General features: G+C 43.1%; 2 protein-coding genes across 13 annotated transcripts; both read left to right on the top strand.

Annotated features, from left to right (window-relative positions):
- The first annotated feature begins 6,944 nt into the window (after positions 1–6,944).
- Positions 6,945–23,686, top strand: U2AF1 (U2 small nuclear RNA auxiliary factor 1). 8 transcript variants are annotated; one of them, XM_082054792.1, is made up of 11 exons: positions 7,034–7,087; positions 7,993–8,074; positions 9,615–9,702; positions 9,913–9,969; positions 11,865–11,895; positions 12,482–12,548; positions 16,749–16,798; positions 17,349–17,447; positions 18,655–18,788; positions 19,128–19,220; positions 20,755–23,686. In XM_082054792.1, the coding sequence occupies exons 3-11, from the start codon at positions 9,656–9,658 to the stop codon at positions 20,891–20,893; spliced, it is 717 nt and encodes a 238-aa protein (XP_081910918.1). In that variant the 5' UTR covers positions 7,034–7,087; positions 7,993–8,074; positions 9,615–9,655; the 3' UTR covers positions 20,894–23,686. The 8 variants fall into 8 exon arrangements, with proteins under 8 accessions (XP_081910921.1, XP_081910920.1, XP_081910917.1 ...); XM_082054791.1 differs by lacking the exon at positions 7,993–8,074 and having other exon boundaries at positions 6,951–7,087; XM_082054793.1 differs by lacking the exons at positions 7,034–7,087; positions 7,993–8,074 and adding an exon at positions 8,255–8,470.
- Positions 23,687–26,057: 2,371 nt separating this feature from the next.
- LOC309443032 (cystathionine beta-synthase-like) lies at positions 26,058–59,084 on the top strand. Of its 5 annotated transcripts, XM_082059537.1 has the most exons (19): positions 26,058–26,179; positions 29,213–29,360; positions 30,375–30,441; positions 40,477–40,607; positions 41,560–41,771; positions 42,371–42,477; positions 43,918–44,052; positions 46,644–46,723; positions 48,036–48,170; positions 48,701–48,770; positions 49,527–49,618; positions 50,443–50,568; positions 51,214–51,298; positions 51,486–51,591; positions 52,433–52,507; positions 53,224–53,358; positions 54,306–54,414; positions 56,836–56,920; positions 58,601–59,084. In XM_082059537.1, the coding sequence occupies exons 4-19, from the start codon at positions 40,566–40,568 to the stop codon at positions 58,708–58,710; spliced, it is 1,704 nt and encodes a 567-aa protein (XP_081915663.1). In that variant the 5' UTR covers positions 26,058–26,179; positions 29,213–29,360; positions 30,375–30,441; positions 40,477–40,565; the 3' UTR covers positions 58,711–59,084. The 5 variants fall into 5 exon arrangements, 4 of the variants coding, with proteins under 4 accessions (XP_081915663.1, XP_081915662.1, XP_081915665.1 ...); XM_082059536.1 differs by lacking the exons at positions 26,058–26,179; positions 29,213–29,360; positions 30,375–30,441 and adding an exon at positions 32,225–32,360; XM_082059539.1 differs by lacking the exons at positions 26,058–26,179; positions 29,213–29,360; positions 30,375–30,441 and adding an exon at positions 32,225–32,360 and having other exon boundaries at positions 41,587–41,771.
- Positions 59,085–60,948: the final 1,864 nt, after the last annotated feature.

A 60,948-nucleotide genomic window follows, 5' to 3' on the forward strand; every position in this document is an offset into this window, starting at 1 on the left:
CAGAGCAGTGTGACTGATGAAGCTCCCTCCAAATTTGGCAAAGTTTCCACCAAACTCTCCTTTCACTGCCTGTCCTCTTCAAGAAATACCTGGAGAAGTTTTCCACGAGTACTCAGAAGGGTCCAAAGAGATGAGCTTTTCCCACAAAATGCTCCATCCAAGCTGCTCGGCGCAGCACAGAGAGGAATTTCCCTCAAAGGAGCAGCTGGATTTATTTGTTAGATGGACTTTAATTACTTACCAGTCAATGCTTTTGGCCCTTGGGGTGTGCAACGGGGTCAAAGTGGATTACAGGCAGCCCTGGGGCAGCACTTCTCAAGGCCAGGAAAAGAGACCTGGCGCAGGAGAGCCAGGACTACACCCACAGGGACAGCCAGAGAGAGTGGAAGAAAAAAGGCTTTTGTCCTTATTTTCCTGGGGAACAACACGGATGCCATCCTCACACAGCCACAGCACAGTGATGCTGCTGATTTGCCCACATTTGGGGAAAGTGCAGGGGCTGGCACAGCCAGAGGGCAAAGGATGAGGCTCACCTTGGGAAAAGCACCTTCCTGGTCTTAGCGCTCTCCTACCAGGTCAGTAACACGACTGTCTCTACTGACTTCTCTTCAGGGTCAGGCTAGCACACATCCTGAACAGAACTTGAATCCTGCCTAGCAAGGAGTGCTATTGCAAAATAAAACACGGAGAAATCAAGTGATTCACACAATGGGGTGCAAAAAAAAAAAGCTTCAAGAAGTGCTCCTGGAGGAGCCAGAAGTGAAGCTGCATCCCTGGGCACTGGATATGCCAGTCTCCCCCTTGGCTTGAAGGAGAGGAGGCCACAAACACACCAGTGCTCACAGTTGTGTGCAGAACGTTCTGGCTTCTGCCCCCTGGGCTGTGGACCAGGTCTGTGTCCCTCACCGGCGTGCTTCACTCTCACCACCAGCTGGAGCTCCCACCACTTCATGCGCGAGTGAGGAGATGGGGCAAGTGCAGCCTGAGTGTGGAGAGGTGCCTACACAGCGTTGTTTGGAGGTGCAGGGGCTGGATGTAAGATCTCCCTCCCTGTGAGCCTGCGCCTCATAAGTGCTCCATCTGAACAGCCATGGCTGTTCCTAAATTCTTATCCTGACTCTGAACATCTCCTGTCTATCTTGCTGTTGGGAAAATCACCTGATTTCCATGCCTCCTCTGTAAAGGGAGGGCGGGTGGCATTTTTGTCTAATTTGCAAGCTCCTCTGGGCAGGGAGCGATGGCCCTTTATACAAAGGAGGCAGAATAATGAGGCTCTTGACCCTGGATCTCACAGCAGCTTGCCAGACCAAAGTGCTAATAAATACAACATAAAATAATGTGTTGAACTTAAAAGTCCTGCAGCTTTAATGTTCCTGTTTTTCAATTGTAAGGCATTCTCTAATAGCACCAGTTAATAAATCAGCAGTGCTCCTAATCAGGGGTTGGATATCAAAAACTCTCCAAGGAAAAGTTTCCACAAGACACCCATATTTCTCAGCCATGCTCTGCAGTCTCAGAGCTGCTGCTTCTCCAACACTGCTCTTCAACTCAGCATTTCCTCTCCCTCACCTTTCACCCTACCCGACTGACTGCCCCTCACACCAAGCTAGTTGAATTCACCTCCACCCACAGCATCAAAGCAGTACCGTTACACCACTGATGGTGATCAGCACCCAGCTGTGAGTGACCCAGAGACCTCAAGAGAGGGTCTGTCTGTCCCCATGTGCTCAGGAGCACGGTCCTTCATGCCCGTGTGTGTTGCCCCGACACATGAAACAAAGCCACAGCCAGTTTGCAACAGACACAGTCCTCCCACAGCCCCAGACAGCAACTATGGCTACACAGACCTCACCCTTCTTTCTGTTGTGCTGCATAGTATTTACTGGGGCTGCTATAATTAAGGATCTTTGACAAGATCTGCTTATATAACCATGGTGATTAGTGAAGTATAGGCATGGAAGTAGATTAGATGAGATTACTAGCTACAGCTCTGTTCTAGTGTACAGGAGTTGCCTTCTCTGATTATTTTTTTGACGTTACAGTTTAAATTGATTCTCTTCCCTCATGGTTATGCTTTGTTCCAAGAGGTGTCAAGCAGAGAGCTGGTACAATTGTTCAAAGGGCTTGCTGGCCCTAGGTTACTAATTATCCCTGCACACGCACTGCTAGCGAAATGCCTTTAACCTGAAAAAACAAGTCCTGTGCACTGGCCTGGAACTCCAAGGTACCTCTTTAATTAACAGAGAGCTCTGAGCACCTGCAACAAGAAGGTGCTGTTTTCCAGTGAATGCGAATGCCTTAACTAGTCTATGTACTGACCCCCAGGATATGTTTCTGTGTTTGTTCTCATCTCTTTTTTCTACATCCAAGCATCGCTGTCTTTTGTTTCAGAACTAGTTTTTCTTCCCCTTTCCTCCTTGCTCTGCCTCTCTTAAAACTGGCTGCTTCCCTACCACCTTATTTTTTCTCTTGCATATCTCCAAACCAAATCTGGGTGGCACCATTTTCTCCTCACCATGTGTTAGTTGGTATCAAGTGATGACACTGGGTCTCAGAAGGCAGACCAAAACAGAGGAGGGTTTGTGGCAACATTTAACCCAATAGATCTAAGCAAGTTTGGGCAGGGGAGTAACCTGGAGTTAGTCACTAACATGGACAACCCTGTAGCAGTGCAGAGCATGAGTAAAACCAGGGAAGGCATCCAAGCTGTGTTTCCCTCTCCCAAGTCCTGCAAGCATCCTCATTTAGATTTGGGCAAAATAAAATATGCAATAATGAGTAGTTACATGGAATTCTGCCTTTGATTCCTGCTTTTCTCTGGAGACCTGTTCCTTCACGTTTCCTTTACTTTGCTGGCTCCTGTCTTCCCTCCCACCTTTCTAGCTGTGCTGTCAACATTAACTTCAAAGGGTCTTCTCCCCTTTTCCTCTCTTCTTACACTCCCTGGTTTCTGCCCTAGGTCCCCTTCTTTCTTCTAAGCGTGGCCCTTTACACCCGGCGAAGCCACTTGAGGAGGCTGAGTAACACAGTTGCTAAGAAGGTGCCTTTTATCCTCACTGTGATATGTCTGTGCAATGTTGCCTCCAGTGTCTGTAGGCTCTGTCCACACTGCTGCCCTTCCGTTAGGCAGATGCACTGGAGTGTCTCTTTCTTCCAGCAATGGCTGGGCTACATTGACACAAAGGGAAAATATCCCACTTCTCACATAATCAGTTGCAATATTACTAACGCCTCTAATGCAGATGTCTTGTTGCTGGGACCTGCATGGGCAGGCTTGGCACTGGAGGGAAAGGGGATGAGGAAAGAGGCAGAGGGTTATAAAGTTCTGGACTCTGGTGTCCCCAGTACAAGCAGCACCTGTGGTCCTGAGGACTGCTGAAAAAATGAAGAGCAAGTTTACAAGTGGGTTTATTTTTTCAATAGTTCCATGACCCATAAGGCATAGTCCTGGTCCTAGGACTACTGTCCCACAAAACTGAGAAGATATATTAGTCAAGTGCTCTCTACCCTGGCAACCATTACCAGTGCTGTACCAATTCGACAAGCCACAAAGCAGAACTCTGTGCAATTTTCTCTTTCAGTTTGTACTACTAATGAGTTACTTTAGGCACCTACTTTTGCTAGAGGCACCATAAGATTTATGCTTGTCATGTACAAAGGCATATTTCCAACATGGAAGCAGCTGTTTTGCTTTGTTCTCCAATAGCATCTCCAGGTCAAGTTACTTGTTTGTGAAACATGGAGCAAACTTCAGCACAACAACGACTTACAGAGTGTCTAAGTGAAAGCTGCACTGTAGAAAATGTTTCTTAGTCTCAGCAGTACACCATGAGAGCTAGAGGAAAGGGAAATCTAGAGTGAATGGGGTCATTACAAGATAAGGGCTGAGAATCCAACAAAAACAGATTTTAATTCCACAGGAAAAACATATTTCAACATATTTTAGCTGAAGGCTTTAAGAGAAACATTAAACCAAAAATCAATGCAATTTTGTTCTGCTTAGTATGTAAAGCATATGCTCTGTGGACGCACATTACAGGCTGCTCCCTGTGATGAATGAAAATCACCAGGAACTTCTGCTTTGTCAGAGCTCATTGCAGGCTCCTGCAGTTGTACAATTTCAAAGATGCAGTGGTTTCAAATTGGGTCCATCTTTTTGAAACACCCTGTAGTTCCCTTGACAACTTGGGCTAGGCCAAGACTCACAGCAGGTTCCCACCAAGCGACTAAGCTGATCTAGCAGCATACTGCTATTGCAAGGGGCTGTCTCACTCCTTCATCACCCTTGCTCCAAGCTACAGCTACAGCAGTCCTGATCTGCCCCCATGCTAGCTCTGCCACTCATTGAAGTGCTCAGGGAGCCACCTCAGTTCAGGAAATCACTCTTTTATTTGCAGGGTTTGGCTTCTGCTGGTTTAGTGAGTTTAAACTGCAGTGGCAAGCCCAGGTGGGAAGCAGAACAATAGTGAGCAACTGAGGCAAAGAAAGTGGGTCCTCTGACACACACACTGCAAGGCAAGGCCAAGCAGCAGCACCTGCTGTTGTCTGGTAATGATATCTTCTCAGACTTTGACAGGGATTTCTGCTTCCAACATCTGGATCACAATTGTGAATTTGAAGGGAAGTAGGGGAGTGCAGAAGGAGCAAAGGGGAGTAAATCTGTCTGGATGTGGCAGAAGTTGTAGCAGAAACCTTCTGTCATCTCAGTAAGGAGCAGTGGAGAGCAGGTGAACTTTACCTCCCAAAAGAGCACACACAGAAAGAACATGACAGGACATAAAGCAGTGCCAAGAGGACTGTCCTTGTCCTGTGACGGGTCATGGCATCTTTGAATCAGCTCAAACCAACATTCAGCTTACTTCCTCAGAACTGGACTTGCTGTTAAGTTTCAATCATATTGTGTCTGGCACAACACAGCAAGCACTTGTGCTTGCAAATAGCTCTATGGACCACAACTGGGGCTGTGAACATTATGTGAAATAAAGCATATTTGTAAATGTTTCAGGGATTTCAAAATTATCTAAGGGACTAATTTTACTTGCAACACAGCAAGTGCTCAGTCTTTTGTTTTCTGCATCAACAAAATGAGTAAGTTCACTTTCTTGCAATGATTTTCAGACTGCGACATCACTTTTGTTGCAAATGCTGATCAGGCTGTACAGCATCACAGTCTTCCACGCGCATTACTATTCCATTTCAAAAATATCAATTCACTTGGTTCAAATTTGCAGCTATTGGCCCATAATTCCTTGAAACTTCCCAGAACAACCAGAAAGAATTTGGTCCTGCCCTCCACTCTGCTTTTAAATGAAATGCGTATTTTTATTTGCAGCTCATCCAACTTTTATTTAAACTCCTTCAGAACCTGCACTTTCCTGCCTTTGAGCCACTACTTTATTCCAGCACTTGAAAACGTGCTAAAAAGGTCTAACTTGGGTTTCTTGTCAGTGTCCTTTGTACAGATGACTAATTGCAGGAACACCCTCTAGCATCTAAGCAGTATCCTTATCTTCTCTACAGTCGTATAAACTTCTGATGCTGTGCTCCAGCAAAGCCCTTCTTTCATGTCTGCCTTCTTCCTGGGGCAGGACCTGGGGGTCCTGGTGGACAGCAGAATGACCATGAGCCAGCACTGTGCCCTTGTGGCCAGGAAGGCCCATGGCATCCTGGGGTGTATTAGAAGGGGTGGTTAGTAGGTCCAGAGAGGTCCTCCTTCCCCTCCACTCTGCCCTGGTGAGACCACACCTGGAATATTGTGTCCAGTTCTGGGCCCCTCAGTTCAAGAAGGACAGGGAACTGCTGGAGAGAGTCCAGCGCAGGGCAACAACGATGATGAAGGGAGTGGAGCATCTCACTTACGAGGAAAGGCTGAGGGAGCTGGGTCTCTTTAGCTTGGAAGAGACTGAGGGGTGACCTCATTAATGTTTATAAATATGTAAAGGGTGAGTGTCATGAGGATGGAGCCACACTCTTCTCGGTGACAACCAATGACAAGACAAGGGGCAATGGGTATAAATGGAAACACAGGAGATTCCAATTAAATATGAGAAGAAACTTCTTAACGGCAAGCGTGCCAGAGCACTGGAACAGGCTGCCCAGGGGGTTGTGGAGTCTCTTTCCCTGGAGACATTCAAAACCCGCCTGGACACATTCCTGTGTAACCTCATCTAGGTGTTCCTGCTCCGGCAGGGGGATTGGACTGGATGATCTTTTGAGGTCCCTTCCAATCCCTAACATTCTGTGATTCCCAGTTGTCAGGCCCTTTAGCCGCATGCTTCAGTATCTATCAGAGGCTCCTCAGTTTCCTTGAAGCACTGGCTAAGCTGTCTTTTTTCAGCTCAGAGCTTCCTTCTGGCAAAACTCAGGCTGCTTTGGAAGTTTTGGCCACACACCGTGCTGCAGAACAGGACGGGGCTGTAATCAGGAAATCTGGACATGGAGGCACACCACGCTTCAGTAGTTCCCCCAGCTGAACCACCGGGACCGCATAAGGTGCTTTAAGACTGATGCAACACTGCGGGCAAGACACACTCGGATCTTTCAGGCCACAAGAGACGCCCCAGCTGCCCACGGGACGCTTCCCGTTCCACCACTGGCCGCTCACCCCACGGTGGGCCCCTCCCCGAGGCACCACCCCCCGGACTCCTGCGGCGAAGAGCTCAGCTCTCCCCTCTACTCCGGCTAAGGCAGAGCCATAGACTCAGCGGGAGCCGCCAGGCACCGTCCCGGGGATGCGGCCAGAACCCCCCGCCACACCCGACGCCGCTGGGCTACAGCGCGGGCTCCCCGCCGCCCCGTGCCCTATCCAGCGCATGCGCGGCCGCAGGTGCCGCCAGCGGGCCCCGCGCGCCCTGCCCGCGCCGCTGCAGGGAGAAGCGGTCCCCACCACGCACCCAATGAGGGGCTGGCGGCCCCGCGCGCATGCGCAAGGAGCCGCGCCCTCCCCTCCCCTCCTCGCGCGGGGCTCCGTAGAAGTGTTTCCGGCGCGGCGGCAGTGACGTGCACGGTGGGCGCCGGGCTGTCCGGCGGGCGGGCGGTGGGAGATGGCGGAGTATCTGGCCTCCATCTTCGGAACAGAGAAGGACAAGTGAGTGGCCCATCCCTCCTTCCCGCGCCGCTCCGCGCCTCTCCCGCGGCTTAGGCGCTTCGGGGGGAGCTCGAGGGAGGCCGGCGGCTGGTGGCGGGGCGCGCGGGGCACGGCTACGCGCAGCGCCCGCCCGGGCGGCCTGTATGGGTCGTGGCGATCAGCCTCCCCCCCCCAACCCAGCCCCGTTTCCCGCGGCGGGACCCGGCCCCTTTCTTCCACTCCCGCCTCGGGGGCCAACGGAACCCCCGGGACTGGGGCGCGCGCTCGGGCGTTCTTCCCCCCTCCCCACCCCCAGCCACGGCCGCGCGGGGGAACGTGGCGGCGCGCGGCCGCGGAGAGAAGAGGAAGCGAGGCGGGCGCGCTCCCTCCCTTCCCCCCACCCCGTCCCTCAGGCGCGCGGCGCGGCGGCCCCTCCTCCCCTCCCCCCTCGGCCGGAGAGCGCGTGCGCGCGCCGCCAAGGACGGGGAGGGGTGGAGGGAGAGGGCGCGCGCGCCCCCCCCACCCCCTCGCCGCGTGGGGCCTGCGCGTGTCCGCGCCGCTGGCCCCGCCCCTTGCGCTTCTTTCTCCCCTCCCGGGCCGGGCTGGGTCTGTTCCCCTCGGGGAGTCCCTCCTCCTCCTCCCGCTCTCCCTCTGCCCTTCCTGCGGCCGCCATGCGGGTGTGCCCGCGCCTCGTGGCGCGCTGCCGCGCCCCCCCACCCCTTCCTCCCCGCCCTCCCCCCGACGGCTGCGCTCCTCTGGCGGCGGGCGGGAGCGGTCGGGGCCGCTGGGTGCCGAGCTTCCCGCCGCCTCCTGCCGGAAATGGGCCGCCTCTTCCCCTTTTGTTCGCGTCTCTGCGCCTCGCAGCAGCCCGAGAGCTTCCGCTCTGCTGCAAGGACAGCGACTGGTTATTTCTCCCCCCTCCCCAGGGTGCGGAGGATTTCCCCGACTGCTGCATCCTGATCCTCAGGCTTCTGCCTGCAGCCTTCCACGCGTCGGGAACGTCTCTAGGTTCTCTGGTTGTTGGAAGCGTACTTGCAAAACCCTCCTAACGAAAATTTGGTCACCGTCAGCCTGACCAAACCAACGTGTTTTTCCACTTGTAAAAATGAAAGGGGGCATCGATGTGCTACTGGACTAAATTACTCTTGTCAGCCTCTGACTGTGAGGCTTCTATTTGCCTTCTACTTTGTAGTGCAACATGCCAGTTTCAATTCGCTCGTCTGTCAGAAAAAGCAGTATCTGCAGCTTCTCTTGAGCTCTGTTACTGTGACCTCCTTCCTGATATAGTGCATTAAAGTTTAACAGTATGAGTATATGCTGATACAGCAGCCATGAAATTCCTTATTTTCTAATCAAAAAGCAAGCAGAACTCTCCAGAAAGTGTTGAAGTTGGAGGCACTATTGGTAATTTTATAGTTAGATCATTGTTTTTGTTTCAGGGTAGAGTTCAGAAAAGACAGTAAGTATATTGTAATGCTAAGTATATATTTTCAGAAATGTAAAAATGAAAAGTAAGCATGGTAACATTTTACAGTAAAATGTTTTGCTAAAAATCAGATATGCTTTAATACTTTATTTTCCCTTTCCATGAGTTGATGTTGATTACACAGGATTGTGGAAAGAATTGGTGATAACTATGAGTATGGTAATAATAATCTTCCAGGAGAATTCTTAAATTTCATTTATACATACATAGCCCATAATAGTTTTCTTGCCCTTCAGAATTTTGCATTCAGTTTTCCCAGTGAAGGTAACTAAACTCTGTATGGTGTTCTGTTATCATTCCATGTGGATTATGCTTAAACATGAGAGTTTTAGTGGGATTCCTAGACCAGCATAGTTTTGAACTTGACATTAGGTGATGGTTAATTGAGAAAAGCTTGTGGTTTAAAATTTTTAAAAAGCTTCATTTTAGAATTATTAGCTACATTCATGGAGATGACTTATTAAATGATTTTATTTTGCTTATGTGTATTCTCTCTGTAACATGATTTTTCTCTTATCTGAATTCCTTTAAATACTATGTTGGCAGCACTCTGAGTTACCTTTGACTAAAACTTTAAAAGAGGTGTTTTACAAAACATTAGGTAGGTGCAGCTGATCAGCTTTAAAGCAGGTTATGTTGCCCAGACTAGGGGTTCCATGAACTAAGACACAACCATATAGCCCATAGTGCAACTTTTCATACTGTTTTTTCACATTATTTCGCATCCCATCACCCAGTGAGACGGATATAAAGACAAGAATAGGGAACTGGAAGGGTAAAACAGGGGTGATTGCTTCTGTCCATTATGGTGTCACAAATGCACTTTTGGATTTGAGTAGTGGGTGAAATTGGTTAGATGACTTGCTGTAAATTAAGAGTAAAGAGGAATGAACATGAACAGGTTTGCTGTAATGCTTGCCTATACTGGTTTTGTTTTGTTTTTCTATAGTACTTCTTTACATCAATATAAAGGTAGTTAAGGGCATATGTTTTATAGGAATTGCATGTTAATGTTTTTCTGTTCTAATATTGAAAATACTTTGTGGTTTTTTTCACTCACAGAGTCAACTGTTCATTTTATTTCAAAATTGGAGCTTGTCGTCATGGAGACAGATGTTCTCGGTTGCACAACAAACCGACATTTAGCCAGGTTTGTTATCCTTTTGTTTTCTCTTCTAGTGGCAGTATATTCTTGCTTCTTTAAAGCGTAGATTCTCAGATACAAGTGAGTAGTTACAGAGCTCCAGATTAAGTAGTTCACTTTTGGCCCCAGTTTATATGGGTTTTTGCTTTTTTGGGGGTATTCCATTTACTTCTCCCAGCATTTCTAATTATCTCCTGTCACCCTTAATGGCTGCAGGAAGCGATGCTGTTGTAAGCTTGCCTGTAGTAGAGACCAACCAGTGCTAACTTTCAGGTGAGTGTGCCTTCTCAGTGGTGTTTAGGCACTTAAACCATCCCAGATTTTTTTTAATCACAAACGATGACAGCATGTTCTGCCTATTTCAGAGGCATGAACTTGTCTTTTATGCATTTAATGGAAGAAGACTTATTAATAAGTAAGAACAACTCATCTGTAGTTAGATTTGCTCTTTGACCCAGGCTCTTAACTTTCAAATGTAACTTACATACTCCTTTGAATTTGAAATAATTGTTTCTCGAAAACAACTTGCCTGGTTGCTGAGGGTGTATATGTCAGTTGACTTCACAGATAATTTAATCTTTGGCTATGTGAATATTGTTAAAGACATGATGTGTAGCTGCATGTCTGGCAAAAAAAAAAAAAAGGCAAGTGGGTGATAGGGTTTTTGTTATTATGAGCTCTATAGTTTTCAGAAATTACATTCCTGGACAACTGTATGCTTTGCCTCTTTCTATCACTGCTGATTGTCAAGGTATACAGATAAATAGATTCTTGGGGAATATTGTATATGACAAGTAATGCCTATGAAAGCTGTTGCATTATCAGCAGTTCTACTTACAAAGGTAAATTTCACATAGCAGTGGAGTCCTCTGCAAGTTCATTTTAGCTGACGTGGAGCAAGATTGATGAGAATGGTGGACTAATGTTGGTTTGGAGAGAATTAGGGAGGCAAATACTGTCCGTATGACTGGAGTTCAGAGTGATGGTCCTCATGAAGTTAAGCTTTATGGTTAGGCAGGGGGCAGTTCTAGGGGGCACTGGCTGGGTTCCTGATTGATAGGAACCACTGCTGGTACTTCCATCTACAAAAAAAGTTTTCCACATCTGGGAATTTAATAATTTTTTAATGTACATATTGTATCTCAAAAAGAATATTGCCTATTTTCAAAATGATTCCATGTTGCTGACCTACATGGAGAGCACGCAGAGATGTGATTGGTTGTTTGGAGACATTAATTTAGGTCATTGGCTGCTACGAAATTTTTCTAAATTAGACAACTTTGACTGTAGTTGTCATTAAAAATGTGAAGCAACAAAACCCCAAACTACATTTTTTAAAAAAACCAACAACACTTTATGTGCAACAACAGTTTCCTCTGTCAGTACAGTTTTAGCTTTACATTAGAAACTGCAGTTAGCAATACCAGCTGAGGTAGGTCAGCAGGGTGGGGCAGGTTCATCCAGTGACATCTGGGACCACTAAAGCATCACCTGACAGATGTTTTGTATTGTAACATCTCAAATGTACCTGGCAGATGTGTAGAGTTCACTAGAGAAACCTTTATTTGTATGCAGATTGATAATCAGCTGTGATAGAAAATAGAAGAACGGGTATCTTACTAATGGGAAGTTACCAGCACAATATTTTTCTCTTGTGTTGCTGGTGCAGCTTCTTCATAGAATAGCTGTGTTAGGAAAGGTCATGCAATTCATGGTGATCAAATTACCAGCAATCAGCAGAAACACTGTAACTGTATGCATGTTTCTGGCTCTCTCCAATTGTAGGATAAAACATAGTTATTTTAAACCTGGGCCACGGATACACAAAGCTTTGGTTGGTATGACCACACCCATTATAAAAAAAGTGTGTGATTTTTTTTTTTTTTTTAAATGTCATGTTACAGATTTTTTTTTTTTTTAATGTGTTAAGTGGGCAGCATATTTATGTATGGCATTGCTGGTCTATGACTTCTTTAAGCTCTGATTTCTGTGACTAATAATAATGTGTAAGCTAAAATTATTTGGGGATTGCGATTCATATTAACAAACATTGAGCTTGTATTGTAAGTAATCAAATTTCAATTTTTGAGCTGCTTACAGTGATATGGACGTTTGGATTTTTTTTTGTAATATTAGTTTACTAACTTAAACATGGTTTGTTTTTTCAGACAACTTGATTTTAAGAAGAACGGTACAAATGTAAGGTTTCAAGTCTGCCTGGGCTAATTCTTCAAGTAAAAAGCAGAAGGGCTAAAAGGATATTGTCCTTATTTGAAGGATCGGAAACATGTGAACCTATGATGCTATTATATTATTGAAACAGAAATTCCACCAAGAAATTCCTGATGCACAAAATGAGATGCAGCTCTTGCCTAAAAACCTTACTGTCTGGTGTAACATTTTAGACTCTGGCATTTTGTATCATATGCTGTGCACATAACACTATTTTTTTTTTCCCCTAGACATACAATAATGAATCTGGTCTCAAAAGCTAGGCATTTCCATAATGTCATGTGGTAGGGTGCTTTAGGGTACAGTGCCTCACACTTCCCATATTGAGGATAGCTGTTGAGACAAATGCAGCTCTTTCTTGGTGGTTAATTAAAACTGTTTTCATAATATGATGGTCTGGATGCAATTTTGGAAGATATTCTGCAAATACAAAAGGAAGTCTTAAGAATAAAATATTACTTTTAGCTGTTTGCAAACAAGTTGTCTCTTTGCAATTGTCTATTATATGCACAGCAGCCAGTAGAATTCCCCTTTTTATTTTTTTTCCCCGCAGACCATCTTGATTCAAAACATCTATCGTAACCCCCAAAACAGTGCACAGACGGCTGACGGCTCACACTGTAAGTCCCACAGTTGGAGAAATTTTTTTAAACAATGGTGTTAAAGAGCCCACTCCTAATTATGAGAAAATAATGTTGGCTTCTGAGCTGCTGACATAAAGCTGTTGCAAACAGGACAAGTGATGGAACTCTTCTTGCGCATAGATCAAGAACTTGTCAAATGTGTGCAATTCAGAATGCGGAGTTGACTGCATAAATTGGACTTGATGCAGATTCTCTTTTGTACTGCAAAGTGCAACTTGAGTGCTTAGTAACACTGCATTCTTTTTAAAGGGTTAACCTGCAGACATTTCTCAAATTCTTGATTTAACAAAAACAAACAAAAACAATAGGTATATATGTGATGTACGGTAAGTTTCCCAAAACTGTGGGTTTTCTTTCATCTTAACTTTTTTAGGAAAATGGAGATTTCATGTTATGCTGTAATTATTGTATTACTTCCTTTCCTGGGGTTTTGCTACTAAAAAAAACTCAGTAAATCGAATTCAAACAAATTATTATGCTAGTACTTTGAATACTGTGTTTGGACATCATCTATTATTTATCTGCCTGAAATCATGCAAACCCCCTCTATAGTAATATTAGTGAACAAAATAAAATACAATAATGCAGTATCATGAGATCTCTGTTACTTTACAGTGTTAGGTTGATTCAGAAAGGTCACCAGCTAAGTGAAAGTTCTCCTTGGTAGAGAATAACCACCTCTTTTTCAGCACAGACTCGGCAAAAGCGACCCTAAAGGAAACCGGTTTCTTGTTAAAATTATTTTCCATAATATAAAGTTGTTGCGTTTTGTATTTCAGACCATTGCCCTCTTGAACATTTACCGTAACCCTCAAAACTCTTCCCAGTCTGCTGACGGTTTGCGCTGTAAGTTCATACAAGTTCCTTCACTGGTTCCCTGGGCTTGATTGTCAGAGCTCAGTGTCGACTTAAGCTGGTCTACCATTTTAGTTTAACAGATCAAACTGACCACGTTTCGTTAAATGTGTCCAAAAAAAAAACCCACACCAAAAAAAGACCCCCGAAAAACATTTATATTGTCCCACTGACCTTCTTTCTTACTCCCAAAAATAAGAGGGGAATCTGAATACCATGTATTAAATCAAAAAGGGTTGAAATTTTACTTGCCCTGTGAAGCAGGCTTGGTTACACTGCTTTCTTCCCTCCAGCTTTTTCCCTGCCAGTTGCCTGCATCCTAGAAATGCTTTTCTATATCTTTTTATGCTATCCACTAGGTTCCACTGTCTAAAAGAGCAGGATGTTGACACGTTGGCTTCATCCAGAACAAATTTCCTGCTCTGTAAATGTTAAGAGAACTTCAATTTGAAACTGTTAAGACTGCATGCAGAAATTTGCCCTAGGTTAATGCAGCTTCCATTTAGAGTCTACTTTGGAAGAATATGCTTTGACTGAGAAATGTTTCCCTTGTGGCAGCTGTCCTTTTTGGGATAGGTGCATGTTTAAAATTCCTTCCAAGCTTTTAAAATTGAAATTCCAAAACCAAGTTGTATATTTACATGGGAAAAGATATCTGTAAAAGTACTTTTGAGGAGGGGAAGGCATTTGGGTATGGTCATGAATAATGACTCCTCATGAAGTAGAAACGGGCATAAGAAAACATACCTACTGTGAGACTGGCAGAAGTTAAATGACCAGGATTGTTGATCTGCGATTACTGATACATGATTGTGATTGAATTATCAATACTAGAATAAGATTAAAAAAAAAAATAGGACCAAAAAGGATTGGTGTTATTTTCTAACTAATGTTTCTTGTTGAAGTGAATATTGACTGTGTGGTAATAAAGCTTTGGCTATTCCTTTTTTTGACTGTTGGATTATAGACTAGTTCAGATTAGTTACCAGCATTTGATTAGATGTGCTTTGTGAAATGAGCCACTAACACAAAAGTCAACACTGTCTCTTCTGCTTTTAAAAGTAATTTTGGCCAAATTAAGTAACTTGATTTTTTTTGTGTGTCATACAACCAAGCTAGATAAGTAATGACCTATGTAAGTTTGTCTAGACACTTAAACAGTTCTGTTGGTTTGCAGGCTTTCTTGTTGCAGATGTTTAGTAGTTAATGATGTTCTAGTAAACCAAAAAATGTGCAGTTGGGTATTTCCACTCTGTCCCTAAATTCTCTATGCGCTGGTAACTAATTTGCACAGAGTTACAGCAGTTTGGTCTGTGGAGCTGTTTAGATTGTGCAGCTGCAAGAGTCTTGAATGGATTCTCTAGCGTTCTCAATGCTGGTATCCAGTTGGTCTTGGCAAGTGGGTAGATACTTACCAGAGCCCAACTGTACCTTCTGTGGTAGAGCTGGAGCTTTGTGACCAGTAGGTTTGCTGAAACTCCTGGCTCCCTGTTTTTTTTTGGTATTTGTCCCTACTTACGTTCTGCATGTATTTTAAATGGATAACTTGGGTAGCTATTTAATGCTTCTGTTGTTGTTGCTTAACTGTCTTCCTTTCTATTGCCGTCGTAGAGAATTAACCCTAGATTTTGAAACAATAGTTTTCCTGAATATTTTAATTAGTAATTGGGCTTCTCAAGGTTCAGATACCAGTGGCCCTGGAATATGAATGTTTGTAAAGCTTGTTGCACATGAATGCTTCCCTCTTTAGAAGGATATTGAAGTAGCCATTAACTAACTTTTGCTTATGATCTCCTAATTTGACAATGGAATCTACTTGTAAGTTTTTAGCAATTGTCCATCTGCTAAAAAGTAGTTATTCCCAACATGGCTCATGAGGCCTCTGTCTGATATCTTTAAAAAAAATATATCTTTAGCTATAAGTAAGCTGTTATCAGTGGTGTTGGCAGAACCTTGGGAATATAGTTAAGTATTAAGCTGTCTAGAAATACTGGTTTAATGTTTGATATTTCCTTAATTTGCTGTATAACCGTGGAGAAGCAGTGGGGAAGAAGAAAGTTCTTAAGAGCAAACATGTTTCAAATGCAGAAACATCGTTAGCTTAAACTATATATAACACTCACCCCTTAGCCTTCTTCAGGAGATGAGCTGGGTGGAAGAAAAGTAATTAGAGTCCAGAAAGTGTGGCTGGTTAGTATTAGAGCCTTTGAAGAAAAAAGTAAAGTTCGTCCAAATGGTAAGATAAGACAAAAATGAGCCCAGAAAATCTCTTTTTTTCATAGCAGTGCAAAGTGAATAAACTCAGCTTTGTTGGCTCAGTTTCTTGTCTTCCACATTCTGTGAACTAAAACGGTAATGCTTACAATTTAAAGGCTAGAATATTTTTCTAGCATGAAATGCAGGGTTCATTTTAAGACTGTTCCACTTAGTCATAGTAAACCATTTAACTGCTGAAAAGCTAATACTTTAGGCTTTAATGTATACAGCTTAATGTAGTTTAAAATTCTGTAGACTGGAAGAAATAAACAAAATTCATTTTTATATTCTTAATACTTTGAAAAATCAGCCAAACTTCTGTTGTTGTTTTATAGCAGCAGGCAAGCAATGTTCATTTGTGAAGTCCAGCTTGGATCATGAAAATCTAATCTGAATATATGACTGGCTTGTCCTGCACTAAAAGGTGTTCTGCAGGACTACAGGAGAAAAAAGCAGTGATATTCACAATTAAACTAGAAAATTGCTCTCTATCGCAAGGCATTTTGGTACCCTTCTTTGAGGGCACTGAGAAAAGTATGTAATTTTAAGAACTTCTTATCAAATTAAAAAAAATTGTGGGCTGTGTCGCATTGTGAAATCAGATTCTAGTGAATATGCTGGAGAGGCGGACATGTTAAAATGAATTTCTGCCTTTAGGAAGAGGAACACTAAATTGTTAATCGTGCTTTAAAATATGGAAATGTGACAAAGCACTTGCCTTCTGTTTAGTTAAAGTTGTTGGTAGATAGAGAGTAGGACTGTACATTAAATTTTAGTGGTATTTCAAAGTAATTCCTTTCCCCTTCCTTTAAATTTGTGGCATACAAGTTTGTTTCTGATTTAAACTTGTTTGATTTGATCATGTCAATGTAATGTTTTGACATATTATTTTGAGGACTCAAAGCTCTTCACACGTACTTATTTTTAATATTCCTGTTAGTTAGCTCCATGCTATATGGTGTCTTTTATGCTCCAGATGACCTTTCTAGATTGTTCTGTAGTGTGATCAAAATCTTTCCCTCTTTGTGTATAGGCTCTAATCAGTATGACTCTTGATTTTTACAGGTGCTGTGAGCGATGTTGAGATGCAGGAACATTACGATGAATTCTTTGAGGTATGTAAGAGATGTGAGAATGCATTAAAGTGTTCATGGATTTGTCAACACAAATGGGCTAGATAAGATTCAGTGTATGGCACAATTAGATGGATTCAGACAGAAGTGTTTGTTTCCTCAGGTGTTTGTCTCAAATTCGCCAGGAATTACAAGAATCAGCAACTTAAGGGATTTCGCATTTTTATCTCATAATCCCGTTCTTTCCTATAAATTTAAAATAAACTTAATTATTTGCATAGAAGCAAATTAGGTAAAGCTATAGCATCAAGGTTTATATTGTGTTTTCAGTGCATCTTATGTATTGTGTAAATACTGTATGCCTACTGTTTTCTGTATCTTTTTATTGTATCCCGTCAGTGTTGTACTTACAGATGGATACAGTACAGGCCAAGAAAGTAGTAATTTTAAAATCTGAAATGTAAAAAAAAGTTATTTTGGTTTGCCTTTTTTAGGAAAGGACTTTTTTTACACACATTAGTAGCTAAATGCAATACTTCTGTACTCTACAACTAATGTGCTGCAAACTTTTAATTGTTTGCTTTGTGCTTAGGAGGTCTTCACAGAAATGGAAGAAAAATACGGTGAAGTTGAGGAGATGAATGTTTGTGATAACCTTGGAGATCATCTAGTTGGAAATGTATACGTAAAGGTAGGAAAAGAGATACATGTTTACGTAATCGATAGGGTGATATTTATTGATCTATAATTTTAAAAAGCTACTGTATGCGTGTAGATTTTGTGAGAGTAGCTCCTCAGGATATAAGCTTCTTTCCAGTTTTACAGTATAAAGTAGAAAGAGTGAAAACGTGAATGGAATCTGAAAGAAATTTTAAGAGATGATGAGACGCTTTCTTGATAGTCAAAATCTGTGCTGTTTTCATAAAGATTAACGCTTTTTTTTTTTTTACTTTGTTACAAACACAGTCACCACTGCTGGACTGTTTAGTTTGCCAGGAATAATTTGGGGTCTGTCTTCCCATCACACTGCCTTTTAAGCACTTCATTATGAGCAGAGGTTATTCGCAACAGGTGTGTTTACTTTCAACAGATGCATTTATTGTCTAACTTCCCAATTAAACAAAACATCTTGTAACCAAGTTACATTTGGCAGTAGCTGGGTGGTCTAAGGTGCAGACTGAAGCACTTAGGTTTAGCTCTTAAAAATCATTGGTATCTCTTGAATAATCAGTACAAAATTATCACCTGCAGAAATTTTATTGTGTATACACAGTGTTGGGAGTGTCTGAGAGAGGTTTTTTTAATGTTTTTGCTGCACCTTCCCTTAGCTGGAAAATATTTCCTAGCCTAAATTTCTCAGCTGTGTAGGTCATTATCAGAAACAAAAGTTAGTTTTAAAAGTTTGCAAGTGGTTAGCTGTGAAAAAGAATTGAAGTTTTAGGTTAATTTTAAAACAGGATCAGATTTTTGTAAATTCTAATTGAATGAGAGCTTCAGTTCTCATGCAGATTTCTTAGTTTGAAAAAAATCCATTACATTTGAGCATTAGTGCTCTAGCATCAAGGTTTATATTGTGTTTTCAGTGCATAAAGTTTAAAGTTGTATTAAGAAAACACGATCTTTTATCATATCTTTTAACACAAGCTTCAAAACTTGAAAGACCAAATAGAAGATAATTAAGAGAAAATGTCAGTGTCGTGATCAGCTTTGAGTCCTGATTGATGAAAAGCTAGCATCTTTACCCTTGATTTGATGGACTGTCCCAGGAACTCTGAACTAGCTTCTAGTTTGGTTACTAGTCCTAAGCCTCAGATATTGCATAACTGATTTGATAGGAATGTTTGATCTACTTCCGTTGCTTCTCTATAACATGAGAAAAATGTTAACTTTGCTTTTAGTTTCGCCGTGAAGAAGATGCGGAAAAGGCTGTGATTGACCTGAACAACCGCTGGTTTAATGGACAGCCCATTCATGCTGAGCTCTCCCCTGTGACTGACTTCAGAGAGGCCTGTTGCCGTCAATATGAAATGGGGTAAAAAGCGACTGACTTCGTTTTTGCCTATGACAGTATCTTTGGAACACTTGCACACACAGGGTGGTTGCATGGGTGTGGCTTTTATGTGTAGCTTAGTGTAGGAAGAAAAACACTTCAGGTAATGTTAATATGGAGCACCTGCAGCCAGTCTCCTGAGTTTTGCCATCTTCTTAGGACTTTGAGCTAGGAATGAGTCAGTGTCAGTAAACTGTGTTTGTGATTTACTGGTTTTAGTGTTAGGAGTGATTAGCTTTTAGATGGCTAGATAGGGCTTAAGGCAATCAGATACTGTGTAGAGCTGGGAATTTTAACTATGTCTCTTTAATTCCATTTCAGAGAGTGTACACGAGGAGGTTTCTGCAACTTTATGCATTTGAAGCCAATTTCTCGAGAGCTAAGACGCGAGTTGTATGGGCGGCGGCGTAAAAAGTAAGTTTGCTTTTAAACAACATGAAAACAGGAAAATTAAGGATCAGATGCTGAACATTCTGAAGGCAAATCTTTAAACTTATGTCCGTTTGTTTGTTTTCCTAACACAGTTCTAACACATGCCAGTGAAAGGCATCGAGTAAAGCTAGCACAATCGAGCGTATCTGTAGATTATATTCAGGACCCCACCTTATTTATTTGTCATAGTGAATGGCTATCTTTTCTAGCCTGTATGCATTCCTTACTGTTAGTAACAGAGTGACTGCATTGAGCTCACTTTTTGTTAATGCTGACCTCACAATGTGATTTATCCTTCATGAAAGGAATTCTCAGTAGGGCAAAGGAATACTGATTTTGATTAATGGCAAAAAATGGCGATAAACACATTTTACTAATAATATTTATTTATTTATTAAGATACCTTGTAGAAAGGCGTATACCTCTGCTGTTACTATCATACCTGTCTTGTGGATGTTTCGCTTAGAGCTGGATTCAATCTACTCGCTTTTAGGACCTTGTTATTTGGGATAGGCATGTAAAATTGTTTGGCTTCCTTTTATGTAGAGCACAGTTTTGTAGGTTTCTTTTAATCACAGAAGGAGCCTGGGATTATGAACATGTTTTTTCCTATAAATGTCTTTAATAGGCAATGTCTTAGAATTTGTGAGAATGAATTTAACTTTGGAAAATGTAGATTATGTTGTTTAGGCACATGTATTTGTGCCTAAATAATTTTCAAAAATATTCCAATTAATATGAATTTAAATGTAAATGTGAACTTTTAAGATGCTTGAATGATTTATGGAAAACATGAAGTGTGCTCTTGTATTAGTCTTTTGGTCACTTCTATGAATAAGAATCTCTGACTTAGTAAGGCTAATTAAAAGGTATCACCTTGTATTGCAAGAAAGATTGGGCTTGAGTGTTTGGCTTTGCAATATGATTGTTTTACTGATAGCCCAATTTCAGTCTGTGGTAAAACAAACAAAATAGCTGAATTCTCCATACATTTTTTCTTTTCTTGATGACCCTATTTAAATTCATTGTGTAGCTAAAGCTGTCACAGGTTAATGAGAGAGAGGGGGCAGGAATTAGAAAAAGAGAACTGAGCTGTAATTGGTAATTAATGCAGTTGATTTAACTTAAAAGAGCCTTAGGCTTTTACCAGTGCCTTGTTAAGAGCTATTCATAACTGCAAAAGCTGGTATCCCTTTCTCTTGTTTCTTTAATTAACATCTGTGCAACAGTGCATTTGGTTCCTCTCCATGCCTTTTGTTAAAGTTTTGTACACCCATTATGATGGATGACTGGCAGTGAACAGTTGAGTCTTTTAACAGTATGTGTTGACTCCTCAGTGTTAAGTTTGTTTGGTTTGTAAATGCATGATTTTGCGGCCTGAGGGCCAGTTTACAAATCCTTCTAATGCCATGTTGTCTTCCCTCATTACTTACATCCTTAAGTGTTCCACTGTGTGGTACTGCAAGTAAGTTGCTGAATGTGATGACACAGTAAAATATTCAAACTTTCTTTGAAGGCATAGATCCAGATCGAGGTCCCGTGAACGTCGGTCTAGATCCAGAGATCGTGGTCGTGGAGGTGGTGGAGGAGGAGGAGGAGGACGTGAACGTGATAGAAGGCGGTCAAGAGATCGTGAAAGATCTGGTCGATTCTGAGCCATGCCATTTTTACTGTATGTCTGCTAGAAAGTGTTGTAGTTTGACCAAACAAGTTCATAATGAGATTTTTTTTAAAGATGGGCTTCTGAATAAAAAATTTGTAGTGATACAGTATTCTTTGTGTAACTTGTTTCTTGTGGGGGGAGTCTTTTTAACTGTCATTCCTCTATCTTGACAAATACCTGGATTAACTATGCCTGAGGGAAAGGTGGTAAATGTATTGGAGGAGCGCCAGTTTTGGTTTTGTTTGGGTTTGTTTTTTTTTTCTTTTTTTAATTATTATTATTTGGGTATAATTTGAACTGTTGATGAAAATGTGTGTGTATATAATATAAAATATTATATACATAGTAAAAATATTATACTGCTTAAGAAACAGTTACATAAGTTTCCCTTTTCTGCTATGCTGTCTGCTTATTTAGGTTAGTTTAGGCACATTTAAAAGGAAGGCTGTACGAAATGCATTTATTTACCAAGTAGAAATGCTTAGTTACAAAAATGTATGTTTGTTTGTTACCAGAAGTCTGTGCTCTGTCTATCAATGTGACTGTGGCATTTACAATAAATCAAATTTCTTGGTGTAAAATCTAAAGCCTATTTCCTAAGCACTATGGAGTAGTTGAGTTGCTACTCCTGGCTGTGCCAGAATTCATAGTTCAATTTTTTTCTGATTCTTGACTAAATTCCTTGTCTTTGGCTGGAAATAAAGTTGTCTAGTGCAGTTTGGAAAAAAAAAAAAAAAACACACACAACCAAAAAGTGCAATGATTCACAATAGGCAGGTGAGGTTTTTTTTAAAAAACTCATGCTCCATGCAACATGATACATGGGATTTATTGAAGGAAATGCAAGGTCCTAAATACAAGGATCAAATTTCTTAAGAGACTTTATTTTTTTTCTTACTCTGTTCTCTTAGCTGTCATTTAATGAAAAGCATTTTGTTAGCATTCAATGTCATAGGAAACTAATTGGATACTAGTGGAATTTTTTTTTTCTACCTTTATGTGCTTTTGGATAGTCTGAAGTGAGATAAAAGCTAATGGATAGATGACAGTTTATTCACAAATAAGCCATCTTTCTGTCCAAGTTTTAATTTCACAATAGCTATGTATCAGAGGTTGTGCAACTCTTAAGGATTTAAAAGTCTAATTAAAATGTTGCTGGAACATCTCGAGAGACCATTTGTACAGTGGCTGACTTGCAATTTAATTCATGTTTGCTTTTATTTGATGTATAAGATAGTAAGCAATTTTCATCACTGATAATATTTCTGCAAGATATGACTTTATGTACATGAAGCTATGTAATACAATATAGCTTTCCAAACAACAGAAAGGGTATGGAAGCATTACGTAGCCAGATTAACAAACCAGCTTCTCCCTGCCTCCAACATAAGTATAAAACCATTTTGCTCACTGGAACTTGGAGCTGGCAAACAAAATAATATTGAAATATGAGCTTTTCTAAATAATTCTGCTTTGCCTCCTACAACTAAGTTCTTCCATCAATTCAATTTCAGTTTTTGTTTGCACTGGATGGTTTGGCCAACTGGATTGTAGAATTTATTTTGCCAGTAACTTTTTTAAAGAAGTGTATCACTATGTGAGGATGGCTTCATTTGTTTTGTTGCAAGTACATAAATTATGCTTTAATTCACTGGAAGAAACTGAGCAGTGCCTGGCAATAAATGGTGGAACTGAAGCTTGTGGTATTTCTGCTAGGCACTAGGAATTTAACATTGATTCTTGTAGTTATAGGATATGAATCCAGTTCCATTTCCTCCTTAGAGATATTTAGGATGATTAGTGAGCTAATTTAAATCTTGAGCTCTAAAAGGTGAGGATAGTCTTTCTCTTTTAAAACAGTGTCTAGTATAATGTGGATACTATTTTAAAAGGTTTAAGATTGTTTCTATACAGGTTAATGACACAAGTTGATCTGCTTTATAGACAAGTCAGTTTTAAACTAGTATAAATGGGTCAATGTAATGGCTTTCAACTGTTTATCTAAACCCTGTTAAATTGAGGGTATACTTTTGCATGAACAGATAGCAGAAGGTTGAATTCTCCCTCTCCCCTCAATACAGTTTTTTTTAAAGCACTCTTGAATTCCACAAAATGCATCATTTTTATGGCCTGATTGCACAGCCACCCAAAAATTAACAGTGCAACTGGAATATGTCATAACGGGCATTGGAAGCATTGGATTTTACTGGATACCTGAAGGAAAAAAAAAAAACTTGTGCACTGGTCATTATCTGATCCTGAAATTATTACCTTGTGATAGCATTCAGCATGTAAACTAAGCTCATGATGTATCTTCAGTTAGGGTCATCTTTTAAGGCTATACTACCAGTAAAATTAATTGAACTTGAAATTGAATATGCATAAATTTGGTTAAACACATTAGTCCAAACTATTGGTTTACCAATACAAATCAAGTGGAAATCCTCCCTCCCCCTTCTATTGTTGCTCACAGTGTTTTAGAGTAAATTTGGGGGGTTTTCCCTCCTTCCCAAAGGCACCTACTTCTCACAAATAGTTCATTGTTGACTCTTCTGTTAAACAGTGGATCTTAATTTATGGAGTTCCTTTACCTCAAATAAGTGACAGCATACAGTATTTTCCGAAGTCTGAATCCATTAGGTTGAAACTGTTAATCCCAAGTGGCTTCCTCTTTGTATTTGGCTCTTATTCTGTGAAAATGCTGCTTGTCCATGAATATGTATGTTGAGAGTGTAAAACCAAATGGAGAAAACTTGTTCAAAATAAAGCCTTTTTTTTATAAGAATCTGACAAAAAATATCCCTTTCCTTTAGATGGGATGCTACTCTTTAAACTACTAATGAGCTTATAGACTACAAGTTTCAAATTCTTAGCTTGTGAGTTATTGAGTGATGGTTTTTTGCTTGCTTTTTTTTTTTTTTTATAGCTGGTGGAGCATGTCTTCAACTTAAAAAAACCAAAATTCTCCATATTTACTTGATGGAGTATCAAAAGAATGCAACTTGGGGTTAGGAGTTGGGTTTTGCTTGTGGTTTTTTAAAATTGGTAAGGGTTCTGGTTGAAAGATCCTGCAAGTTTCTGTTCTGGTGGTCTGTAGAGAACAAGGTGGCTCATTTTTGACAGAAGGAGCATGTTCACTTGAAGAAATGAGTACTTGAAAGGGGTCATGGCTTGTTACAGATGATTTTTCCTAGTGTTACATTGCTCAAGCTGCAAAACTTTGGGTGTTAACGGCTATGTTTATTGTCACTGTTGTACAACAGCACCTTAAACTGCATCTACTGTCTTCAATACGTTAGAAACTGCTTTCATAGCAGTTGGGGCAAGGATGGGAATGTTAACTGATGTCTTCTCCAGATGTTTGGAACGGCTGATGCTGCTGCACTGATGAGTGCCCCCAAAAAACAGTCCTGTTCAGGAAAAGTCGAGGCTAAAAAATGGAACCGACTTGGTGTGCAGTCATTTCAGCTGCTAGGGAAGTGATGCCTAGTTGGGAAGGCCATCATAGGAGAGCATGTTTGCAGCTGTATCTGCTATTTATTGCAAGGATGAAGCTGAGCTGTATTACTGCAGAGTGCAATTTTACCTTGGAGTGCATGAATTTCAATTTTGAAAAAAGTTGAAATTACAGCCAAATGTAGAACAAATCAAGGTATCTTCATGTTGAATTGATACCTGATGCATTCTAAAACAATGTACAAGCATTTCTGAATTAATCTGTTTAGACAATGTTACTTTTATTGCAGTATTGGTTTTGTTAAATCCACACCTACAGAAAATGAAGCACGTCTCCTGAACTATGTGGACAAACCTTCTTTGTCAGCAATGTGCTCATCAGTCATAAACATCCAACCCCCTGTTTATGCATATCATGTTTTATTTCTTATGAAACCGTAACCTTCAGCAAAAAGAACCGCTAATGAAAGGACACTGCTGTCCTATACTGCAGTCCCATAGTACCTCAGCAGCAGCGGCAGGACTGCTTTAGAAGGTGCCTGTTTTCCTGCTGGAGCTTACTGCCCAAAAAGGTGTTAATTTAATTGTTCTGAAGTTGCAATTGTAAATTCGATTTGTGGAATGGGGTTGAATGGGTTTGAAACCAGATCTGCTGCCAACAGGCAGCTCTGGTAGCCAGTGGCTTCACTCCAACATGTGCAAAGTGGGAGGGGGATGAGTGTGCTTATCTGTAACTGTTACGACACAAATGTCTGGTTCTTAGCAGTTCTTTGATAATCATAAGGTTCAGTACTTTTTCATAATTTTGGTTGTGGTGTTTGCGTTCTAACTAGATTGGTTTGACAGAACCAAAGGCAAGTTGTATGCATTCATACATCAGCAGAGCAGAAAGGTGGTAATTTCTCATGAAGTGGTGGAATGCGAGCAAGGCTGGGGGCAGCAGCTTCTCGGGGGAGCTGGAGCCCTGTAGCAGCTCATGTGAGCGTGGTTGCCCCTTTGATCCAAGTACCTTAAAAATATTGAGAGCTCTGCAAGCTGTTCCCTCCAGGAAGATAAAATTACTATGATTCAGGTATTCCTTTGGGTCAAACCCATGCATTTTTGACGTACGCAGAGCACTGTGACATCCATATGCTGTAGGCTGCTTCCAGCTTTCAGTTTCCAAAACTGCACATTTAGTTAGATTGGGAGGAAAAAAACCACCATTTCTGCTCTGGTTTCAGAAAGCCCCGAGACAACATGGGGAGAAAGGCACCAGACAGCGATCAGACTGGTCTCCGTGCCTCTTTGTTTTCACAGAAAAGCCTTTAGTCTAGCAGGCTTAGGCCTGCTGTGCGTTTGCCAGCACTTGGCTTGATTTCAAGTCTTGCTACCTATGCAGCTGAATAGTGGATGTGTTTCAGATCCTTCTCGCTTTCTTCTTGGAGCTGTCTGGGATTCCGGCCAGGCAGAGGGAGGGAGGGAGGGAGCTGCTCCCGCTGCAGCCTGTGTGCCATCTTGCTTCCTGGGCCTGAGGGCTGTGGGAAGAGATGGGGGGGGGGAGTGACTGCTTCTCCCTCTTCTACCCACCCATTTCCCTTGAGAACTAATAATGCTCATGTCCAAGAGAAAGAGGAGAGCGAGCTTCATGGATCCTAACAGTCCTGCATCTTCCAACATGTCCTCTTCCCTCCTCTCTAGTGAACATGGAAGATGTTTCCTCTCTGCTTCTTCTTGTGTTGGTGGACAAAAAGGTCCTGGAGCTGCAGGAGGAAGAGACTTGACGAAGGAACTCTGAGGCAGGACATGAAGAACTGTTTTCTGGACACAGGACAAGTGAAAAGTGAGCAGACAGCCTGACGGACTTTGGGATTGCATGCAACATTAATTGTTGCATTGCTGGACTGGGGATGGGCAAGGGAAATGCCAATGACAGGCCAAAATCTGACCAAGTAATAGCCTCATTAATGTCTGGGCCAGTCTTTTCATTCCGGAGTGGTTTGACTCATGATTTTTTGACTGTTTCATGTGACCATGTTAACCACAACAAAGAGACATTTAATTGCCCTTCTTGCTCAGCCTCCAAGGAGGGAAGCCTTTGGTCTTTTGGACAACTCTGTGATTCTCAAGCACACATGGTGGTAGCTGTTAACACTTTACAGAAAGACCATCTTCAGCAAAGGGAATAGATCTGCAGGTGAAAAGAGAGCAGCAGATTATGTCCTCTTTGTAGTACTTGGGCAAGGTTTCTGACAGTCTCTCACTCCACCCTGGTATCCAAGCTGGATTATTGCAGTCTGCATAGGTGTCTTGCCAGATGACAGAGAAACTAGCTGGGTCATTTGGTTTAGAGGGTGGTGATGAACAGCTCATACCCTCCCTGGAGACCAGTTCCATATGGGTCTGTGCTGGTATCTGTCCTGTTTTAATATTTTTGTCAGTGACTTAGAGAAGAAAATGAGTGCATCCTCATGGGGTTTGTGGATGACACCAGACTGGGACACAAGAGTGGACTCACACCTGAGACACAAGATGGTAAGGCAGTCATCCACAAGGACCTGGACAGGCTAGAAGGATAGGCCAGCAGGAACCTCATGAAGCTCAGCAAGGACAAAGTCCTACCCTTGGGTGGGCCAACCCTTGGTAGGCCACAGGGTGGGGACTGCTTGGGAGTGGAGCAGCTCTGCAGGTAAGACCCTGGGGCCACAGTGGGCAGCAAGCTGGATGTGAGGTCATGGTGTGTCCTGGGAGCAAAGAGGGCCAGCTGCATCCTTGGTGGGATGGACAGGGACAAGCAATAGACTGAGGGAAGTGATTATGCCCCTCTACTCATCATGAGTTAGACCACACTCAAAACTGTCTGTTGTTTTGGGCCTCCAGCATGGAAAAGATACCAGTAAGCTGAAGTGAGTTCAGGGCCTCCAAGGCAGTCAGGGGCTGGAGTGGTGGCCCTGTGAGGACAGCCCAGGTGAGCAGGGCTTGCTTAGCCTGGGGCAGGGGTGACTGTGGGGGAACCTGACAGCCACCTCCCTGTGCCTATGGGGAGGTCAGCAAGAGGAAAAGGCAGGATCTTTACTGAAGTCATACACTGACAGAGCGGAGGTTCCAGCTGGCTGTAGGGAAAACATTTTCCCTTTGAGGACAGTCAGGCACTGTCTCTGTCCTGGGAAGCCTTCAAGACCTGAGTGGACAAGGCCTGAGCAACCTGCCTTGCTCTCTGGACGGACCCTACTTTGAGCAGTAGGCTGGACCGCAGATGTCCCGAGGTGCCTTCCAGCCTGACCAGTGCTGTGGTTCTGATGTTCTGCCCAAATCCTTCTTGCTGTGACTTTAACATTTTCCACTTTCTCCTACTTTGAAAGAACATGAAAAAATGGTTTGCCCCCTTCCTCATTGCCCTTTAGCTCAATGAAGGTAGTTCTGCCTTTTTTTTTTTTTTTCCTAGTTTTCTCTGTACAACTCCTTTCAGTCTCTGCTCCTGGGCTATGTTTCTCTCCACACCTTCTTGTACTCCTCAGGCCATGTCCCACATGGGCCATATCTTTTTTAAAATGCAGCATTCCAGATAGGACATGGTGCCTCAACAAAGCGCACCAGTGCTGAGAGTGCCTTATGTCCTACAGACCATATTCCTGTTTGCTTAACCCTGTGTGATGTTTGGGTTTGTTTTTTCACAACAGCAGGGCTTTGTTGACTCACGTAGAGTTTGCAGGGCACTATAGCCATATCTTCCACTCTACACAAATGCTGTCCAGATAGTGGCTACTCGAGAAGACGATTGTTCACACCTAGCTGCAAAATTCTGCATTTGTCCTTATTGGCCAACTTCCTATTTTACTTTCTCATCTCATTTCTCCAGTCTGTCAGAGATCACTTTGAACTATCATTCTGTCCTCCAAATCGTTTGCAGCCTCTGCCATGTAGTTAAAATATGGAGTGGCTCTTCTTGGACTACTTCGCCCTCCATTTGTATAAAAACATTTCCATGAGCTTGTGTGATAGCCTTGACTCTTCCTTCCCAAAAGGGCTCTGGGTACCACTAAAGCACTGTTGGTACTTTGGGTGACTTCATCAGTTGCTCACAAAAAGCCTTCTTCACCTGATCTTTCTCCTTCAGTGATCCTACCACAACCACTTTTACCTTTTTCCCCTCTCTTTGATCACTGATTGCAGTTGTCCAAAGGATCTCTCTCCTTGACCTTTCAGTCTTCAGCATGCCTGATAAAAGAAACAACATTCTCTGCTTGCTGTTTCTATGTCAATATTACAGTTGGTGTCACATCGCTGCTATGCTAATCAAGCCATAACTTTTATTATATACCAGCCCTCACTGCAACTCCTCCTGTTCCCTGGGAGAAAAATAATCTTAAGCATTGTCAGGTCTCAGGAAATAGCTTAAGTGGCTCCACTTATGAAATTGACAGTGACCTGCTGATTTATAGGAGTTATTTGCAAGGCTGCGTTGAAGGGTAATTTAAATGTCCCACTGACTGGGCTCAGCCATAATGGGTCAAATTAGCAGGCAGTGGGGCAGAGAAAAGCTTTCTGTACTCATTCCCAGCTACCACATCTGATTTTAATGCCACTAATGCCAATGGTACAATGTGGGTTGGTGTTGCTGTGGATATCTTTTAAGTCATGGGGGTTTAAGTCAAGGGTTTTTAAGTCAAAATTCCCATTTTCTTTTAAGTGTTGCCAGTTTACCTCCACCTGGCTGCTGCCACAGTAAAGGAGATAGAATTTTGAATGCAGAGAGCTGGGGTGCAATTACGAATCCCTCTCACTAGCCTCACATACTATGTTTAAATAGTTTCCAACAAGCCTAATCACTGGGGTTTACAAGTCTGCTGTGAGGTATCTGGTTTACATTTTACAGGATCTGGCAAATCCATCTGTGCTGCCGATTTCATATCTTGATGCCCACCTGCCTGAAGCTGCAGTGGTAGCTGTGAGGCTGGCACTTTTTCAGACAGAATAGCTGACTCGATGCCTCTTCCCTCAGTCCCTCCTGAAAGGCGTTAGAGGTATGGTTACCCCTCCTTGGCTACCCTCTGTGGGTACAACTTCAGTTTTCAAACACTTGCACCCATTCTGTTCTAAATATTAATGGATTTTTCTTTGCTGCACTTTGCGGCTGAGCTTCATGTGTGGCCTGGTGTCTCTGTAAATCCCTGGTTCGTGTGACACCCATTTCAAGGGCCAGGCATTCATAATGTCACCATGTTCACACTCTGTATTCCTGTTGTGCCATTCTCTAATTTAGCTGCACAAAATGCAAGCCAGAATCTGATTCCATATGCTTTTCCAGTCGGTGTTTTGCCAGAGGGGCTAATGGTTGCCTGTGCGAACCTCACTTTACGTGCATATTTCAGACATAACTACCTAGGCAAACTGCGATTTAAATAATTGTCCTGTTTAACAGCAGTATTTTCTAATAAATCTTTCTTTAGGAAAATGAGAATAACAATGTGGAATTGAAAGTAGGTTTACATCTACTTTGATCCAGAAAGGGGCAGGTAAAAAGTAATGGAATTTCTCATCAACATGGATTTTTCTGTATAATTTGACTGTGGATTTTTAGCATGTGCAATGAAACAGCTGCCTTAGTGTTGCTGTTTATTTAAGGCTGATATAAAGTACCTGGATTTCTTCTTGATTTGTTTATAATGGCTCAGTGTTTTTCCTGTGTTTTATTTTCATAGATTTCACCCTATGTTCTAGTCATGGTCCATTTTCTTACCAGAGACCCTTAACTCACTGTAACTTTAAGACTGGTCATTTAGCTTCATACCAGTCACATCCATTTGTAAAGTCTCTTCTGTCATTTTTACCACTTGATTAAGACATTCTGTTCCTTTTTATTTTCGTACAGGGTGCAATACTCTCCAAATAGCTATACGATCTATACGTACAGATGGACACATACAGTTGTCTCTACTTCTTTGATTACCTAAAACATGTGGAACACTTCAGGGTGAGTCATGTTCTAAAATAAAGCTACCTTGAATTGCTTTTCTCTTTATTGGTGTTTTTTATAGATACAGAAGAAATAGCTGCTTGGACTTTCTACAGCAACAAGCTACATTCTCAAGACATTTCACTCTGGTAAGCCTTTTTGGTATCTCATGTTTTCATGCAAGGATTTCTGTTTTGCTTTTTAACTTTCTGAATGAGCAGAAAGCAGCACCTTGTGGCTGTCAAGAGTTACTCTGAGACAGTTTGCACTGAATGCCTTAAATTCACCTGTGCCCTGCGTTGTACATCATAAAGCTCCATTCAGGGCAATGCGGTTGCAGCCATTGTGACACTGACTTCCTTGGCACCACCAGAAGTGTAATAATTACATCAGAGTACAATAACTATCCATTGCATTGGTGCCATAAGGACTCACAGAGATGAAGTGAATTTGGCTGGAACACAGCCTCACAAAAGGTTCAAGATGGCAGAGAAAGTGTTTAGGTTTTTCTCAGAGTCATATTGAGGTCTTGGCACCTTTTGGGATAAACCAAGTTCCTGATCTGTGGCACAGCTACCACTAGTGAAAGGAGTGGTGTGGGTTTGTTTCAGCAGTTATTTTCTGTAGCACCACTTCCAGCCTGCAGCTCCCAGCTGGGGGATTCACCAGCTCCTCCCTGCCTGCAGCTGGGTATTTCCAGGCTTTGACATGAGACCCAGAGACGCCTGGGCCCTCTCTCTCCCCAGATGCAGATGTGAACAAGCGCTGACACGTCTGCAATGAGCGGCACAAGGCTGGGTGCCCTGATGCAGCACAACCCCGAGGCCTTTCCAGGGGGCTCAGGTGTCGGGGGGAACATCTGGCTGCAGCCCCAACCATCAGACTCCCCTCACAGCAGCCCCCTCGGATGCAGTGGGTGGTTTTGGGTGTTTTTCTTTTTTCTTCTTGCCCCCCCCCCCCGCCTCCCCCCCAGGTCAGTAAAACAGCCACTAACACTTGCAGCGCTCAGGCGTTACAGGCAGTCTGTGTGCCAGGTCCTCCCTACAGCTGGTGCCTACAGCCACATCACACTGCTGAGACTGCACCTTGAACCCTGTGTTGGGTGTTGGGCCCCTCACTACAAGACAGACACTGAGGTGCTGGAGAGAGTTCAGAGGAGGCAACGAAGCTGGTGAGGGGTCTGGAGCACAAGTCTGATGAGGAGCAGCTGAGGGAGCTGGGGCTGTTTGGCCTGGAGAAAAGGAGGCTGAGGAGAGACCTTATCGCTGTCTACGACTACCCGAGAGGAGATTGTAGCATGGAGGGTGTTGGTTTCTTCTCCCAAGTGATAGGACAAGAGGAAATGGCCTCAGGTTGCACCAGGGGAGGTTCAGATTGGATATTAGGAACCAGCTTTTCACAGAAAGCATTGTCGGGCATTGGAACAGGCTGCCCAGGGAAGCGGTGGAGTCACCATCCCTGGAAGTGCTTAAAAGGCGTTTAGGCGAGGTTCTGAGGACATGGTTTAGTGCCAGAGCTAGGCTGATGGTTATACTAGATATTGAGGATCTCTTCCAAATGAAATGGTTCTTAGTACTGCTTCCAAAGGCCGGGCCTGGCCACGACCCCTCGATCCTGCATCCCCGCCAGAGACTTCGCACCAGCCTCCGTCGGGGCCACTGGGAGAAGCCCGATGGTTTTGCCACCCCCCCGACCTCCGAGCGGCAGCGCCGGGCCACCCGTGGCCCACCCCGCCCGCCCACAGACCACAGGGCTGCAGGCCGCAGTGCCCCGTGGCCGCGCGCCGCCTCCCCATTGGCTGCTACCTCGCCAACGCCTCCGTGGAGGCCAATCGCCGCGCGCGCTCCCGCTCGGTCCTCTCGGAAGGAGGTGGGCGGGGCCGGCGCCAGGAGGGGCGGGGCCGGCGCCAGGCGGGGCGGGGCCACGGGGCTCGCGGGCTCCTTTTAACCCCCGTGCTCGGTTGGTTGCGGTCGCGTCCCTCCGTCCCATTCCATCGCACCCCATCCCCTCCCCTCCTCGCCGGTGTGCGCCGCGGCGGCGGGGCCTGGGCAGCGCCCGGCTCACCTGGGTGAGGTGCCGGCCGTAGCCGGGGCGGGGGGCAACGAGGCAGGGGCGGCTGCATCCCGCTTGCTGGTCGTTGCATCATCCGCGATGGTTGGGGGAGGAGAGGCGGGGCGGCGGTGCGGCACGGTGGGGAGTGCCTGGGGAGCGCTCCCCTCGGGCCGCAGGGAGGGATGGAGGGCTGCGGGCTGGGGGGGTGATTGTGGTTGTGTCATGCGGATGGGTTTTTCTTTCCATTTTGTGATTAAGAGATAGGAATGGGCAGTTCCCCTTCCTGGCTGGCGTGCCCGCGGGGGGTGCCCGCTGCTGGGGATGCTCCGGGCGGCCGCCGCCGGGAGGGAGGGAGCGGCAGGAGCCTTTTTGCAGCTTCTACAGCCTTGCGAGATAACGCTGTACCTTTTGTTTTCATCTCCGGCGTTCCCATCAGCTCTTCAGCCGTTCTTGGCCTGTTCATTGTTCTCATGGGTACCGCGGTGGGATCTTGCCCATGTTTTTTGTCAAGTCTGATTAACACTGTGGACCAAGAAGCTTCTTGTCTTATACTTTACTGTATGCATTGCACTTGCCCTATTAGGAAGGGCCTGAACTTGGCTGAGACCTGTGAGACCCACTTCAATAGCAATGTTAGTAGTGCTACTGACATGCTACTGAACCAGCCATTACTTGAAAGACAAGCAATTCCTCTCCCATTCCTGTTTGTGTATTTTAATTAATTTATTTTTTTAATCCTAAAGTCTTTGACCATGGAGGTTTTGGATTGCTGGGCCCTCTTCCAGCAAAGTTGCTCAGGCTGTTTACCCCTTCAGTGAGTCTGTTTGTTGATTTGAGGCATGAGAGTTCAGTGTTCTGCAAAACTTGTGCTGCAGAAATGAAGGAAAGCTCAAGAGCCTGGATATAGGTGAAACCTGGGGATTTTATGTCAGAGGAGGAAATGTATCTCCTGGAAATCAGAGACCTGTTCAGGACCTGGTATTTATCAGTAGGAGGATGGCTGCAGCGAGATCACTACTGATGAAGTACAGTTTAGGTGGTTGGTTAGGTCCAGTACTTGGGGAATTTGGGCAGGTCATCCTTTTTGATATTACTTGGTGGCTCTAATATCCCATTGTGACCCTCTGTGAAATAACCAGCCTGCTTTCCTGAAGCCAGAACAGTATTTCTGAAACTTGTGGTTGGTAGCAAGGGTCATGGGGGCCCGTGTGCTTGGAGCGTGTGTGCTGGCTCAGGTACGTCACCGACCTGGCGCTGGTGGCAGAGCTGACTGCCAGGACAGCTGGGATGGGACGGCCTCTGGCTATTGGCAGGTGTTGGCTGTCTGCATGTGAGATCAATAGGAACTAGGCAGGTAGCAGGGTGTACCGTGCTTGTGGGTGCCTGCCAGAAGCTCTACAGTTGTAGCCAAAGTGGGCTGTGGTTCATCTTTCCAACTAAACATGCATGAGCAAAAAAGCTGGCTTCTACCCCAGGCAGTGGTGACCAGTGTTTCTCTGCCAACCTTTATCACAGGTCCCTGTGCTAACAAAAGATATGATGCCTTGGGGAGGGCATTTGATAATGCCGGGAAAGGGGAGCTATGTGTCTACTTGTTTTACAGACCTGGTCAGAAATTGAGAGCAGAGCTTCAACTCCTTTTGTCATGCTGGCCAACTTGCTTCTGTTGTCCTGCATGGAATGCTTCCCTCCCTGGACTAGGCGAGCTGGGACAGATGAAGAGTGGGGTTCAGGCTGTAGTGTTGGTCCAACTTTTGTGTGCTGACTTAGGAAAGAGAACTAGAAGCAGAGAAAGAGATAATGAAAGTTTCTGACTGCAGCAGGTGAAAATGCAGTAAGTTGTTATCCAGTCTTTAATGCTGTTGTGCTCCTGGAAGATATCATTCTTCACTGAGAAGACTTACCAGGTAAGTTCAGACAAGGTTGGAGTGAAGTCAGGAAATGCAGATGTCACAAGACACCTGCGTTACAGCTGCACATGCGGCTTCCCTTCTGTGGGGGGAGGGCAGGATGAACACTTTCATGTTTTCACTGGCTGATCTCCAGCATAACAGTTGTCCTGGCAATGGTAGTTGCTTTGCTGTTGAAGTTTTACCATCTTTGCAGTGTTACAGAGGCATTAAAGAGCTACTCATTTCCTACCAGGAGGCTTAGGAGCATGCTAGTCCATTCTTGAAAGGAAGGGTGATCACTGAGAGGACACACGTGTGCTCATCTGCTCTGTAGACGAAAACAGATAAGAGTCAATTCTCGGTATTTCCTCCTAGAGCCATGGTGTTGTTAATTCATACTCCAGTAGCTTCAAGTCACTTGATATCTCCTGACACAGAAGTGATGGTTGCCTGCTACTGAGGAAGTAGCAGGGTGGAGGGAAGTAAAAACACCTAAACTAAATAATAATAATAATAATAAAAAAAAAATAGATGTTTCACTGTCTCCTGAATCTCTTGTAGCTGTGGTGTTTCCAAACAGCTTCCAAAGGCTGGATGGGTACTGCTACGTCTGGTAACCTGTACAGATCCTAAAGCTCTCTAAGACCCTGTGATACTCAGAATGAGCAGAAAACTGTTTTGTAGTGGTTTACTTGTTCACAGAGTAAAGTACCTGCTTAATGTCAAAGTTTCCCATTCTCAGGCCACAGCATGATGCAACTCTGTATCTCATCACTTGCTGAGTAGTCAACCCTTGGGGCATCTCATCCATCTCTTACACCTGCCTTTTAGACAGCTTCATTTTAGCTTCAGACAAGACTCAAGTTAATTAGGTTCTCACATACACGGTACTCTTTAAATGTCTGCATTAGTGCTGACATTGTATAATGTAAACAGTCTTAGAAACTGTAGCTCTTTATCTATGGAGTGAGTTCAGTTCAGTCTAGGGATTGATTTCACTCGCTGGCCATCAATCCTGTTCTGCAGGCATTGAGAAATAGCTCAGGTCTTGGGTTCCCTGAGGAGATGGATCTGGAGATGTGAGCCTTGTCTGTGAGGCTTTCTGGATCTCATACCTTGGCCTGTGTCCCAATCCCTTAGGTTTAAGTGCCTTTGTAAATTGTCTTTCTGATTTTTCTGCCTCAGGGGCTATGCAGGTATAATGGCAGAAGTTAGTCAGGCTTTTCTAGTTAGACTCTGCCCACACCCCCAGCTAGTTACAGGAATGTTCCCTTTTACAGCAAACTTAAATTTAGGCTGATAGAATTTCTTTCCTGAAGATGGGCATCTTTTCCTGCAGCTTATCTTCCTCAGACTCTTCTGAGCAGTGTTCAGTTGCACTTAGAGAAGCAGAGTTGCCATTCTCTTGTCTGGTCTCCCCAGCCTGCATTACCAGAAGAAAGACAGAGAAGAGGGTCAGGCTAGCAAAGGAGTTTCTATCCTCTGTTTTGGTGATTTCTGCTCGCCCCTTGTCCTTTGTTTCCTAAAGATCTCCCCACTAGAAAGATGCACCAGCTCCCTATGGCCTGATCTAGGCCTGTAGGCAGGATCATGGTGGGAATTTGGATGTCCTAGGCCAACCACCTCTGCCTCCTGTTTTGATGAAGTTGCATCATCTAGAGCTGGATGTTTTGGGTGGTGTGTCAAGAAGCTCATCAGTAGCGCCAAAGGAGCTTGAAGATCTGAGGTCTTCCTGTTGGTTCAAAACATGACAAGTCACTCTTGAGCTCTTGACCTGTTTCTTAGGTAGAACTGTAAGCCATTGCATGTGTTTTTATGTCTCCACTGAGTGCTGTAGTAAGAATTCCCTGTGGAGAACAATCAAGTCTTCCCTAAGATTTTGTCCTTCAAAACCCTAAGACCATAGCTGAGACGGATTCTCTACCAGCATGATTAGAATTTGACTTTATAAATGTATGTATGCATACTTTGGGCTGTATGGGTGTGAGGGTATTTAAAAATAATGACTGATAAAATTATTTGAAGGGGTATATTGAACAGGAACTTGTGTTTTTTCCAATAAATGATGTTGTATAACGTTAGAATGTGATGTCAGGATTTTTGTTGTCAATGCTTGTGGTTAGCTTTTTCTCTCTCTCATTTTTCTTCAAAGTTCTAGCCCCATTATTGAGGCTTTGATCAAACATCAAAGTATTGCCATTCCTTTAAACACATGACAGAATTTTATAGCTTAGTTGCAGGCAATAAATACAGCTTTTTCTCCTTCTGCTGTTTCTAGTTCAAGAGGTGATGGGTGTTGCAGTGAATTGTGGATATTTTTGTCTTGCCATAGAAGAAATGAGATGGTGTTGTCTTGCCTCATTCAGAGGGACCACTCCAAAAGGCAGCTTTTGAAGAGAGACATGTTCATTTCTTTCCTGACATCAATACAAAGAACAAGTACTTACTTGTTGAAATCTTTTAAACTTTTACTGCAATAAATTTATCTGCCTTTCTACCAAATTTGGAACCTTTTGAAGGACACTGGGGATTGGTGATTTAAACCTTTTAAAGGTTTTGCACTCCTATTTTATGAAAACCTAGAAGATGAACACAATCTGCTGTTTCCTCTCTATAACTCCTTGCACTTTTTCTTCCTGGGTGTTGGAATAGTTTGATCCTTTTGCAGCAAGGTACCCTTATTTGATGGGCTTGTCAATATTGTCAGTGTTACCTGTGGGCAGAAGCAGTTGTTGTCTATGTCCAGTATTGCACACCAGCTGTATGAAGGAGCATGTGGATGTGGGTCACAGAAAGAACTGAAACTTCCCCAGTGTTTTTTCTTCACTAAAAAAAAGTGCTGATATTCTGAACTGTGAATCAAGCACCTTCTAGAAATAGAGATGAGGGCTGGGTTTCACTCTGGAACTAGAAGTAAGCTCGTTTCTGGTAAGAAAGACTGGTTAGTGTTAGATTGTGTGTATTTATTGGGATTATTAGCTTTCTTGGACTGGTCTCTCAGTCTAGTCCTGGTCAGTCATCTAGAACAGGATGCAGCCCATCTTGGCTCTTGGGCATCTATTAACCTAAATAAAGTAGAATGATATCTTTTTGGTGTCATGGGAGTCTTTACATCCAGAAGAATTATTTCAAGCTTTAATCTGTAGTGTCGGCACATTCTGAGGCTTTTTTTTTTTTTTTTCCTAAAGGAGGGCAGTTTAAATGCCTTAGGCATTTTCTTCCAATCAGCGTGAAAGAAAGGAACTGGTGTGCATAAGGCGGTAGTGGTTAGTGGTGCATGCTGACTTGCAGGATCAAACGCTAAAGTTCACTGATCCTGTGGTTCAGACTTTTTTCCCAATGTGTCATCAGATAGAATCATAGAATCATTTTGGTTAGAAGAGACCCTCAAAATCATTGAGTCCAACCCTGTCGCTAACCCATGTGCTTAAGAGCCTCATCTCCATGTCTGTTAAACACCTCCAGGGATGGTGGCTCCACCACTTCCCTGGACAGCCTGTTCCAGTGTCTGACAACCCTTTCTGGGAAGACATTGTTCCCAATATCCAACTTAAACCTCCCTTGGCACAACTTGAGGCCATTTCCTCTCATTCTGTCCCTTGTTACCTGGGAGAAGAGACCGACTTCTCCTCAGTCCAACCTCCTTTCAGGTAGTTGTAGAGAGCAATAAGGTATAATAATAGTTTTAGAGCGCGATAATAAAAGGTTAAGGGCAGGCCAAGCCAGGTATGAATGAGAAGATAAGGTTTAAGAGTTGTTGGGGTTTTTCCTGCTACAAAAGAGAGTAGCTAGAGCTGAGGTAGGTGTGTTAAACACTATTTAGAAGAAGACTCTTAAGTGAGGAAAAGCATACAAAAACTGTGTTAAGTGTCTATGTGGGAAAATTAGGTTGGTTAATATTATGACATGATATTACTAAATGATAGAGTATTTTTAATGGCATTCTGCGTGACAAAAGTGGAATTATTGGTAAAAAACAATCATTTAACTAAGTAATGAAAGTATTTTTACACATAATAATAGTAATGCGTAATATTAATCCCCAGTAAACTTCACTGAGTTCAAATTTGTGTGATATCAGAAATCCATTTGACCCAGTCTGTGCTGTCCTCTGCCTTCTGAAATCTTAAGTTACTGAATTACAGTGTATTATGCACCCTATGAGCAACTGTTACATTAAGATTTACATTGCAAGTGCAGCTATATGTAGAGAAGGCCAATGGCATCCTGGGGTGTATTACAAGGGAGGTGGTTAGTAGATCGAGAGAGGTCCTCCTTCCCCTCTACTCTGTCCTGGTGAGACCAGATCTGGAATATTGTGTCCAGTTTTGGGCCCCTCAGTTCAAGAAGGACAGGGAACTGCTGGAGAGGGTCCAGCATAGGGCAACGAAGATGATTAAGGGAGTGGAGCATCTCCCTTATGAAGAAAGGCTGAGGGAGCTGGGTCTCTTTAGTTTGGAGAAGAGGAGACTAAAGGGGGACCTTATTAATGTTTATAAATATATAAAGCGTGAGTGCCACGAGGATGGAGCCAGGCTCTTCTCGGTGGCAAACAATGATAGGACAAGGGGTAATGGGATCAAGCTGGAACACAAGAGGTTCCACTTAAATTTGAGAAGAAACTACTTCTCAGTAAGGGTGACAGAGCACTGGAACAGGCTGCCCAGGGAGGTTGTGGAGTCTCCTTCTCTGGAGACATTGAAAACCCGCCTGGACATGTTTCTGTGCGACCTCACTTAGGCATTCCTGCTCCAGCAGGGGGATTGGACTAGATGATCTTTTGAGGTCCCTTCCAATCCCAAACATACTGTGATACTGTGAAATAATCTGCTCTTGGGAATATTTTCAGGGGACAGTCATTGAAAATCCATGTACTTTCATTCTCAGGTTGCAATACAAGGATAGGACAAAAGGTTGAGGTGGAGGATACATCAGATCCCAAGAATGTGTAAGGGGAAGGTGGAAAACCGTCACTGTTGCTCATGCTGCAAAGCATGACTGCCAAAGGATTCACTCCAGCAAGCACTGGAAGCTTCCAAATGAACCAGAAAAAAAATCTTGCTTTCAGTCTTGACAAGACCAAAATCGCTCTTCAAAGCGAAATTTCCAGCTATTCAGTTTTCAGTTAGTCTGCTCAAGACGTAACAGTTCTCATTTGCTTTCCACACTTCTGCGGCTGACACATCCTCGTTGTACCTCAGGTAGATAGAAGAGGGAGGAAGAAGTTGAGAAAAGAATTAATTTGTCATAGTTCTTTGTCAGAATAGATGTAGAATAGCGATCACTCATTTTTATGGTGTCTTCAGACACCATAAAATGTTGATGATTGGGTCATCAACTCTGCCTGATCTAAACTTGTGTCTGTTTTGTGTACATTTGTCAGAAGAAGGAGGATGAGGCCAGAGACCCTTTCCAGGCCTACCACAGTTCAGTAATGGAAATAGCCATGAATCCTCCTGCAAAATGGTGATGCGATAAACGAATGTTAGGGGGGAGGTGGAAACAAACCATGCTTTCCAAGACTTCAGCCAGATTTTTTTCTTTCAACTGAAGGAAGGGCAGCTAGCTGTAGGAGCATGCAGGCTCTGTGAACAACTGGCTGGAGTAAGAGAAGTGAACTTACTGCTTCCGTTTTATATTTGCCAATTTTTGAAATGGAAAGCCTGATGGAAGGATTCCTTGTGTTTGAAATGTTTGCTGTATGCGTTGCATCCAACATCACTGTAATTGTGCATTCAACGCTGATTCAGTCATGGGGGGAACTAGTGAGATTTAGATAATCTTAAGCGTAGAGAGACCCTTGCAAGTGTTTGTATACAGAGCCTTTTCCTAAGTTGTATACAGCATCTTTTGGTGATAGCTCCATGAAGTCCTTTCACCCTTGGTGTCTCTAGAAGTATATTACTTTGATTGTCAAGCTTAGGGAGTTGCTGACAGTCCAATAGAGTGTTTTCTGCTGACTTTACTGGATCTGAGCTGGGGAGGCCAGGGCAGAGGGAAGACCAGGTAACGCAGGAAGACCAGGGTCAGGAGACCCTCCATTGGTCTTGCACAACACTACTGCTGCATAACTTTTTTTTTTTTAAATCTGCTTCGTACAAGTCATCTTCACTTTGTTTTGCAGCTTCTTTTTTTCCCTTTGACAGCGGGACATGTGTTTTACCCCTATGAGAGACTGTTTCCTGATAGGTGGTTTTGTGTTTTGTTTTTTTTTTCTTTCCTAACTTGTGTGATCTGCAGCTTTGAAGAGAATTCCAGACTTGTGACCAGCAGTACTCAGTCTTCTGAAGAAAGTCTGGTCTACTGTGCCATCGCCTTCACCAAAGGACATGGAGAACGTGATATCCGAAAGGCCTGTTTCTGTGTCTAAGGTACCCATTGGTCTTTGGGGAATACTGTGTACCTGTCTTTCTGTCACCAGAAATTGGGAGAACCCTGTCTGTTTTCAGAGGGATTTCTAGGTTTTTAGCTGGAATGCTGTAGAGGTAGGTGCTATTGAAGCCAGCGGCCTTTCTGGAAGAGTTTTCCGTCATGACCAAAAGTAGCAATGCAGAGTTTTATTTTAGAGAGCTGTTTTTTGGTGTGGGATGGTTGTTTCCCATGAGATTAGTCCTGTTTTCTTGATATTTATGGAAGGTATTTATTCAGTATGTTTAAGCTATCTTCACTTGTGCACTCAGCGTTACAGTGCAAAATTCTTGTTTTGGTGATAAGGATTTGGCAAAACAAGATTGTGCTGAAATGGTTTCCCAGCTTCACAGTGCTGTGGAAATACCAACTGACCATTAAAATACCTATTTGTTGTGACATTTTTCATTTAAGGGAAAAAGACTGTGACACTTGAGGATGGGATTAATGTGAGAGGTACTGTGGTCTCTCCTCTGGTACCTGGGTCATAAATACAGTGATAGGAACTCTTGTATTTGGTGGCAGAACCTGTTCTTGGGTGTTAAAAGCTACTTGTTGCCATTGCCCCGTCTGGCTTATAGGAAATACTGCTCTCTCTGTTCAGGTTTCCCTCAGAAAAACTGTGTACTGAAACACTACCTTTGGAAATAGATGCGTTGGTGAAGGGACAGAGACAAAAAAAAAAGGACTTAGTAGTAGCACAATTCTTAGCTGTAGTAGGGAGGATACTTATGTGGTTTCCCATGGTGCATAACTTGAATAACTTTGATAGTCTCAAAAGATGCTCTGAGCTCATTCCTGCACGGCATGCTAATTGCTCTCTCTCTTTTTCTTTTTTTTTCTTTTGGGTGGGGTTTGTTGTGTTGTTTTTTTCCCCTTGTCTTCTTTCCCTTTCCGTTTTCCCCCTCTCCCAAGCATGAAATGCCTATACTTCTTTCCCAGGAGAAGCCAAATACAAACTCATGTCCTCACGCACCTGGCAAACATTTTCTCCCTGATGGGATGGACAATGAGAACTGCAAGGCTAATGAGAAGGAAATAGTGTGGATCCGCCCTGATGCACCTAGCAAATGCACGTGGAAGCTTGGGAAACCCCTCTCTGCCTCCCCTCATCGCCATACTACTCTGTAAGTATTACTTTTATTTGCTGAGCTTTGTGTATAGCACTAATCCAAATCCCCTCAGAGCCATGTGGGTTTAATGAAAGATTACTGATTTAAATTCATGTAGTTTAGCATGTAGATATGCTGGTACTTCTTAATTTCCACATATAAGCAAAGCTAGGAACCCAGACTATGCATACAAGGGGCCTTGCACCAAAGATCTGAAACTACATGGACTGGAACTAACTTATTTTAAGTAACCTGGCGAGCAGTTCCCTGACTAGATGAAAGATTGCACTGTTAATGCCTTTTGCTTGTAAAATAGCTGACTCTGAGCAGTGCTAAGCTATTTCATGCTGGGAGGAAGTGCAGAACACTTCATTCTTGTGTCAGCACTTGCTTTGGTGTCTGATTAATCCTGTTCTGGATCAAGGACCTGATGTTTTGTGAATTTGTACCCAGTGGGCATTCTTTTAAACTAAAGTATCTAGAATAACTAGCCTGGTAAAGGGGAGGAAGAAAGCTAGTTGAAATAAAAAGCATTGGAAATGCTTCATTACTTTTGTGTGACCTGCCTGTGGCCCCTACTGTGAATGCACTGACTTTGTTTGTATGTGTACCAGGCCAGAACCTCTGAAAATCCTGCCAAGCATCCTGAATAAAATTGGCAGTACTCCCTTGGTGCGAATCAACAAGATTGGGAAGCAATATGGGCTCAAGTGTGAACTCTGTGAGTACTGCTGCAGGCAGAAAATCGAAATAAGAAATACTGTTTCAGAAACTTGGGTGGTCCTGATTAGTAGTTTCATGTAACATGGGTGTAGGAGAAGTGCAGGTACCCTTCAGAAAGTGGTGAGAAAATTTCTTCTTTTTCTTTGGCAGAATTTCAGCTTTTTAGTATTTGGTCATCTAAAACATCTTTCACTTTGTACTTCATGAGGATATTTCCTGCAGCCTTTCCAATTTTGTAGAAAAAGTAAAACTTTTTCATAGAAAATATTTTTTTAATTTTAAATAATTTGTATGAAGTTTTTGACTGCTTCTCGTATTCATCAGTGTGTGTAAAACGCAGATCTGCAGTTACCACTAGAGCTAATTGAAAATGATGAAAGGAATTAAACTGTCAGTGGATGTTTTTGATTGCTTTAAACCCACTGTACTCGAGATACCTGGAGGCTCTGATCAGAGTCCTGAAAGGTGGCGTTTAATACCATCGAAGGGATTAGTGCTGGGAGTACTGAAGTGAAAGTGTAGGCTGAACAAGAGGAGAAACTTCCAGGTTGATCAGAAACCCTCTTTGGCTGGAGAATGTAGCAGGGAAAGAGCAAGGCATGTTGGTAGAGTTCTCTTCCCCCATGTTATTGCACTGGAAGAGCCCTGGTGCTTTTTATCCTAATGAGGAGGTTGTAATAATGAGTGAGGATGAAAGGAGGAGTCATATTTTGAGGAGACTGACAGTACAGGTTCCTGGCTTCTGTGGCCAGCATCAAGTACCAAACTTGCTTTGTTGTTGTGACCCATAACAGTGGAGATGCTGTGATAAAGATATAAAGCTACTGGAGAGTGTCCAGAAGAGGACTACAAAGTTGGTGAAGGGTTTGGAGGGGAAGCCATATGAGGAGCAACTGAAGTCACTTGGTTTGTTCAGCCTGGAGAAGAGGAGACCAAGGGGAAACCTCATGGCGGCTACAGCTTCCTCACAAGGGGAGGAGGAGGGGCAGGTGCTGATCTCTTCTCTCTGGTGACCAGTGACAGAACCCAAGGAATGTCAGGAAGATGTGCCAGGGGAGGTTTAGGTTGGACATTAGGAAAAGGTTCTTCCCCCAGAGGGAGGTGGAGCACTGGAACAGGCTCCCCAGGGAGGTGTCACAGCCCCAAGCCTGACAGTGTTCAAGAAGAGACTGGACAACACCCTCAGACACATGGTGTGAACTGTGGGGTTGTCCTGTGCAGGGACAGGAGCTGGACTCGATGATCCTTGTGGGTCCCTTCCAACTCAGGACATTCTGTGATTCTATAAACTGAAACCCTGTCTCTGGTACTGTAAAATGGGGAGGTCAATTGAGCAGAAGTGTTAACAGAGCTGCTCTTGCCAGGTATGTTGGGGATCAGCAGCCTGTTTAGCAGATGACTGCTGTTTAAGAACTCTGCTTGGTTTCTTTGTTTCCAGTGGCAAAATGTGAATTCTTCAATGCTGGGGGCAGTGTGAAGGACCGCATCAGCCTGAGGATGGTAGAGGATGCTGAAAAAGCTGGGATCTTGAAGCCTGGGGACACTATCATAGAGCCAACCTCTGGAAACACAGGTAGGGGATGAAGAGATCCTAACAAAGTGTGGGGGAAAAGGGCTGCGGTGGTTCTCCTGGAAGACACAGACTTGAGATTGGATCATGAAGGCTGCCTGTGCAAGGAGAAGGGGGTTGCCTTCCAGCCTGCATGGTGTAGGAAACAGTGCCTCTTCCATCTTGCACAGGGAACAATTCTGCGGTGTCCTGTGCTGACCAGAGCAGCTGGGAAGGACGTTTGTTAAATTTGCAGGGACCCTTTGCTTTAAAATAAATGTGAGGCCAGATTCACTGGAGTCTTTAGGTCTTATTAGATAATTAAAATCTGACTGAAATTATTGTGAGGAAAAAGAGGCACCAAAAGACTGGTGTGTATTGATCTTCCTATTCTGTTAGGGAAATCCTGTGGTCTCTGTGTTAGGTGAGATGGGCCTGGTTTGAGAAACAGCCTTTCCCATGTTGTTGCAGCTGGGATGGCAGATGAGTTGCATCCACACAGCACTGTCTGTTGCCATAGCCCTTGCACACCTGGATTTTCAACAGATTACACTTGGGTCAGTGTCTCTTCCTCGGAGGCCTGGAGGAAGGAAAGTCCTGCTAGTCAAGGGCCAGGGCAGAGCATCAGATGATCTGAACGGACTGGAGTTAAGTCTAGGCTCCTTCATAAAAGCACAATGTACTTTCGTTAAGCTGCTCTGCTGGTGGGGACTAACTATACGTGGAATGCTCCCCCTTTGAGCTAGTTAAATATAAAATGTACTGCCTCCTCTGAGGAGGTTCCTGAGCTGAGCTACAAGCTACTCTCCTGCCTGATGTGCTCTGGAGAGGTGTCTTGTCCTGTTCTTAAACTCTTTCCTGGGCATCCACTGTTGCCTTTGGATAGCCACAGGCCAGGCAGATCTTCCTTTTATTCTTTTGACCTAGTCCAGCGTTTGTTAATGGAGGGACTGGGATGATGAGCTGATCTGTGACCAGTTCCTCTGCAGAAAACTGGGAACTCATATTTGATGCTGTTTGCTCAGCAGCTGCTCTGTGGGGAGGGTGCAGTGCAACTGAAGCCCTTGTAACTGTAGGTACACCTTTTGCCTGAACAATGGCATGTAGTGGAAAATATCCATATATATTGCATTCCTTCGGTATCTGTGATCATACTACGACATCCTGGTTTCTGGGTCAGTACCTCATAAGTGGTTCTCCTTGCCACAGAATCTAAAAGATAGAAAGAAGGCAGAACTGAAGGAGATACAGGCAATTACTTCAGAAAGCTGTTTCTTTTTGTATAAAAGCAAAGACCATGGTAGACAGTAACCTGAGAGAACTGTCTTTTGCTCTAGGCTACTGCTCAGAGCTACTGAATATGTTAAATGTGAGACATAATGCGTTATATTGTTGTCTTCTCTGCATCCCACTTCTCCCTCATCCAAAGTCCTGTTTTGATGTTTGCATTTTCAGGTCAGTAGCAGAAAGTACAAAATGTTAGAGTTCAGGTCTCAAAATGCTTTCGTCACAGACTGTAAAGGAAGGTGCTGGATGGTTTCTCTTCAGTCTTTGGCCTTAGTGAGAGCAAGGCCTTTGCTGTCTTTCTTCTTCTTCTTTTTTTTTTTTTTTTTTCTTATGGGCATCCATATTTATCTGTAATACCCTGGGAAAAAATTGGGTTTTCCCTTCCAAATATTTAAACACTACTTGAATTAATTGAGGTGTGAGTTATGCTTCTGTTACAGGAACAGATTTTTTTCCACACCCCTACACAATCCTGCACCATGTAGAAACAGAACCAGCTTTGAACAAGCAAGTCTCTGTGTAGGGTAAACTGCCTGTGAGGCATTGTCATGAGCATGTGTTGGTACTGTGCCTGGTACCCTGAAGAGCTGGGGCGGGGTGTGCCATGCAGCCTTGACCTCAGACACATATCAATTAACTTGATCTGTGTAGCTTATTCAACAGAGAGGTGATGTGATAACAGTTGTAAGCTTCTGTGGGGAAGGCACTTCTGAACTTAGCTCTTCAGGGAGGCAGACAGTGACAAGCTGGAAGGCAGAAATTGGGCTGGAGGTGCACATTTTTAAAGTAGAAATGAAATCTGTCTGTAACAGTTGAGGTACATCACTGTGGTAGCAGCTAGACATAGTGCATTGGAACCTCAGTCACAAACAGCATTTAGTTGTGTCTTTTTAGAAAGGACTTAGTTTCAGCACACTGCAAACTAGGGTTTTAATGCAGAAGTGAGTCAATAGAGGCTCTAATGCTCTTCTGACAGTATCAAAATAATTGCTCTAGTCCTCTTCAGCTTAAAGCTCATTCCCAAATTACTTCTGTAAAAACGAAGTGGGTGAGACGGGGGAAGGTGATGTGCATGTGATAAAGCCAGCAGTTAGCACGTGGCAAGTTTTCCCACCCTTGGCTAAACTTTCTGTTACCTGTGATCCTCAAAGAACTAGCAGTATCAGTTCTCCTCAGTAGCCAGAAATGTTCCTTTTGCCACCCCTCCAAGACACTGTACCGAAGCCTCTGAAACTCTGATTAAAGCTGGGCATGTCAAAGCTAGCATTGTGGGTTTTGTTCTTTGTTGCTCCTCACTGCATGTTCTACTTGTCTTTGCTTGCTTTCAGGAATTGGGCTGGCCTTGGCTGCAGCAGTGAAGGGTTACCGCTGTATCATCGTGATGCCAGAGAAAATGAGCATGGAGAAGGTCAGATCTGCTTTTATTTTCAAGAATTAAAAAATAAGCATGTTTACGCTTGCAGAGTTTCTGCTGTAGATGAGTGCTGTGGCTTTAGCAACCAAGGTGTAGGCTCTTGGCCTCCAAGTCATTGGCCAGGCAGAACTCTGCTGAGGGCCTGTTGCCAGTGCCAGGAGAAATCCAGGCTGGCTAGACATGGACAGAAATATGTTTAAGACACATCCTCACAGCATTTTCACTTGGAAAATGGTCATAACTGTTTTAAATACAAATTTCAAGGGAACTTGAGACTTATCTAGCATGTTGAAGTAATTACCTGCCTCTGGGTTAGCTGTCGCTCACTGGGCAAAGGAGGATGATGTAAGGCAATGCTGAATCTCAGGATGTTTTTGTTTTCTGCGCTGGGCTGAGCGAGGCCATGAGGGAGCCTGCTGAGCTCCTCAGGTTAGACTTGGGCATACTGGCAAGCATCTGCATTGTGTCACCACAGCAACAGAGGGGAGAGAAAAGCCACCTGGGTAATGTCCCGTTACCTTCACTGTGGAAAGCACAGAGCATCCAGCTCTAGAGCAAGCCCTGTCCTGTGCTCCACTGGGGTGGTGCTGCACCTACAGCCAAAAAAAGAGGAGCAATCCCCTGTGTTTCACAGTTTAGGCAGCAAATCACTGTCAGCAAAACCACTTAGCTCAAACCTTTCCAGTGTTTGCGCTGAAAGGCAGCGGCAAAAATGAGAACATCCCCAGAAGGCCTATACCCATTGATTGTGCTTACCTGCTCTGGAGGGAGAGGTATCACACAGCGATTGCTGTCTGCCACACAGCACCAATGGCCTCCCCTCTGAAGACAGACATTGTTTTGGCTCAGCGTCACACTTTCTTGCCCTCATAGAAGTTGAGTGGTGCATAGGGCCCTGCAGGTTCTCCTTTGCTGCTTGCATCCAAAGGAGCAGGTGATGATTTACACTTAAACATAAAATACTGTGCTGTATCATTGTTGGAGTGCAAAGCACATGTGGCTGGCATGAAAGGAGATGATGTATTTCCTCAGTGAGGCTTCTCCCTACAGGCCTAAAGGCCTAGAATAGAAACGGGAGTTTGACATCTAGCTCCCAAATAAAGCTTAGCTGAAACCAAGTTACATCAAGGATTTGGCCCCATGGCTCAGTGATGCTGTGAGGCTGGGGTGTAGGAGAACAGCTGAGGAGGCTATTGCAGAACAGGTAAAAGGGAAGATGTTTTTTTTCCCCCGCATCTCAATGAGGTCTCTGTGGGACTGCTGGGAGAGCAGTTCTGCGTATTGTGACCACCTTTATTTACCACAGGTGGATGTCCTGAGAGCTCTGGGTGCTGAAATTGTAAGGACCCCAACTACTGCCAGATTCGATTCTCCTGAATCTCACGTGGGAGTAGCATGGAGACTGAAAAATGAAATCCCCAATGCGCATATACTAGACCAGGTAAGAGCTAAAGTGTGAGAAGTGTGGGTGTATCATGGGAGGAGATATTGCAACCTTGTTCCCTAGTGTCCTTGGCTGACTGCTAAACAGCCTTAGGTGTCTGTGGAGGAAAAGGTGTCTTGGGTCCAGAGCTGTATATTGGGCCATCAGCATGCTGTAGGGTAGCAAGCTTTTATAGTCACTAGAGGGCAGCAACGAGCCCATGTTTGGAGAAACTGAACTGGCAGTCCTGCGTGGAAGAACAGGTACAAGGATCATGTTCTGAAAATAAATTGTTCCACAGACAGGACAGATCTTGGCATTGGAGAGTGCTGGCACCTTAGAACTACTCTTCAATTAGGTCAGTTAGGAAGGCTGTACCTCCCCTTGGGCATTCTGCCCAAGTCAAGATAACAAGGAAACAGTCTAGAAATACTACATGTACCTGTTGTGGGGCTTGGAGAAAGTTTGTCATGTTCTTGAAATGCCTCACAGAGTGGGTTTTATTGTTCTTCTAATCTACTTAATGGCTCTTGTATCTTTCAATATAGTACCGTAATGCCAGCAACCCCCTGGCGCACTATGACACCACAGCTGAAGAGATCATACAGCAGTGTGAAGGTACAATTGCTCTACTAGTAACCCCCTTTTCAATGAGTCCCTAGTTTTCTCTTACTGTGCGGTCTTTGGAGAATGGGATCTGAAGTGACTGCAAAACACATGGATTTTGATAGAGCAAATCCTTTACATATACTGTGTGTCACTAGAGAATTACTTTATTTCAGTAGCCATAGCAATGAGTTTTTTCCCCATTAGAGAGGAATGCTTTGGTTTTTAGATTCCTCTGCTTGTGACCAGGTGGAGAAAGCAATGATGCTTAAGTTATCTTTTTTTTTTTTTCCCCCAAAAGAGTGCTCATGACTGAAATAGTATTTTTCACATGAAAATGAGAGAGTAGTCATGTTAACAGTTCTCTCAATTGATACCTGTCCCATGCTGTTAGTGCTCATTCAGTAAATTAACTAATATAGTGGGCTGCTCAGTCTAAATTAAAGAATGAATTATCTATATCAGCAAATACAGTAGCCGGAGAACTACAGGTGTCAGCTCTATGGGCCACCTCCAGTTCTGTTCAAAGTGCCACAAATTGGTGCCTTGTCAGGTCACTGGGTGGACATTTCAAAACCATTGTTGAAGTAAATGGGGACTGAGCAAGGTAGTCTGAAGGTATGTCTCCTAACACAACTCTTGGGAAGCAAAGAGCCTTATCTTGCCCACTTTTGTTAAAGAAAGTCCATACTTAAGTTTAAGTGGGTTTTTAATCAATCATTCTGGGGGAGATTTCACAACCACTTTCTATCCTTGACCTTTAAACAGGAAAAATAGACATGCTGGTAGCTACAGCTGGCACAGGAGGTACTATCACTGGCCTCTCCAGAAAGCTGAAGGAGAAGTGTCCAGGTTGCAAAGTAAGTGGCAAGCCTAAAGCATTTCTCTTTAGCGGGGTGAACCTCAAACTGACTCACTTGGCACATCCCATCTCTTGCCAGCTTGCCCTGGGTCTCTGCGGGAAGCTCTTGGATGTTCTTAGGTTTTCAGACCTTTCTCATCATGCTCTGGTTTAATGGGGAACCAGAGTTCAGGTTTGACTCAACAGATGAAAACTGGTCCCCACATCTCTTCATGGGGTCTCTGAGAAATGTCCTTCTCTAGTGTGTGCTGCAGCCTTCTGTTTCTTCAATGACTGTGCCTTCACTAACTTGTCTGGACCTGCTGAGGTTTTACCAAGTGAAATTTTCTCTGCACACACCAACCTCTGTGTCTATCTGTGTGCTGTGTTTGAAGTTGGTATCGTTTCAATCATGAATATTTTCCTATATAGGCAGGGAATGGTAAACAAAATAAAACTTACCTGCTTACACTTGGCACCAAACGTTTTGGCTGTAATAATGCCTGACATGTGAATAAGGACAATCTTGTCTCAGGGAAATCCTGTCTTTTGCTTAAACAAAACAAAACCTGTGTATGAGAAGTGGTATGCCTCACTGCCTATGGTCTGAGGAGACAGGATGGGTTGCCAAGGGGCCAGAAGCAGTAAAGCATTTTGCTTGTGGGGATGGGAGTGAATGTTGGCGAGTAGAAATGAATAGGAGACTAGGTAGCTGTTGGCTTGGCTGTGTGTGTGCAGCCAGTGTGACACCAACAGCTGTAATGAGACCAGTGCTCAAGAGTCAATAGCTGTGTTCTCAAAAGCAACATGTCATGGTAACCAAAGTGGGAACTGCTTCTTCAGATTATAGGTGTTGATCCTGAAGGCTCCATCCTGGCTACACCAGAAGAACTGAACAAGACTGACAAGACAATGTATGAAGTAGAAGGAATTGGATACGATTTTGTCCCCACAGTATTGGATAGATTTGTAAGTCATGCTTCTTGGTTTAATACCCTTTGCCCTTTGTTGGGATGCAGAAGTGAGGTGAAAGGTGGAGGAAAACCTTGAAAGTATTTCTTTCAGCTGAAAGGGAAGGGGTAGCAAACAGAACTATTTTTTCTTCTTCCCATCAGCAAAAGCAGTCCTTGGAAGGCTTTTGCACTGGCCACATTTGTTTTACAATGTTAGGTGGAAATGCTGTGAGCAGATAACATTTTCCTAGAACACTGTACTTTTGTTTGTTTTAATAATAATTTTTTTAAAAGGCAACCAATAAAAAAAAAAGGTACCCTGACCCTTCCCAGCCAAAAGTGGTATGACTATATCCTGACCAGAGTCTGTGGGGAAGCCCTCCCAGAGGGGAGGAAACTGATGCACTCCATACCTGTCTCACAACAGCCTGTTCTCACAGCAAGGTTTCAATAAAGAGCCTGTTGTGCTAATGTGATCTTCTTACTTTGGAAAAACAAACAAACAAACCTCTTGGCATCTGGAGAATGGAAACCCAGGCATGTGGCTCAGTAGGGTAGCTGTTACCCAAAGAGTGTGGATTGAATTAACAGTAGTTGTGTTGCTCCCTTAGCCCTCCTCATTTGAATAGACCCTTGTTTCTGTCTTCCTGCCCCTTCCCAGGCAGTGGACCAGTGGTACAAGAGCAATGATGAGGAGTCGTTTGCTTTAGCTCGCATGCTGATCCGAGAGGAAGGACTGCTGTGTGGTAAGAGCAAATATGAATCCTTTGGGTTTCTCTGAATAATACGTGGGCAGCCGTGCAGGTCAGGCAGACCTCCTCCTGCTTCAGAAGCTGTCTTTTTTACCCTGGGCTCTTCTTCTGTCTCTCTTCCTCTTTCATTCTTATTTCCCTTATGGTTTGACAGTTTTGCATCTGATCTGCATTTTGGCAGGTGGCAGCTCAGGCAGTGCCATGTCTGCAGCTGTGAAGGCAGCCAAAGAGCTGAAGGAAGGTCAGCGCTGTGTTGTGATCCTCCCTGACTCTGTCAGGAACTACATGTAAGAACCTGCTTGTTTTCTCTCTGGGAAAAGGGTGAGGCAGTCCTTCAGATCTCCTTACAGCAGTGGCAAGTTGAATTCATATTTCTTATAGTACCCAGTTACCAAAGCAAGGAACATATTTGGGGCACAACTTCTGAGGTATCTAGTAAGGGTCTGATGTGGTGTAGAAAGGAGCTTAGCCCTCTAAAAGGTGAACTTTATGTTTTGTCTGACTTCAGTATATAATCATCACTGGTTAGCATCTTTAACTGGAAAAGACATACTGTCAGTGTTATATTTATTGGAGACCATGGTATTACCCCATTTCTTGAAGGGTCTGTGTAAGGCTGTCTGTTCTCTCTGCCTGTGTCCGCAGCAGAACACAGCACTGCTGTAGCAGCAGCCAGTGTTGGGGTAAATCACAGGTAGAAGTGCAAAGAAGTGCTTTGAGCTGTGCTGAGAAATAAGTTTCTCTCCTATTGCATTAAAACATGACCCAAAACTTGATGTTTTTAGCTGTATTTCATGACTTCTGTTGCATCCAACACAATTCTAAATGACTAGAAACTGCAGACAGACCTTGCCTTGGCACTTCTCCATTCCAGGCTGTGTCTCTATCATGTTGCAAGGGGCTGATTTAGTTGAAGCTTGGTTTTCCATGGGATTCCTTTTTCTTCCTACGAGTATTTCTTCTCAATGTCCCTGGCTGGTAAGCTTGGATGGCAAGTGGCAGTATATTTTCAGTTATGCTTTAGTGGTTAGTGGCAGTGAGCTGTAAACAGTTGCCTTGGTCTGCTATTAGGTGTGCTGTCAGACATTCAGCCTGCTAATGAGCTTTTCACTTCCTGATGCTTTCCAGGTCCAAGTTCTTGAGTGACAAATGGATGATTCAGAAAGGGTTCATGAAAGAAGAAGACCTTGTAAAAAAACCTTGGTAAGCATGTTAGATCCATTTGGTATTTCATAAGTCTATTCAATCATCTTTATGGCAGTGTTAATTTAAAACTCATTTCAAGTTGCACTACTACTTTTGACTTAGCTAATCTTTCATGCTACTGTGTTGATGTATAATTGCAGGTATTAAATAAAATTTGCTTAAATGAGTTGATTTTTTTCTTCTTTGAGTCGCATAGCAGCAGAAGAAAACTTGGTAATTAATGATTCTTTTTTTTGGTGTGAAAAGGTTTATATCTGAAATGACAAAGTAGTATCTAAAGAACTCTTCTGAGATCAGAGTTCTTGAGTGCAAAGCACTGCAAGTCTACACAGGTGGAGGAGAGTCTTCCCTAAATTGCTGCCTGTAATGACTGTAAATATGGCTAGCTCTTTCAGTATGAGCCGCAAATTTTCTGTCTAAGATATAAATAATGAAACTATGGAGGTTAGTACTCTCTACTAACTATCTGTAATCCCAGAAAGTAGATGAAATGAGGAAAAGAGTTGCAGTTTTAAGCCTTCTCAAACTTCAGTGACTTTTTGATATTGGGGAGAAAACTTGAACACCTTGAAGCTTTACTGACTCTGGCTGCATCCTGACTCTTCCTTGCAGCCTTTTGTCATTCATGTAGAGTTGAAGGCTACTGGACATGAGCAACTGGTTCCATTCTCTCCACAAGACTTGCATGGCCTTGGTTTTTATTTCATCCTCAGGTGGTGGAACATCAGTGTCCAGGAACTGAGCCTCTCTGCTCCCCTGACTGTGCTTCCAACTGTTACCTGTGCAAAGACTATTGAAATTCTTCGGGAGAAGGGATTCGACCAGGTACCAGTTGTTGATGAATCTGGGTATGTCCACGTATATCACTATTCATCCATATGTATCACTTCTCTCACCAGGTCCCAAGGGATGACTTTAAATGCTTACTAAAAGTGTCATATCCTCTCACTCATCTTTCTTCAGTTATAGTAACACAGTTCAGAAATGTTACCTTAGACACACCAATGCTGGACTTAATACGTTGTCATGCCAGGACTGTCCTGCCCTTCACATAATAAGCTTCTGATGATTGTTGGGTTATACTTTCTTAGTGTGTCTCTGCAGGATAACTACACTTTTTTATAATAGCTATTCAATTTAACAAAGCAAAAAAAATAATTAAAACAAGCAACCCACAGCCTACCCATCTCCACCACAGCTTTTACCCAGTTTCTTCAGAACACTGCATTATAGTGCAATGTTGTAGTGACCCTTATAAACGCAGGTGCCCCAGTAAGCTGGCCTTAGTACCCTGTAGGTCTCCTGTAGGATGGGCTGAATAATGAAGAGTTGCTCAGTTACTCTCCAGTTAGAGTTAACTCAATGGATTAATTGTTATAGGTCATCCCAACATCCTTGCAGGGAGAAGAGGAATGGGCAAAATTGAGGCACGCATGTCTCTGGCCCTGTCACACTTTTCAAACGGACAGATGAGGGCATAAATCATTGAAGATGGCCTCTTCAAAAGTGGTCTCAGATTGCAAAAAGCTCTCTAGTTGCAAGAACTAGAGATACAAAGAGCCTGATGCTCAAAAGGGCCAGACAACCACAGCACCTCCTGGCTTCTTGTGTGAATCTCCAGAACTTCTGAGAACTGGACTCTGTCTCCTGCAGAGGCACAGGATCCAAGTACACCATCAATAATGTTGCTTTATACCATGAAGCAGTTGAACTGACTTCTCCAGGCTGGCTGAGAGTGGATGCTTTTATCTAAAGGAAGATTGTTCAGCCCTATCTTCTCCCTCTCTTCCCCTAGGGTGATTTTGGGCATGGTTACCCTGGGTAACATGCTTTCTTCGCTGCTTGCTGGAAAAGTTCAGCCTTTTGATGAAGTCAGCAAAGTAATTTACAAGCAATTTAAACAGGTAAGCAGATATATAGTACAACTCCTAGTTCTCTGGCTTAAAGTACTACAGTAGGTGTTCTAACACTACAATGGCATCAGGTTGGTAAGGTTTAGCTGGGACCATACAGAGCAGCTGTTATTGAGCACAGATGTGTTCTAAACTCTGCCCTAGGTCACTCAGTAGCTCCCAGGTTTGTGTTGTGGCTCTATATTGTAGTGTTTTGTTACTTCAGCAGGCTTTCTTCTAGCATGCTTGTCCTTTCCCCCTTCCCAAAACCCCTCGGCACAAATCTGGGCAATGCAACAATCCAGGGGAAGAGACAGGAAGATGTTGAAATCAGGCTTATGAATTTTCATATTAGCTACAAAAAAGCAACTGTTTGCCTTTTGTATCAGATACCTCGCTGAAACGGGGGGATGACTACTGAAAGCTGATGTTGTCAAGATATGTGGATTTTGATCTTAGCCACTTTCACCTGTCAATCCAATGTGGTGTGCCAAGATACCACAACTTCCTAGCTGTATGGCTGCTCTTCTAAAATATATGTGATGTCGTTGTTGCTTTGCTTCTCTTGCGGGAAAAGCATTTTGTTTTTAACATGGAATGCTTGTCCTAGTTTTCACCAGGCTTTTAGTTTCAACACCATCTTGTAGGAGATGAGATACTGTATTCTGCATGTATGTGTAATGCTGCCATTCAGTCTACAAACTACCAGCCTCCTGAGGCTGAGAAAGGATGCTAGTTCTTTATGGACAAATGTAAATGTATTTTTTCCTTCCCAGACAAATAATCAAGCATCAGATGGAAATATAGTGTGTAAGAAAACTGCTTAGTTCATGTTCTCCCTCACTTGGACACCTTCAGAGTTTCTGGGGCTGGTGGTGTGTGACCATTTCTGTGGCTACGCTGGTGTTAGCTATAGCAGCCAATTCTCTGCACTTCTGAGGCTGTGGCTTTCTTCCACGTGTAGCTTGAAGCTTCTCATGCTTCTTCAGTGAAGAACAGGATAACCATTTATTTTCTCTTTAGTTCTGATGTTTTTCTTGGTGGAGGTTGGAAGGAGAGTGACACAAAAGTGGTGCTATTGATAACATGCTAACTAAAAGCATCAGTCACTGGTTATTTTTCCATTTGAAGTATTGTGGATTTTGTGTTTCTTACCACTTCAATCAAGCTTATTTGGTTGGTTTGCTGGTGAAACTGGGAAAATGGATCATCTGTGTCACTGAAATGACTATCCCAGGACATAGATTTTTTTTTAAAAAAGTGCCTAAAAGTGGCAAAACTCATCGACAAAAGTTTTAGGGAGATCAAACAAGCAGTAGTGAGAGAGGTGAAAACTTTGTGGGAATTCTGTTTAATTTCCATTAAGCATTTCAAAACATGTTTATGTCTTCATTGATTGTCTCAGTGCTACCTATGGGCTGCTTGTCCTGGTTATCTTTAGCCTGCTCAGTCCCTGAAAACTGGTTGATTGGTTATACACAATCATATGGCAAAGGGCTCTACCCCTTCAGTGAGCTTTGAACTTAGGTTCAAAAATTAGGCTTTGCATGTACATTTGCACAAAACTGCTTGTTGATGGGGACTGACAGCTGCAGCTTTTTTAATCTGTAGCTCAAGACTTGACTTTGCTGTAAATTGCTTTAGTCCCCTTTAATGAAAGTACATCAGATGATGGGTGCTGCAGTTACCTGGGAGAGTAATCTGGGTAATAGACCTATTGCTGCCACTGCTTAATGTTAAAGCATGTAGGATTAACTTTTCTATGTGTTCTTTCAAGTGATTCCAGCAGGTGATCAGGTGTTTCGGAAGGCTCTGTATTATTTCTGCAGAGTCAACACAAGGTGCTTTCTTCTGTAGTCTAAGCAAAGCTGAACTTCACTAAAAATGACTTCTTAATTCTCAGTTCCTCGATTTGTACCTGAACACAGTGTTAGCTGGACAGTCTTCATCCATGGTTTTGTTTTTTGCTTGTTTGGGATTTTCTCTTCGCTTGCTGCCTTTGCAGATTGTATTCACTTCCACAGTGATTTGCAGCCTGATTCATTAACTTTTTCCCAGGCTTGCTAGAGTAAAATCACCAAGTATAATTAGTTTTATGGTAACTTCTTTTGTTAGACACAGAGAACATTTGACGTTCTTCATTACCATTCTTCAGATATTCCATATGTTCAGTATATTCATTATGGTTACAGCATCAGAATGAATAACTTCATGTAGTGCTTCATTTTTTGTTCCGCTTTCTTGGAAATTAGAAACAAAGAAAACTGATCTTTTAAGCTGGCCTTGATTTGCTAGTGTTTTACAGTACTTCAGATGGGGGCAGTATAGAAATGCTGATGTATTGTTTTTAATACTGCACAAAGTATATGAGGATTATCGACCACTAAACATATAAAGGACTGTTTTATTCAAGTTTTGTAACTCTCTCCTCAGATTAACCTGAAAGACAGCTTGGGGAGACTCTCTCATATCCTGGAAATAGACCACTTTGCTCTAGTGGTTCATGAACAAATTCAATGTGAGTATGATGTCCTGCACCTTGTAAGAAGTAATATTTGAGTGGTAACAAGAAGCAAGTAGAAGTGTGAGTGTGTTAACAAGTTTTGAAAAAGCCAGATCCTCTTTCTGTGTATGTAACCATGTGTTACTAACACTTGGTAAAACACCAACACTGTAATTCTTGTGGAGTAAATGTTAAGTCCATTAATAACCACACATACTATAATGCACCTGCTTTTGGAGCAAGTTACTGCTCAGAATCAAATGCCAGAGTCTAGTCCACTGTGCAGTGGTTTGTTAGTAGCAGTAGGGCAGTGAATAAGTTCTTGCAGCACAGCTGATCTTTGCTTCTTCCTACTCCTGCCATGCAACTTCCAGCAGTTCCATCACAGGGAGTGTCCCAGGTGAACTAAACTTCAACTCCTTCCTTTTCTAAAACAAAATCCTTGTTATAACTTCATAAAGTTTAATAAGATCTAGATGTCAACACTGACATGAGTTGTCTCAAGACAGCTATTTCTTTTTCCTGTTTATTTCATTTAAACTAACTTACTCTTGATGTTTTTCCTCCGAACTCTACTTTTCTTCGTCCTTCTCAAAATTCATTACACTCTCTCCTTCATGAACTGGACAGGACTAAATAAATCTTCAAAGCTAGGGTGTATCACCGTTACATGTGAATAACATTTTTCCTGTTTTACTTATAGCAGGCAACTTGCAAAATTACAAACACTGAGAAACTAGACTAAAAACGATATTAAGACTCACCAGATAAATTTATCTGACAGCTATCTCCATTATAACTGTAAATGAAGAATAGTTATAAAATTTGGGCTTGTTCCTGTCAACCTCCATAAGTATGTGCTCTTGACTCTGCTGACTATTTCTAAAGCTAGAATCTCACAGGACGCTTGCAAGGGAACAAAGACTGAGTAAATGAAAAGTCCAGGACAATCCAGCTGGCTGAACAAACTGAGTATATAAGTAGGCGAAACATCTCAATACAACCAGACTTTAGAACAGGGAACTTAGACCATAAATAAAGGATCAGAGGTCACTTGGCCACTTGGTTCCCAGGTCAAAGGCTTATGGTCACCATGAAAAATTACTTGAATCTGTGCTCTCAATGCAACAGTGATTAGGTGGTTACGATTTTTGGATATAAATGCCAAGATGTTGTCTTGCGTGTGTGTTTTGTTTGTTTTATACTAATTCTGTATTTGACAGTGGTATAGGAAGGTAGGAGTGTCACATGTCCTCCTCTGGTGGCCCCTGGTTCCAATGGGAAAATATCAGCTTGCAGTTGTTTTAAGTAGAGCCAGATAAACTAATGTATGAGGATAATACACTTTATAACAGAGGATTTGGTTTGAACTGAAATGTAAAGAAAAATAAATCTGATGGGCCCTTATCCTTCCTTCATAACATTTAAGTTTCTATATCCCTTTTGTTGAGGAACCTTTCTGAAGTGAAAATCCTTGCCACTTCCTCAGTGACTGTTGGTCAAGATGCCATTTGGGTTCCCCCTCAATGTACAAGGGTCATCAGTGGTGACCAGCTCCACCAGCAGGCCCTGACACGTGAGGCTGGCTTGGCTTGGGCACCCGTCTTTACAGACAGTGCCATTAAAACCAAGTAGGATGGGGTCTTCTTGTGCCTCCTAAAGCCAGAATCCACTTTTTTTTTTTCTTCTGTGTAGATCACACTGATGGTTCCTCCAGTAAGCGGCAGATGGTGTTTGGCATTGTTACAGCCATCGACCTGCTTAACTTTGTGACTGCACGAGAACGGGAAAGAAAGGCCAACTAAAGTCAAGTAGCAACATGGAGCCTCTTCAACAACATTTTGCAATCTCCAACAAAGAATCAGGTTTATTTCTTAGGTAGAATGGTCTGTCCTTAGAGTGTGTCTTGTTTGTTTGTTAATTTTGAAAATAAACAGTTATCTATCCTGGTGTCAGCTACACAGCCAGTGCATTGCTGTATTGCACAGCTTTCATGGACTTCTTTCTTCATCAGATTACACAATATTTCTTATCAAGACAATTTTTTTTAACCTATACACAGATGTAAAAATATTGCCTAAATTAACTGTTATGTTCTTTACTTGTTTTATCTAAAGTGTGGCTTTCCAAAACATTGTTTCAGATTCATAAAATGTGTTAAAATAGAGTTACCGAAGCAGAGACCGAAGAAAGCTCTGGAAAGTTTTGGGTTGGGTGGTTTGTGTGTGTTTTTTTGAGTTTGTTTTGGTGTTGTGGGTTTTTTATTTGTTTGGTGTTTTTTTTGTGCAAGAGTGTTAAGTTAGGTAATATCTGTATGGAGACAAAAATGGGATTGGGGCATGGAGAGAAGAAAGGAGGGTTTCCTTTTGATGACATAAATGTAAAACAGGAGGAAATCCTGAGGGCTGGGGTTGAGGCTTGTTTCAATGAGTTGCTCTGAGGAAAAATGGACTTGAGTGGAAGCCTGCCAGTGAAGTGACAGACATAAACTAGTGACTTTGTTCTGCACAGTGTACCAGCTTTCACTGCAAAGGCAGGCCTTTCTTTTTTTCCAGTTGTACACTGATAAGTAAGCACAAGTGAAAAGATTAGAAGGTAAGATCAAGCTTCTTGCCTGAAGGTTTTTGAAAATCATGCTGTTTCATTCAGTACCTTCCCCTTACCTCCCCACCCTCTTATTTATCTTAAAGTGCTTCTTTTTATGCCTGTTTTAGATGAACCAAAGGTATTGTGTCAAGAGCTGTAAACTCTTTCAAGTCCTATTCAAGTGCTCCTACACTGTAGTGCCTTATTCCAGGAGAAAAACCCTACTGTTAATTGGATTCACTGTAGTGAAGTTTGGAAGTAACTGGAAAACATGGTGTGAGCAGGTACTGTCAAGACCAATGTGCAGTAGGTGTTTTTCAGTCGTGTTTGACTTGTGTAGCTGTGAGAAGGTTTGGCACTGACAGCTCCATCCATATGCTGCTGTGCTGGGGCTGCCGACTGCAGCTGGTGGCAATGACAAGAGGCATCACCCTGTGGTTACAGTGGAAAAGCAGCTGTTCTTCATCTTCATAAGAAAGAAGGGTTTATAAGGAATATGGGGACAGACATTTTAGCAGGTTTTCTTGCAAAAGGATGAGGGGTGGTGGTTTCAAACTAAAGGAGGGCAGATTCAGGCCAGACATGAGAAAGAAATTTTTTTTACAATGAGGGTGGTGAAACACTGGCCCAGGTTGCCCAGAGAGGTGGCAGATGCCCCATCCCTGGAGACATTCCAGGCCAGGCTGGACGGGGCTCTGAGCAACCTGATCTAGTTGAAGATGTCCCTGCTCATGGCAGGGGGGTTGGGCTAGATGAGCTTTGAGCGTCTCTTCCAACCCAAACTATTCTATGATTCAATAAAGACTGCTCTAATCACCTTCTGACTGGCCTTTTGCCAATAATAAGGTTTTGATCAGCAAGAGTAACACTTTTCTTAGCTTGTCTCTCTACTGAAGTAGAAAAATACTATTTAGGCTGGGGCCATTGTGGGTAGGATAACGAAGTCTTTTAGAAGCTGAAAGCCAGGAGTTGTGAGTCAGCTAAGAGAAAACAAAAGGACTAGTTACAAATAACAAATAATACCTGCTGTATATAGATTTATTTCTACCTTGCTGGCCTCCCTGTGACAGTGGAATTTGTTTTCCATTTTGGCAGTACATTGTCAGAGGAGAGAGGTGGTGGAAGCCACCTCGTTCCATTTGGGCTGAGCGTTTGCAGTTGTGCCTTGGGTGATAGTGGCCTGGAGGAGGGAGGCAGGAGCTCAGAACCAAAGAAGTGACACCAGTAATAGTGTCTGTCTGCCAGCAGTGACACAGGCTGGTTTGTTTTCTACCTGCATCACTCTCAAACTTGTGAATGTTACAAACTCGTTGTGATAATAAAAAGCCTCAGACTGATTTCTGATAGCATTCACCAGTATGGCATTAAAATATTACATTTATTTCCTTAGATAGTGGCTGTCCCTTCAGATGAGGGCTATTACTGATGTAACATGACCCATACTTACCTTAAACTGT

The sequence above is a fragment of the Streptopelia decaocto genome, assembly GCF_964273445.1.
Source record: "Streptopelia decaocto genome assembly, chromosome: 1".
Lineage (NCBI taxonomy): Eukaryota > Metazoa > Chordata > Aves > Columbiformes > Columbidae > Streptopelia > Streptopelia decaocto.

What these genes read in the sequence shown, in the direction of transcription:
- U2AF1 (XM_082054791.1), top strand. Translation starts at nt 9,656, where the DNA reads ATGGAGACAGATGTTCTCGGTTGCACAACAAACCGACATTTAGCCAG. An exon ending in ACAAACCGACATTTAGCCAG is followed by an intron (nt 9,703 to 9,912) that starts GTTTGTTATCCT and finishes TAATGGCTGCAG; the next exon opens with GAAGCGATGCTGTTGTAAGC. An exon ending in ATTACGATGAATTCTTTGAG is followed by an intron (nt 16,799 to 17,348) that starts GTATGTAAGAGA and finishes CTTTGTGCTTAG; the next exon opens with GAGGTCTTCACAGAAATGGA.
- LOC309443032 (XM_082059537.1), top strand. Translation starts at nt 40,566, where the DNA reads ATGGAGAACGTGATATCCGAAAGGCCTGTTTCTGTGTCTAAG. An exon ending in TGGGCTCAAGTGTGAACTCT is followed by an intron (nt 42,478 to 43,917) that starts GTGAGTACTGCT and finishes CTTTGTTTCCAG; the next exon opens with TGGCAAAATGTGAATTCTTC. An exon ending in AGAAGTGTCCAGGTTGCAAA is followed by an intron (nt 49,619 to 50,442) that starts GTAAGTGGCAAG and finishes CTGCTTCTTCAG; the next exon opens with ATTATAGGTGTTGATCCTGA.